General features: G+C 37.8%; 1 protein-coding gene across 1 annotated transcript; it reads left to right on the forward strand.

Annotated features, from left to right (window-relative positions):
- Positions 1 to 29570: 29570 nt before the first annotated feature.
- Positions 29571 to 32277, forward strand: LOC124370607. The gene is made up of 2 exons (XM_046828899.1): positions 29571 to 30269; positions 31174 to 32277. Exons 1-2 carry the CDS (start codon positions 29808 to 29810, stop codon positions 32056 to 32058), a joined length of 1347 nt encoding a protein of 448 aa, XP_046684855.1. The 5' UTR covers positions 29571 to 29807; the 3' UTR covers positions 32059 to 32277.
- The last annotated feature ends 39812 nt before the right edge of the window (positions 32278 to 72089 follow it).

Here is a 72089-nt window from a genome sequence, read left to right on the forward strand (position 1 = left end):
TCAAATTATCTTTGTAAGGGCTTCCTGACAGCAAAGCTGCACAGCCTCTTTTACGTCTAGTTCTCCAACGACTCTCATCAGATACACAAGGAAGAGGGATAATATCTTTAGGGCTTATAGCAAATGATGTCCCAGTTTGTGGATCATACTTTTCATCAAGATTGGTGGTGTAACTGCTTGGTGATACAGCTTGCAGAGAAGGAACTGCAGAAGTTTGCTCAGGTTCCCTTAGAGTTAACTGTGGATGGCGTTTGCGGAAACCGGCGATCCAACCTTTTCCAGCCATCCTGGACTCTTTGTTAAAAGTGTGACAAAGTTTGTTCTTCTCAGCAAGTTCATATGCTGCACTTCGAAGATCCTGAACAGTCATACCGAAAAATCTAGTCTCCAGTAAGAGTAGATGATTGAATATTTCTAGTTCTTGTTCCTTAGTAAAGACGGAATTAAAACCTCCAAATACTTTTTTGTGTCCTGTAGCTCTCTTGTTCTTCTCCAGCACTCTCCTCTTCAAAGTGTTCCTTGGTACTTTGTATGTGGTCGCAGCTGTTAAAAATGCCATACCTCCCTTCACTGCATCTATTGCCTTTTGCATGTTTCCAGGATCCCATGACTGCCGATCTCCCTTGCGTTTGTAGTTGTAAACCATCGCTCCTGAAACAAAAAAAAACAACTGAAGTATTTCAAATTAAAAAAAAATAAACATAAATAATTAAACATTTATTATAATTATAATTTTTTATATATTATAAATTATTATAATACATAAAAATATTGGTTTTATAACATCTAAATTGTAATAAAACTGTTTTATTGGCTTTACTATGGAAATCTGAACAATTTTTCTGTAATCATTTAGAATAATTATATCATTTAAAACTTTTTTCAAGTAACAGGAATAAGGAAGTTAAAGAGGAAAATTGCAGACGGGCATAACGGCCAAAGCTGCGGGCGTAATAGCCACCTACTGGCCGTTGTGCCCGCCCAGACGCTATTAACAAAACACTCTTCTAGGTTACTAACAAACAATGATAAACCACTTCTTAATACAGACATTAATAGCTAACTAATGACTCTTTTAAAATATATAGGACCGAAAAATAAAATATAATACGTCATTTTGTAATTATTACATAAGTTGATGTCTTACCTTGGATCAGAAGATGTGGAAAACACAAAAATTACAATAACTCTTGATGTCGTAGCAGCGTGTTCTTATGACGACTCAACACAACTGGTGGGGCTACCAGGCACCTTCATGAACAGTTTCCGCATGGTGGCAGCACTGTACACACACAAAAACACGCCTAGCCATTATACCCGCGCTGTCCATTATGCCCGGCTCTCCCCTACTAAAAGCTTTAGCAACTCTTTTGTTTATGTCGTACTCAGTTTCGGATTCTATTTGCCTTGAACTAGACATGGACATTATGTTTCCGGGCACACAATCACTACATTCCACAGAAAGCTGAGCGTTAAACCCTACTCTATTTGTAATAGATAGCTTCAGGCTTGACCTAAAACAATCGGGGCATAACAAATTTGTCACCAAATTGCTCAGAACACTGACATTGTGTCAGTCTAAGTGGTGTAATATTTGCTGAAGTCGACCCTTTTTGTCTTTTTTCATCTCACAATGTTTCTCAATGATTTCTCTCACTAATTCCTTACGGAATTCTGATAGTTGAGGAATTTTTCCTGTCATTTGATGCTGCAAAATGTATGCATTACGTATGGTTACATCTAACAAATGGAAAAACAGTTTTTTGTACCACTTCAATGACTTCCGAGCGGTTTCGTTGAACGACAACTGCATATCAACTGCACCCATGTGCTGATTGTAATCCAGAACACAAACGGGTTTTACAATCTTTTGACCAGTATGGGGATCACGTTTACCAGTTTCTTTCATACCACGTTCATGCATTGTTGATAAAACCCTAACCTCCCGTTGATCTAGCCAACGTTCATATAACATAAATTCTGCATGATGTGAATCCGTTTCCCCTTTTTTCAATTTTTTTAGGCTTTCTTTTGGAACACCACGCCTTGTTGGCAAGCATGTTCCACACATATTTGTACTTTTACTAAATAGTTCTTCTGCTAATGAGGGTGAGACATACCAGTTATCAAGGTACAGTTTGTGTCCAAGATTGAAAAAAGATTCTGTAAGAGTCAACACTACCTGACCTGACATACCTACTTTATCACTGAGGTCTTCAAAATTTAGCTGAGTTTCAGAACCAATATATGGTAAAACATTTAGAACGTATCCTGTTTTGCAATCAGATATGATAAACAGTTTTATGCCAAATCTTGCTCTCTTACTAGGAATATACTGGCGAAAAAGTAGCCTACCTTTCCACAAGAAAAGTGTTTCATCCAATGCAAGATTCTCATAAGGAGTGAAATTGTCAGTAAATGATTTGTTTATAGAACAGAGAATAGGGTTTATCTTATGTAATCTTCCTAAGGTTTTAGAGTTTGTAACAATACTGTTGTTGAAATGCAGCATTCTACACAGTATTAGAAACCTGTTTCGACTCATTGCCTGACCGAAGAATGGTGTTTGAATTACTGTATCGGTAGACCAGTACTCTTTTATTTTATTTTTTCTCACATGGGACATCAGGATACACAATGCTAAAAAAAATAACATTTCACTCTCATTGGTATTGTACCAATTATCAATTTCAGATCTAGAAACATTGGGCAGCTTAGAAACGACTTCATGAAAATAGAGATTAGTCTGCTCAACAATGTGTGATACTAATTCCATTGGAAACAACGACAAGAAAAAATCTAGGTTTGTAGATTCCTTACTTATTCCAGAATCAGCATTTATTCCAGATTTTGAGCTATCAAATGGAAATATGTGCGGAATAAAGTTGGTATCATTCACCCAGGGATAGGTAATTGGAGGTAGCTTTCTACGTTTGGGGTTAGGCCTACATTCAGTTCCTTCATTACCAGTAAAGTCATTTCTGGGATTATAATTTTGAACTACCTCGTTTATTACCAAGTCAACACTATCCAAAGTAGGCTTATTTGGACGATTATTAGAATAAACAGTATCACCTGATGGTCCTGGTACTGGTTCATCGAGATAACCTAAATCGTGGTTGAAGTCTGCATCACGAACTAGTTCACTAAAAATAAAATCACCACTTCTTACACGACTGAAAATATCCACATCACTTTCGTCGTCACTATCAGATAGTTCACTAAACTCACTGCCCAATAATTCATTAATATCTTGATCAAACAACTCATGCTTACGCGAAGCCATAATTATTGTGTACAAACAACAGCAACCGGCTGAAACGCCTCGACGTTTAGAGTAAAAACAGGCTGCCAAGTATCGTAGCGCGAAACAAAATATACCTCACGAGAAAGCCAGTGTTCTCCCGATTAACCCGGTATATTGAACGTCATTTAATTTAGCGAATTGAGTTGAAGAAAACGCAAAAATAAAACGCTCTGCGCGCGGCCGCAACAGTACGGCAACGGGCCACGACTGCACACTTGCCTCAGTCGCAACTGAGCGGCTACGGGATCCAACAGGTTAAACTTCTGCAAAGGAATTGTATTCTGTCGCGATATGCTATGTTGCTCAATTGAAGAATTCAAAAGAAGAACTGAAAGATTGTCTTGTGACTGATGTAGTGAGAATAATGAAGGTTGAACACGGTGTACCGACACCTACACCAGGTCACATTTTGACCTTTGCCCTTCCTCACCCACCAGCCACAATTAGAGCAGGATATCTTTCTCTACAAGTTCGTCCATACTTTAGAAATCCTCAGAGGTGTTATAGATGTCAACGTTTTGGACATTCAAGCAAAACTTGCAATAACCCTGAAACATGTAGTCTTTGTGCAAAAAGTGGTCACAGTGACAAGGACTGTGCCGGTGGCGAAGAGCAGTGCGTCAACTGCAAGGGCAAGCATCCTTCAAGCTCTCGCAGCTGTAAAGTATACTTAGAAGAAAAGGAAGTGCTGAAAATAGTTACTAGCGAGAAATTGTCTTTCGGCGATGCTCGTAAAGAGTATAGGAAACGACTTAGACAAACCCCGAAGAAGGACGTATCCTATTCTCAGGCTGCCTCTGTCCCTGTGCAACCGAAACCGTGTTCTTCCTGCTCAGCTCTGGAAGGCATGGTTAGAGAACTAACCCAACAGGTTAACCTTCGCAGAGCATATAATACATGCAAACGTGCAGGGAACTGGGATAGGTACTCTGCTGCTCTAACAGAGTACAATAAAGAGGTGAGAAGAGCTAAGAGAAACTCGTGGAGAGAATTCTGTCAGAGTATTGATAAGGCTCCTGACTGCGCAAACTCCAAAAAGTCCTAGCTCGAAGCCCCACAAATGCGGTGGGTACTATACTTAGGGAAGATGGGACTCACACCAAGGATCCTGAGGAGGAACTCTTCAGTGTTTTACTGAATACACACTTCCCAGGATCGTTTCAAACCAGTGAAACAGTTGTTAGTGAATGGCGGCGAGAACCTAGAGATAGCTCGTCTAAGGTGGACTGGAACTGTGCAAAGACTGTCATCAAACTACTTAGGGATAAAACGGGCCTTGGGGTCTTTTAAGCCGTTCAAATCACCAGGTACCGATGGCATTTTTCCCGCTTTACTGCAGGAGAGAGTGGGGACTTGGTGATACCCCTGCTCCTACGACTGTTTAGAACTAGTCTAGCGACAGGAGGAGTCATACCCTCATCTTGGAGGACCTCTAGGGTTATATTTATCCCGAAGCCAGGCAAACCCTCCTATGAGGTTGCAAAGGCTTATAAGACCAATAAGCCTAACAATCCTTCTTTGTCAAGACCATGGAGAAGGTTCTGGATAGGCATTTAAGGGACACAGTCCTCATCAATCGTCCCTTACATCCAAATCAACATGCCTATCAGAAAGGTAAATCTTGTGAAACAGCCCTACACTGTCTGGTTGGCAAGATGAGCAAGCTATTGAACAAAAGGAAATAGCTTTAGCAGTGTTCCTGGACATAGAAGGAGCTTTTGATAATACGAGTACTCACTCTATAGTGTCTAAGCTTACATCCAGGGGTACGGAGGAAACTGTTTGTTAGGTGGATAAGTAACATGCTTAAGAGCAGAAGAGCACAGGCATCTCTGTGCGGAATCACAAGAGAGGTCAAAAACGCAGCGAGGATGTCCACAAGGAGGTGTATTATCACCAAGCCTGTGGAACATAGTTGTGGATGACTTACTCTGGACTCTGAATGAACAGGGTATGTATGCTCAAGGCTATGCAGATGATGTTGTTATACTCATAAGAGGTAAGCATATATGGTAACGTGTCTGGAAATGATGCAGAGAGCACTGGCCATTGTGGAGCGATGGTGTGACGAAGAAGGACTTGTAGTAAATCCTTCGAAGACCGTCATGATACCATTTACAAGAAGAAGGAAACTGGAAATCACACAGCCAGTCCTATGTGGGGGCCAGATACAGTTTAAGCAGGGAGTTCAAATATCTAGGTGTCAAACTGGATGATAAACTCACCTGGAATTGTCATATGGAATACATAATCAGAACGATCTCAGACTACATTGATGATGGTGAGACGTGCAGTAGGATGCACATGGGGCTTAGACCCCGACATGTCACACTGGCTGTACACCAGAGTCATTAGGCCAATGATGGTGTATGGCTCAGTGTATGGTGGCCAAAAGTCCAACAGGTGACTGCCGCAAAAAACCTTGTCAAAGGTACAGCGGTTGGCATGCTTGGGGACAACGGGTGCCATGAGAGGAACACCAACCCGCTGCTATGGAAGTAGTGCTAAACCTCCCACCCCTAGACATATTCCGTCATAGGAGAGGCTAGGATGGCTGCCTACAGACTGAAGTGCAATGGGAACATGGCATTATCAACCATGCTAGTAAGCACTCCAAGATCGTTGACATTCTCAAACTGGATATTCTAGAAATGATGTCTGACAGAATGGCAAAGGTTACGGACTGGGAAAAACCATTTCAAGTCAACATTGTTGAGAGGAAGGAATGGTCAAAAGGTGAGCCTGACTACATGAAGAAGGCTCTAACCTGGTACACACGGACGGGTCAAAGACTCTGAAGGGGTACTGGGGCAGGGGTCTGGGGAGCCAGACCGAGGGTTAACTTAAGCTTTAGCCTAGTTAAACTGGCAACTGTCTTTCAGGCTGAAGTTACAGCCCTTGCAGAATGTGTGCAAGAGTTAATGTGGAAAAGGGGCTACAAAGGCAAAAACATCTACATTAACACGGACAGCAGGGCTGCTTCTGCAGGCCTTGGCCAACCATGACTGTAATTCGAAGGCAGTCTGGGAATGCCATAAGGTCTTGAAATTGCTGGCGAAAACCAATAAAGTTATTCTAACTTGGGTGCCTGGACATAGAGGAATCACAGGAAATGAAGGGGCAGACGGTTTGCGCTAACTTGGGAGCCAACCGTCTTCTTACCGGTCCTGAACCAACGTGTGGGGTCTCATATAACTTTAGCACGTAGATCAGTTACCAAGTGGATGGCTAACAAACACCTATACAACATTTGGAGAAACACTGAGAGGAATGTACAGGCAAAGCGGATGCTCAAGGGACCATCAAGGAACATTGCAGCAGATGCCCTTAGAATGAGTAGAACGGAGATCAGAAAGGTGACTGGTTTTTATTACAGGTCATTGGATATTCCGAAGTCACCTAAACAGAATAGGTATTCCAGTTCAGGAAACACTGTGCAGGAAATGTGGCGAGGCTGACGAAACAGCCAAGCACGTCATATTTGAATGTCCGGCATTACAGAGCAAACGCTCAAGATCCCTAGGTGTTCTTATGCATACTGAAGAGGGGTTGGAACAGGAAGGCATTGTTCAGAAGATCTCATGGTTTTGTAAAGGCCTGGGATTTGATACAGCTTAAACCTGGGAGAGGGTGCACAATAAGCCAGATGGCTGAGAGGCAACTACCAGGCCTAGGAAACCTGGCCCTCTGTTAAAAAAAAAAAAAAAAAAAAAAAAAACCCAACAGGTTGCTGCCTTGGTCTGTAAGACCGGCTACACCTACTCAACCCAAGGGACGGAGCACTTTAAGCAAGCAACAGTCTACTGAAGGCCAGGTTGCTGCTCAATTTTTAAAAACCCCTAATGCTGGAGGTTCCAGCGTGACGGGAAAGAAAAATATATCTCCGGAAGTATGCCAAAGACTTGTTTCTGGGCTGAATCAAAAAATTGCCTCTAAAGTGGTCGAACGGTCAAAGGGTGCCAACAAAACCCCTCCCTCATACCAGTCCTCAAAATCCAGCCTAATGGAGGAGGATTTGTTTGATGACGACCTTAGACCACATTCAGAAATTGAAAAAAAATACTGTAAATTTCAAACAAAATCAAGGAAAAACAAAAAACAAAATTACTTTCAAAACCTAAATTATTATGAATATTATACAATGGAATATTAACGGACTGCGAAGCCATCTGGAAGACCTGAACCTACTAGCATCACAAATAAAACCAAATGTCATATGTATTCAGGAGACCAAGCTTAGCCGTGCATGCCAATTTTCCATCAGGGGATGGGATATCTTCCGCCATGACAACCATAATGACGGACATGCATGTGGAGGAGTTATGGTTCTCGCAAATCCTTCTCTGAATACAGTGGAGGTACCTTTGAACACACCTCTACAAGTAATATGCATAAAGATTGACATACCGTTTAAATTACATATCTGTTGTGTTTATATCCCCCCGCCACCAGAATGTCTTCCAAGAGGAGATCTATTGGACCTTATTAATCAATTGCCTCATCCTTTCGTACTTGTGGGCGGTTTGAACGCCCACCATCGTTTTTTGGGGCTCTAGTACTTGCTCTACAAGGGGCAACATGGTTTCCAAGGTCCTTGATGATCTGAATCTTGTTTTATTGAACGATGGCTCGCCAACTTATCTTTGCCCGAGAACAGGTTCCTGGTCAGTATTAGACCTAACCATGTGCACACTACAAATTGCTTACCGCTTCGACTGGTCAGTTTCCTCTGACCTTTACGGTAGCGACCACGCACCGGTCATAACTAAAGTTCTCGATATTCCAGGTAATGTGCCCCAAAGACCTAACTGGGTGCTTGATAAGGCGGATTGGGGCAAATTTAAACACGTTTCACAGGCACCAGATGTTTCAACATCAGTAGATATAGACTACGCCGTCAACAAGATAACTGTTGCCAATTTAAGTGCCGCTCTGGAAAGTATTCCAAAAACAACAGGAATCATAAAAAGAAGAAACGTATCTTGGTGGACAGAAGAGTGTAGGATATCGCTTCTGGAGCGCAGGAAAGCCTTGCGGATATTTAATAGATCTCCGACCGAGGGAAACCATGCACGATTTCGTCTTGCCAGAGCTAAAGCTCGTCTCATATTTAAAAGATGTCGACGAAATTCGTGGAAGGAATTTACTTCTTCGATTAACCGTACCACCCCTTTATCTCTGGTGTGCAGGAGACTAAAGGCAGTTTGCGGAAAACAGCCACCTCTGCCTATTCTTGGCTTAAGGGTGAACGACATCATATTAACCGAGCCGTTGGCAAACGCTCTGGCCTCGTCCATTTGTAACGTGTCGAGGACGACGTCCTACAGTCCTTTGTTCCAGCGAAATAAAGTACAACATGAAGTACAGCCCATAAATGACAATAACTATATAAATCCCTTAAATTTATTGTTTTCCCTTGACGAACTAGAATCTGCTATTTTCCCCCATTATAAACTCAGCTCCCGGTGTTGACGACATCCACTACGCCATGTTTGAGAAACCTTCCTGTAGAGGTTTAAAGCGTGCCTCTTGTCTCTTTTCAATAGAATTTTTCAAGAACGCATCTTTCCAAGTTCATGGCGTGACTCTTACGTTGTACCATTATACAAACCTGGAGCCAAGACAAGTTCTCCCCTACTAGCTACAGGCCTATCTCGCTTACCAGTTGTCTTTGTAAGATACTGGAGCGAATGGTAAATCGTAGACTGGTATGGTTCGTAGTAGAACACAATAATCTCCTGTCTCCACAGCAATGTGGGCTTCCGTCAAGGCCGTTCAACTCTAGACCACCTAGTATGCCTGGAGACGTCAATCCTGAATGCTTTCCTTGAACGGAGGCAACTTGTTGCTGTGTTTTTTCGATATAACAAAAGCGTATGATACAGCTTGGCGTAGGGGAGTTATAAATACCCTTTCAAATTGGGGCGTCGGTCGGCGGTAATATGTTATATTTTTATTAAAGGTTTTATGGATGAACGTTCTTTTAATGTAAGACTGGAACTCATTTGTCCGACACCAAAATTCATGAGAACGGTATACCTCAAGGGAGTGTCCCTTAGCTGTACTCGCCCGTAGGGGGACGACGTCTTACTCTGACGTTTTAAAGGTTGGCGACCTTTCGTACCCCGAGCTAGTGCCAGGACACATCTCCAATCCTGGCACTTTCCCCTGTCTCATCCATAAATTCCTACCTATTCCTAATTCCTCCCTTTTCCTGACTGGATCGTGCTATTGTTTGTGGGGAGTGCTTGAACTGCTACACTCTGAGAAGGTGTAGCAGAAGAGAGCTGATGTGAGCTTGCTCTGCCGAAGCAAACGGTAGTATGAATCCTGGTGCCAGCCACTTCGGTCCCTGGTCAGGAAGTGATTATTGGACAGAAATGTTGGAGATTTCTGTTGCCACGTGCGAGCCCGAGTCGTGCGTGAATTCCCGACTCGGTTAAACGAGATAACATCGGGCCCCGGGGAACTGGTGTAGGGTGGCCTGCCAAGCTTTGGCTTGACAGGTTCCCGAGGGTATACCCCGTTCCCGATGTCCTCGGCCTGCACCTTTAATCACGATGCGCTGTTCATATATTGAATGGCTACCCTAAACACTTCTCAAGCACAAAAACATGATAGAGTTGTAGAAAGAGATTCTACTATGGATCTAGAAAAGAAACGTGCCCTCTCTTCAGAATCTGAAGAGGAAACAACCAAACAAAGAAAAACTACAGATAAGAAAATTAATGTTCAAAATCTTCCCACCCACTTTTTCTAGTTTTTAAGCACAAAGACGAAACTCAGGACTTGGCAAAGGTGAGCCCCTTCCTTGTTAACAAGGCTCTAGTTGGAGTGGGCGGCTCGCCGTCTTCTGTTAGGAACCTTCGTAATGGGAGCATCTTGGTAGAGGCCGCGAAACGCTCCACAAGCTCAAAAATTCCTCTCCATGAGATCCTTTTACGACAAAGTAGAAGTCGTTGTCCATCCTCATAAAACACTAAACTTCTGCAAAGGAATTGTATTCTGTCGCGATATGCTATGCTGCTCAATTGAAGAATTGAAAGAAGAACTGAAAGATTGTCTTGTGACTGATGTGGTGAGAAATAATGAAGGTTGAACACGGTGTACCGACACCTACACCAGGTCACATTTTGACTTTTGCCCTTCCTCACCCACCAGCCACAATTAGAGCAGGATATCTTTCTCTACAAGTTCGTCCATACTTTAGAATCCTCAGAGGTGTTATAGATGTCAACGTTTTGGGCATTCGAGCAAAACTTGCAATAACCCTGAAACATGTAGTCTTTGTGGAAAAAGTGGTCACAGTGACAAGGACTGTGCCGGTGGCGAAAGAACAGTGCGTCAACTGCAAGGGCAAGCATCCGTCAAGCTCTCGCAGCTGTAAAAAATATACTTAGAAGAAAAGGAAGTGCTGAAAATAGTTACTAGCGAGAAATTGTCTTTCGGCGATGCTCGTAAAGAGTATAGGAAACGACTTGGGACAAACCCCGAAGAAGGACGTATCCTATTCTTATGCTGCCTCTGTCCCTGTGCAACCGAAACCGTGTGCTTCCTGCTCAGCTCTGGAAGGCATGGTTAGAGAACTAACGCAACAGGTTTTGCTGCCTTGGTACAACAAATCAGTGCCAAGACCTTCCCACGTAGTGGAGGCAATGATATATCAGAACTTGCACCTTCTGTGTCTGTAAGACCGGCTACACCTACTCAAACCAAGGGACGGAACACTTTTAACAAGCAACAGTCTACTGAAGGCCAGGTTGCTGCTCAATTTTTAAAAAAACCCCTAATGCTGGAGGTTCCAGCGTGACGGGAAAAAATATATCTCCGGAAGTACGCCAAAGACTTGTTTCTGGGATAAATCAAAAAATTGCCTCTAAAGTGGTCGAACGGTCAAAGGGTGCCAACAGAACCCCTCCCTCATACCAGTCCTCCAAATCCAGCCTAATGGAGGAGGATTTGTTTGATGACGACCTTAGGCCACATTCAGAAATTGAAAAAACTACTGTAAATTTTAAACAAAATCAAGGAAAAACAAAAAACAAAATTACTTTTAAAACCTAATTTTATATGAATATTATACAATGGAATATTAACGGAACTGCGAAGCCATCTGGAAGACCTGAACCTACTAGCATCACAAATAAAACCAAATGTCATATGTATTCCAGGAGACCAAGCTTCACCGTGCATGCCAATTTTCCATCAGGGGATGGGATATCTTCCGCCATGACAACCATAATTGACGGACATGCATGTGGAGGAGTTATGGTTCTCGCCAATCCTTCTCTGAATACAGTGGAGGTACCTTTGAACACACCTCTACAAGTAATATGCATAAAGATTGACATACCGTTTTAAATTACATATCTGTTGTGTTTATATCCCACCCGCCACCAGAATGTCTTCCAAGAGAAGATCTATTGGACCTTATTAATCAATTGCCTCATCCTTTCGTACTTGTGGGCGGTTTGAATGCCCACCATCGTGTTTGGGGCTCTACTACTTGCTCTCCAAGGGGCAACATGCTTTCCAAGGTCCTTGATGATCTGAATCTTGTTTTGTTGAACGATGGCTCGCCAACTTATCTTTGCCCGAGAACAGGTTCCTGGTCAGTATTAGACCTAACCGTGTGCACCCACAAATTGCTTACCGCTTCGATTGGTCAGTTTCCCTCTGACCTTTACGGTAGCGACCATGCACCGGTCATAACTAAAAGTTCTCGATATTCCAGGTATGTGCCCCAAAGACCTAAATGGGTGCTTGATAAGGCAGATTGGGACAAATTTTACAGGCACCAGATGTTTTCAACATCAGTAGCTATAGACTCCGCCGTTAACAATATAACAGTTGCTATTTCAAGCGCCGCTCTAGAAAGTATTCCAGAAACAACAGGAATCATCAAAAGAAGAAACTTACTTTTGGTGGACAGAAGAGTGTAGGATATCGCTTCGGGAGCGCAGGAAAGCCTTGCGGTTATTTAAATAGATCTCCGACCGAGGAAAACCTCGCATCGATTTCGTCTTGCCAGAGCTAAAGCTCGACTCATATTTAAAAGGTGTCGACGAAATTCGTGGAAGGAATTTACTTCTTCGATTAACCGTACCACCCCTTTATCTCTGGTGTGGAGGAGACTAAAGGCAGTTTGCGGAAGACAGCCACCTCTGCCTATTCTTGGCTTAAGGGTGAACGACACCATATTAACCGAGCCGAAAGATGTGGCAAACGCTCTGGCCTCGTCCATTTCTAACGTGTCGAGGACTACGTCCTACAGTCCTTTGTTCCAGCGATATAAAGTACAACATGAAGCACAGCCCATAAATGAAAATAACTATATAAGTCCCTTAAATTTATTGTTTTCCCTTGACGAACTAGAATCTGCTATTTCTCCCATTATAAACTCAGCTCCCGGTGCTGACGACATCCACTACGCCATGTTGAGAAACCTTCCTGTAGAGGTTAAAGCGTGCCTCTTGTCCCTTTTCAATAGAATTTTTCAAGAACGCAGCTTTCCAAGTTCATGGCGTAACTCTTACGTTGTACCATTATACAAACCTGGCCAAGACAAGTTCTCCCCTACTAGCTACAGGCCTATCTCGCTTACCAGTTGTCTTTGTAAGATACTGGAGCGAATGGTAAATCGTAGACTGGTATGGTTCCTGGAACACAATAATCTCCTGTCTCCACAGCAATGTGGTTTCCGTCAAGGCCGTTCAACTCTAGACCACCTAGTGTGTCTAGAGTCGTCAATCCTGAATGCTTTCCTTGAACGGAGGCAACTTGTTGCTGTGTTTTTCGATATTACAAAAGCGTATGATACAGCTTGGCTTAGGGGAGTTATAAATACCCTTTCAAATTGGGGCGTCGGCGGTAATATGTTATATTTTATTAAAGGTTTTATGGATGAACGTTCTTTTAATGTAAGACTGGGAACTCATTTGTCCGACACCAAAATTCTTGAGAACGGTATACCTCAAGGGAGTGTCCTTAGTTGTACTCTCTTTGCTGTGGCCATAAACAGCATCACTTCCTGCGTCAGAGCTCCTGTCAGATGCTCTCTATTCGTAGATGACTTTGCTGTATTTGTCCCTCCCAGGAGGCTGGCTACTGCAGAGAGGTACCTTCAGCTCACCATCCACCGTCTCGAAGATTGGAGCAACCAAACCGTTTTTTCTTTCTCTCCTTCAAAGACTAAATGTATTACTTTTTCTCGACTGAGGAACGTCGCTGATCCAACTCTTAGGATAAATAGAATAATAATCCCAGCGAGTCGCTGTGTGAAATTTTTTGGGGTTGTGGTTTGATTACAGACTGACGTGGGTTCCGCACATTAAAGAACTTAAGGCGAAATGTCTAAAGAGACTTAACGCGATGAGAGCTCTAAGCGGAACGAAATGGGGTGCAGATAGAAAATGCATGCTTCAGTTTTATAAAGCATATATTCGACCTTGTATTGATTATGGATCACAGGTTTATTCTTCTGCCAAGCCAACAGCCCTTAAAATGTTGGACTCAATCCATCATTCTGCTGTCAGACTGGCTACTGGGGCTTTTCGTTCAAGCCCCGTTGTCAGTCTTTTAGCTGAGAGTGGTGAGCCATCCCTATCTTTCAGACGTGTTCAATTGGCTATGAACTATTTTTTTAGTTTAAAATCAAGGCCAGAAAATCCGGCCTTTGAGGTTGCCCTAGACACATCACTTGCCCCCTTGTACCACAATAAGCCTAATGCCCCCGCACCCTTTGGCATTAGAATCCTGTTACATCTCGCAGAAGTGGACATGAGAGCGATTGATGTCGAGGTATGTCACGAGATGGATAGACCACCATGGACAGTCAGAACTCCCAATGTAATACTGTCGTTATTACAGTTGAACAAGCAAGACGCATCACTGTTGTCCACAAGCTCCTGTAGAGAAATATTGTCATCCTGTTCACCCTGCGATGCCATCTACACAGATGGCTCAAAGAGTGAGGCAGGAACGGGTTGTGCCTTTGTCACTTCCAATAGAGAGTACAAATTCTGCCTCACTCCTGAATCTTCAATATACACAGCAGAACTAACAGCTATCTTGAAATCGTTAAATATTGTATGTCCAAGAACAAATAGGGTGGTAGTGTGCTCTGACTCGCTAAGCGGTCTGCTGGCTATCAAGGACATGTACTCTAAACATGTCCTTGTTCGTAAGATCCGCTACGCTTTGAGCGAGATGATGTCTCGGGGTATCGCAATGGGTACCTGGACACACTGGAATACCTGGTAACGAGATCGCAGATAGGGCAGCAAAGGCGACTCCATGGACTAGGCGATCAATCGCGTCCGATCTAAAGCCGATTGTAAAGTCACGACTACAACATCAGTGGAATGTATCGTGGGAACAAGTGACCAATAACAAACTTCGGCAGATTAAATACACAGTAAAGCCTTGGTCGACTGCTTACCGCACTAACCGTAGAGAGGAGGTTGTACTGTGTCGACTCCGTATCGGACACACTCGCTTCTCTCACGGTTTCCTAATGAGTCGTGGTGATCCACCGCAGTGTACGGAGTGTAATATGGCGTTAAACGTCAGCCACGTGTTGATAGACTGCCGCCTCTACGCCGGGCAGAGGAGAACACATCGTTTGCCAAGCCGGTTAGATGAGTTGCTTGGTGACAAAGAAGATGTTTTAACAAAACTCTTTGGTTTTCTGGAGAGCACCAAATTAATGTCCAGAATATGAGTCCTATAGTACCTGATTAGTTTTCGTAAACGTATTTTAACCGCTAGTTTTAGGCAAGGGTAAGCCCTTTTACAGTTCACCCCTGAGTTGTATTTAGTTTTAAGGCTCTTAACTAGCACCGCCTAGGTGCAATCTTTTAAATTTCGTTAGGAAAATTTATGTGTTTTAATCAAGGGTAAGCCCCTTTACAGTAAAAAAATTTCTGTGAGGTGAGAGACACCACTATCTTAATATGTAGGTGTCACGTAAGGAGACGGGCACTTTTGTCCTTCTATTGATTTGTTATTTGTTATTGGTGAGGGTGGGTCCCTTTACAACCTTCCTTCACTAACTTACCTGGTTTTAGCATTAGATTTTGTTATATTTATTATCGTTATTATTTATCTGACATATTTTAACTATCGGGCCCCTATACAGCCTCTCGGTTAATTTTGTTATTTAGTTTTAGTCCTCTGTTCACTGTTGTTGTTTTTCCTCTCGGTTAATTTTGTTATTTAGTTTTAGTCCTCTGTTCACTGTTGTTGTTTTTCTTATTGTCTTAATGTGATAAATGTTATTTGACACAGCGATCCGCTATTTATTCCTTGCACAGATAACGTGACACCATATTTTAAAATGTAGGTGTCCGTTAACCCTACGGGCATTGATAACCTGCGTGTTTTATGCTCTTATAAAAAAAATGTCTTCCGAAAGTTCAATCGACAATTCTTTTGAACAACGTTTACATTTCGCAAATTCACCAATTGCTTTACTTAGAATACTAATATTTACAATAACATTACCGTCTTTGAATGCATTGGGTGTATCATAATAATCATTGTCATCACTACACATACTCAAGTACTGCAGTTTCTTCTTAGAAGAGCTCAGTTTAGGCCTAGGAGAAGTGTCTTTGGTTGGGCTAAGGTTAGAAGTACTAGGTTTAGAACTGTTCACTTCTTGGCTTACATTAGGGCTACTACTGTTATTTCTCCTCTTCCCAAATTTCCTTATTCTAGGCATCACATTTGATTCAATAACAATAACTCACAAAGAAAATATAATATAAACACTACTCACAACATCAATCAACAATCACTTTTGTTAGTAAACAAACAATATGGCTGGTACTGTTGGTAGAACGAACGCGACAGTTTGGAGAAAAGACAGGCTCAGATAAAAGAAAACAGGTTAGCCAACACAAGAGCATTAAAAATGCCCACAGCCAACTACTTTATTGTAGTGCATTGTAAGAAATGTCTAAACCGACTACTCATGGCGACTTCGCGCTCAATGTCCCTTGCAATCATTACGTAAATTAACTTTTACACTATGAAATAATTATGTAAAGTGCATGTATTTGGTATCATTTTATTCAGGAAAAGGCAAGGAATAATAAATGCAAAATAAAAAAATTTGTAAAAAAAGTTTTTTTTTATGACGTAGCGGAGAGTGGGGTAAAACCGGGTGGCTAGTCTTTGACGGCTTCCTGAATCTAAGTTTTTTAGCAGAAATGAATGAAAATTATTACTAGTATTGTTGGCGAGAGAAAAGAAGAGACCTGGCCCGTGCCGGCGCACAGCTGTGTACTAGTGTGTTGCCGCCCGGTAATTTCAGGCGCTTCGCCCCACAGCCAACCCTGCGAATTGTTTATCCTAGCAATGGAACAGTGAAACAATAATGGAATTACGAAACAGGGCGCGGCAACATACTAGTAGTAACGCCTGCAAATTTCAGATAGGCCAGAATCCAGGTCTCTTCTTTTCTCTCGCCATCAGTAATCTTAGACTAGTTATGTATCAAAATATGGCCGTAAATATCAAATGACACGAAAGATGTTTTAATTACTTAGTTTATAGTAAAAAAGTGAAACTACCCGGTTTTACCCTACCAGTGGGGTAAAACCGGGTACACATGGTAAGGTAGGGGGCCCAAATATCGCCCACTTAAGGGAAAATTTAAGTAACGGTTAATTATGGGTCATTTTGTTCAAATAATTGTTGAAATACGTAAAGTAGGTATTCAATTACCTTATAACGTAACTTATATTTTTCTAAAACAACACAGTTTCACATTTTAAAAAATATATAAGACAAGTTTGAATGTTTTAACTTAAAAAAAGTGTTCCTAATATCGCCCACCATGTGTTCCTAATATCGCATATGGGAATAGTATTGGAAAATGAGTAGAAACATTTAAAAATTGTTTGAAAAAGAATTTTAATCATAGTAGTACAAAATTATTTGATTTGTTGTGCAAAAAGTTACTGGCTACAATCTTGACAAACATAAAACTTTTGTTTTTTAGACTTTCTTTTGTCACAAGCTTCATGAAACCATAGGAAACATTTCTTACATTTTAACCAAGTCTCACCATTTTTGTCACTTGAGTAAAAACCATCACAAAGTCCACATTGAGCATCATCACTATCACCATAACTACTGTCACTGTCATCCGTTGACACATAGGGTGGGTCTTCGTCGTCATCAGTTGAGTCAGGAGACGGCATCCCTTTTTTTCTGTTTCTCTTCTTCTTCTTTGCCTGAGACTTGCTTGAGTCAAAGTCAACTGCCGTTTACCTTTCGTTGTCCTGTCTATAGACCCAAGTAGTGCATTTTTAAAGGGGGAAGCACTGACAACAGCTGCTGATCCAGCCCTGGAATTCGATGTTGTTGGAAGAGAACGAGACAGTACAGGATTGATGTCTGTAGGGGAAACTGTGATTGAGCTTGGCGATTTTTGTTGAGGTGTCTGTATTTCTTGGACTTCTTCTTCCATTCTAGTGTTTTGTTGGTGATGGAGGAAATCTTCATCGGTGAAAATGTTAGGATTAAATGGCAAAATCCCTGTAGCTGCAAACCCTTTTGTGGCAATTGATAATGTAGCCGACTTTTCATAGGCTTTTCCAACAAGCTCACCTATTTGAAATACCGTAATGGCTCTAAATGGATGGTTTACCAGCCAGTTCTCAATTTCCTGAGCGTAGTAAGTCTTGAAGCTCTTCATAAATGTTTTATCCAGAGGTTGCATGTGGTCTGAAGAATGAGGAGGGAGGCACACCAATGAGACGCCTTTTTCACGAGCTAGATCGATCAAGTCTAAATTGCGAGTGTGAGTTGTGTGGCCATCAAGAATCAACACCACTGGATCATCTTTAGTTGGTTTCACGTAAGAAATTAAATGTGTAAACCATTTAGTAAACAAATCTGTCTGTATCCAACCTGAAATATGACAAGCAGCAATACTGCCAGGAGGAGCTCCATCCATCAGTTCAGGCTTCATTCTCTTCCGTGGGAACACCAGCATTGGAGGAACAAAGTTTCCTGATGCTGACATACAAGCAACAATGGTTATGAGGCGACCTCTTTCGGCAGATAACAGTTTATGAACTTCTCTTTTCCCCTTTAAAGATACAACTCGCATGCTCTTGTGCTGTACACTTGTTACACCAGTCTCGTCGACGTTAAATACCCGAGTTGGTGAGAAATTAACGCGCTCTAGTTCTGGCTTGAGAATATCATAAAACTTTTTCACATTTTCAGGTGAAAATCCTTTTATTCTGCCCAAGGACAAGGGTTGTGGTTTCCGTAATGACAACTCAGGATGGCGTTTAAAAAACAGCCGTAGCCATTTCCTTCCTGCACTTTTTGTTTCCTGCGAAAAAGGGTGGGCAATATTGTTTCGTATAGCTAGTTGGAAGGCCATTCTTTTGATATCTTTTGCTGTGAGCCCATAAAAAGACCTTTCCATTTTTAGACAATACTCTACAAGCTCATCCTCCATTTCAGTCGGCAAGACAGGTTTTCGCCCCAATGGAACTAAAAGAAGCTTTTCTAGTTCGTCTTCACTTTTTTTTACGTAATCTTTTAGTGTCGATCTAGGCACCATAAATATTTTAGAGGCTTTTAGCAAACCCATTTCTTTATTTTTCACTGAAATTACTGCCTCCTTCATCTTTAATTTATCCCATGTTTTCCTATGCGCCATTTGAAAAACAAAGAACGAAATGTTTAAAAAATGTGTTCCCAATATCGCCTAGTGGGCGATAATAGGAACACTGCGGTGGGCGATATTAGGAACAACTCCTCAAACAAACATGGCGGCCACTGCAGCCAAACACGCAAAATAAAATGGATCAAAATATTACTTAAACCAAAGCTGTTTCCGAAGTTTTTGAATAGGATCAGTAACATTTTGTAATTACCTTAACTCTTAATTTTATACTAATAATAAGTCACATGGGTTTTTAACTCATCTTAGGCGAATATGTTTGAAAAATCACAACATAAAACTGAGACACGCTAACCTTGCCAAACTTTCACAGATTACTCCAGCTGACGGCTAGTTAGTAGTTCAAACGTTTATGGGTAGATCGCAGCACTAACCAGCAAGTTACTGCAGTGGGCGATATTAGGAACATGGGCGATATTTGGGCCCCCTACCTTAAGTATATGGGAAATATGAAAAACTACAATTTTTGATGTACAGATTTATTATTGGAACTAAATGTAACAGGTTTGGTTTGAAAATAAAGTAGCTACTTTTTTGTATATATATATATGAAATTAATTTCTTATGTAAAAGAAATTATTCTATGTAAAAATAAAAACTTGTTCAGTCCTTTTTAAGTGAAATTGAACTGTCATTTTACTTTTGCAAGGGTTTACACAAATCACACATAAAGTTATCGTCCTCTTCTTCTGAACCACAGCATTCTTCGTGTGCCCACCCTAGGCATCCTGAACACTGTATCCAGCCTTCGTTGCTTTTAGAATTTGAGTTAATGTCGTTGCAGTAAATACAGCCTAGATCTTCCTGAAACCCATCTTCACTAGATAAATCTTCTTGATCAATATTTCTCTTAGTTGACACCTTTGCCTTTTTGTTTTGTTTTACAAACTTGCTCTTGTTTGGTTGCCCATTTTTCTTTTTTTCTTTTAGTACCCTTTTACCTTCGAAGAGTTTTCTTTTTTTCACCATCTTTCCCTCATTCTTTTTTTTCTAATGCTAACTCTCTCTTGTATGGCAAGGAAGTTAAAATAGCAGTTTTCCCCTTTCGTGTATCGCTTCTTTTGGTATTGTTTCGGTCGTAGTGAGGTGGTGGGATGATATCTCTTGGTGAAACAATGAAAATTGGTTGTTCAGGTGACACTTGACATTGGCCAGATTTGGGCATGGGATCTAAAGTCTTTGAACAACATGGTTCATCAAAAGGTTGAACAACCTTGTCTGGTGTGGTTTGTGAAAAACTATCACTTTCAGTTAGGCCTTCTGGTGGTGCTACAGGTGGGCCTACTGCCTCTGAATCAGGAGGTAGAGGACTTACGATATTTAAAGAGCTGGCCTCTCGAGGTGTCCTGTCTGTTGTCTCTGCTGGTGTAAATAAAAAATCCGGATACACATCCCTGTCAAAAGGATAAATTCCAGTCTTTTTGAATCCGTTCACAGCGGTCTGCATGTTTGCCGCCTGAGAAAAGCATTGCCAAACAGCTTAGACACTTGGTAAATCGTCACTGGCCTACCTGGGTGCTGAGCTAGCCATTTTCGGACTTCCTGTTGGTAAAATGTACATTTTTAGCTCGGGCATAGTTTATAAGCTCAATACTCTTAGTGTGAGTTGAGTGACCATCAAGTATCAACAGAACTGGTTTTTCGTGGGATGGGTTGGAGAACTCAACAAACTTTTCCATCCAAAATAAAAATATTTCAGTTTGCATCCAGCCACTTTCGTGGTACTGAGCCATGGATCCTGAAGGTGCGTCATCCATTAGCAGTGGATGTTCCCTTTTTCGTGGAAAAATAAACAAAGGGGGCATAAAATTCCCTGCCGCACTCATGTAAATTTCAACTGTCACCAAGGTTCCTCGGTCAGCTGAGGCTATGCAGCCTACTTGTTTTTTTACCTTTTAGGGCCAATACTTTTGAAGGCTTGTTGGGTACTGTCGTTACACCAGTTTCATCTACATTATATATAGAACTGGGAGAAAATTTGTACTGTTTGTTTAGGCCCTCCAACAAGTCAAAGAATGCTGAAACTGATTGTCTATTAAAACCCATTGCTCTTGCAATGGAGGTTTTCTCGGGATCTCTCAGAGAAACCCTCTCCTTGTGCCTCGCTAAAAACCCATACAGCCAGTCTTTACCTGCCAGTTTTGTCTCATTAGAAAATTTATGTTTAATTTTATTTTGCACAGCAAGCTTATAAGCTAATCTACGGACATCAGTCAATGTAAGGCCGAAAAGCCTCTTTTCTAGGAGCAAAATATGTTCAACTAGTAAGTTTTCCTGTTTCTCAGTGAAAACTGTTTTGTAGTGTCCTAATCCACCTTTAGCAGATGCCTCAGTAGCTGATAACTGATTTTGTTTTGCCTTTTTTACTCTATCTTCTAAAGTAGACTGAGGGACTTGAAATAACTTGGAGGCCTTAAGATATCCCATATTGCCTAAAATTACCTCTTTTATGGCTGATTCCATACTATTCTGATCCCATGACTGCCGTTGGGTCTTCCCAAGGCCACACTAGAAATCCCAGGCCTCGCTGCTGCCCTGCCCGCTGGCTGCGTGACGTCACGGTAAGGGGCGGGCTCCGGCTCAACCATCTCGGCGTTTCGCACCCTCATACTTTTACTTACTTTCACTTGTCATTGACACCAGTCAATTGTGACCGTTTGTTGACTACAGGACACATCTGTTGGGGATACTGTGTGTGTGTGTGTGTGTGTGTGTGTGTGTGTTTTGGGGGATTTTGTCGGAGCCTTGTTTAAATATGCCAAGTAAATGTTGCGTTCCAGAGTGTAAAAGCAATTATGTTAAGCCATTTGTTAATGTTTTTTTCATTTCCGAAAGATCCTGAGACATTCCGTACGTGGCTAAGAGCGATTCACAGAGATAGTTATGAGGTTTCGTCCAACTCCCGCGTGTGCATTAAAACATTTTGACGAGCGATATATAATAAAGGAAGACATTGTAACTCGACCTGACGGCACCATTTTAACAGTTAAGCGGGATAGGCTAAAGCTAAGGAACGATGCGGTTCCAAACAATTTTTGAAAACTTGCCTAACTACATTTGGAAAGGATCTGCCGGCTGAGAGGAAGGATCCAGAAGAAAGAAGAAGGGAAGCAGAAGAGCGACACCAAAAACAAATCCAAGAGGAAGAACGGCGGGACACAATTGACTCATTCAGCTGTCTCACAAATAATTACAGTAAGATGTGTAACTTAGAACTTAACAATGTATATTCTCAACAGGACAACAACCAACTATTTTTATTTTTAGTTTCCATTAAAGACAATATTTACCCTACAGTTACATTGTCCTTAAACATTAAAGACGACTTGTCCTTTTATTTAGTTAAAAATAATAACTTGATCAAGAATAGTAGTTATTTGCGAACGTTTTCACAGAACTTAAAAATTGACAGTTGGTCCAAGCTAAGAAATATAATTAAAAAGCTATCCTCTGAAGTAATAGACATACCAAAATCAGACAAAGTAGAATGTATAAGCAGTTTGTTGGATGGGATGTTAGAAGAAACAACAGACACTAATGTTGCAGAAAAGTTAACTTTCTTTAATGAACAAATTAAATTAACAGCTTCAGTTAAAATTTCATATTGTAACGTCTTCCTTAATTTGGTTTGCAACGTTATTCTTTTGTTTTCCAGCTGGCATACAAAAAGATTAGAGATGCCAAAGTTTTGACTATGCCCCATCCACGATGCTTGCAATCTTTTACCTCAAACTTAGGAACTGGTAGCTCTGGAATAGATACTACTCATATTAGATATCTAAAAAAAAATTATCCTGTATGAAAGAAAATGAAAATGTATGTAGCTTACTTATTGATGAAATTTATGTAAAACCAGAAATGAGCTATACAGATGGTAAATTGGAAGGACTAGCTCATAATCAAAACCAAAACTCTATTGGATTAGCAACAACCATTCAGTCATTTATGATAAGCTCACTACTTTCACACAATAAAGATGTTGTAGGGTTATTTCCCTGTAGACATTTAACCAGTGATTATTTGTATAGTCTAATTTTTACAAGTAATTGAAAATGTTAACTGATGTTGGGTATATAGTGTTAACAATTATTTCCGACAACAATGGTGTTAACAGAACTATGTTTACAAAGCTTTGTGGTGGAACACTTAAGAGTAGTTTTTTCAAATCCTTATAACAAACAACAGGAAATTGTTGTTATGTTTGACACTGTTCACCTTTTTAAATGTATAAGAAACAACTGGCTGAACCAATCAGACAGTAATCAATCATTTATCTTCCCTGACTTTTATGATAGTAAAATACTCATTTTTGCAAGTGTTTCACATCTAAAAAATTATTCAAAAATTAAAAGAACGTAATGTTGTTGTTAAAACAGCCCCCCATCATTAACAAAAAAAAGTTTTATTTCCAACTAATATTGAGAGACAAAACGTAGATTTATGTGTGAAACTGTTTGATGTTAAGAACATAGCTGCTCTAAAGCACCATGCTACTCAAAATAACAATAATGCATTTTTTGGCACAACAATGTTTTTAGATATAATTCTTACGTGGTGGAAGATTGTTAACGTAAAGAACCCCTTCAAAGGTGTGAGGTTTAATGATAAGTTTTGTAATCCAGTGACGGATGAAAGCGTGTTATATTTAATGAAGTTTGTTGAGTGGTTAGAAGCATGGGGCAGCTTGCCAGTTCAAGGGGAGGAAACGGGTAATAGAAGGAAACGAAATGGCAAACTCACTTTGGACACTCAAACTGCCTTGGTTCACAGTGTAAAGACTATAATAGTTGTAATTAAGTACTTATTAAATAGTTTTAAGTATAAATATGTACTAATAGGTAAATTTCAAACAGATTAACTTAGAAGCGAGGTTTGGGCAGTACAGACAAATGTGTTGGAGGATGCTACAATATTTCTGTTGTACAAGTTTTTGAGGCAGAAAAAAAATTGAAAGCTGTCAGCCTAGTAAAGGTTTGTATCAGCTTCTAATAAGATATTTGAGATCAAAGATTTATTTTTTACTAACCAAGACCTTGTTGAAGAAAGTGATAGTTTTGATTTTAATGATATTGATTTTGAAGATGTAATTAAAGCATTAAATGATGTTGCCATCTCAGAGAATGACTTAGTAGCCTTAGTTTACATAGGTGGGTACATATGTTTCCAAAATGCTAAAATCGAATACTTGTAAACAATGTGAAAAATGCTTTGTAGAATACAAAGAGCTAGTCTCTAGCAACAATGTGTACAGTTCTTATCTACAGGTCATTGACAGGGGAAGTTTGAAGTACCCATCTAGTTTAGTTGTAAATATTTTAACTGATTGTCTTAAACTCTTTAAACTTGTTGTAAGCGACAGGTATGAAAAAATGTTTCTAATGTTAAAACAACAGAGAAAAGTTTTGAACAATTTAATGTTAGATTACCTTAGCGACTCATACATTTATCATGTAAAACTTGTTCTGTTAGTTCTTTGATTTATGTAAAAAAGTGCATAAATATCTTTACTAATATTCTTTTAAATAACTATAGCAAACAAACAAGGAAAAAAAAAATTGTAGAAAAGGAGCGTGGCAAATGTAAAAAAAGAAAGATTAATAAGTTAAGCCAATAAAATAGTAACTTTTATAATAAGAATAACTTTTGTATTGCTTATTTCATTTACTTAATAATTCCAAATGCATTAAATATCTATGTACTATGATGAAGTATTTGTGCTATAGGGATACTCCTAAGATAGGATAACTACCTTCACCGGTTATGCTGAAAATATTGATAAGTTTCACGGTGAGTCCTGGCGGCCAATGCTATTCTTACGAGACGAGCGCTGCTCGCCCGCCCTTTACTGTGACGTCACAACATGAGCAGCGCGGCCTGGGATTCTAGTGTGGCCTTGGTCTTCCTGATGTATGTTCTAGGCAGGTAAAATTATATTAAAAACAAAATATGTAATTGCAATTTAATTGTTAACTAATTTATTTATTTTGGTAATGTAACAGCTGTTTAGTTCTGATCTAAATACAGATGTTTGTTTGTTTCAGATGTTGCTCTTTAATAGAAATAATTGACATGTAGGCTAAAATCAGTTTTATATAAATACAATTTTATAACATTTAGCTGTTAGTGCGCAATGCTTAAAACGTGGGGTAAAACCGGGTACCACCCGGTCCTGCCCCATCCGTCACACCCGGTTTTACCCCACATGTCGATTAAGAGAAAAACGTAACTTAGCTTCGCTAAATCAAACAGATTTGGAACGACTTTATGTCTATGTTTACTTCAATAAACAAGCTACACATTAATGTACTTACTTTTAATAATTATCAAGTAGTAGGTCAGCAGTATGCAATCCAATTTCACCAAAAGTTGAATCGGCAAAGTACTAAAATGCAAAATCACACACAGCAACTGTATAAAACGTCAAAGAAACATGGCGAGGCGTCCTCTCCTTCTCCTTCCACTACGGATCTTAGTTCTGGCATTAGGCGATACGTAGCAGCACTGGCTAGGCCAAACGTGAGGTACCCGGTTTGGACCCTATCACCCGGTTTTACCCCACTCTCCCCTACCTGTCTCCACTAATTTAAATTACTGTCCAACGCTAAGACATAAAAAAATATTTTTCTTTTTAAATTTCTCAATGCTAATTTTTGTTTCATATTCCTTGGTATTACCTTTATAAGAAAAAATAATAAACATGTAATATTACATATTTTTGAGAATCTTATACGCACGAAAACATTTGAAATTTTGATTAAACTGCATTGCAGGATAATGTACATAGGAACACTATTTGACAGATTACATTAAATTTATACAGGTTATTTATAATGAGTAAATTGTAACTGCAGTTTCTGTATAATTAGTACATAAAAATAAATAAGTTCAGCATAAGATTTGGAAATGTAATAATATGAAATTCAACACAAACTTATTTATACGATAGCCTACAAGGGAAAGGAAACTGGACTTGTATGGTGAAACTGGTATAAAATACAAAACAAATAATTAAAAAAAAAATTACACATAATGTACCAAAAATGCGCTCATTCGTCAAAACTTGGATCATCTGGATTAGCCATTATAACAAAAAAAATTATACTAAATGTTAGTAAAAACAAACTAAAACACTATTCTAATAACAACGGACTGATTCAAAACACTTTGTTTAACAATATAACCAACATACGACCAACACACACGTAGTTAAACAGCTGAATGAAACGAACGCGTCTGTAGGCGTATGCCGCGTCACAGGCCATACAAAAAATGGCAGCGATTGCTTTCAACCTGAGTAGATACCGTTACAACGTCCACCAACGATGACAAAGCGTTTTGTCTAGTCCCGACAGTCGAAAGGAACATCGACCTGCTCTCTTACGGAAATTTTAACAACTAACTCTTCGCCAATTCAACAGTCAAGCTTTTGCGTTTGTAGTCATTATCCGCGATTAACGCGTTTTCTACCGAGCGTCACGTATGTGTGACGCATGGGTGTTTCCAGTGGACCAAATACGAAACGTGTAGTTTCACTACAGACCAGTGCAAAAGTAAACTATCTTAACCTCAGACTGAAACCTTTTTTGTTAAAACTCATTTATATTTCAAATTTATGTCAGTTAAAAATTGCTTAATTTACTATAATAACTATTTTTTTAGTTCTAAGGGGGTTTTTTCACGTCACGCATGTGTGACGTCGGGCCACAGCGTTGTGTTAAGGGGACAGGGACGTCCCTATCTCGCCCATGTTAATTTGGTAATATTTAGGTACATAAAAAAAACTAAAAGTGCTATGACTTTGAAACTTTTTGTTGTATAAATACACATTGTTCTAAGTAATTTGATGAAGTATTATTTTAATTTTTCAAAAAATAAAATAAATAAAATTTTTTTAAATGTTAATATTTTTTACATATTTTTAGTTTGATTAAATTTAATAAAAAAAATACCAAACAAGATATTGGAGTTTTACTTCATCATTTTGTTGCCTGAAGTATTCTTAACAAGCTGTAAAAAATTTAGATGAATCCATTTATATTTGGCTGAGAAAAGTGTACCTAACTCCTATAAAAATAGGTTTTCGGAAAACGAACAAAACGTCACGACTATACCTTATAATATGTTAAATGACAATGTAGACTTACATTAAAATGCTCCAGGGGCATAGGATGGGATATCTGCTTCTTCATCATCTTCTAGCTTCCTTTTATTATTTCTTCTATTTTGCCTTGCCATTTTTTCAATGTTCTTAACCGCACGGTCCGCGTCATATATTCTTGCCAAATCTTCATTTTTCAGTCCCACTACTGTATTTAACCCAGCCTTCCCACATAACTGTTCTAGTACTTGTACTTTAGCTAGACTTCCTTCATTAAAACATATAACAGCATCTAGAACTCCAAGTTTCAGTGTATTTATCCCAACAAAAGCATTTTTAGGAATTCGGGTCCAAACGACATTATTGAACGATTCCGTTTGATTTTGTGTCTGCCCATGAAGACATTTCTTGAGTAAATCTAAGTTACCTAAGTCTTTGTAAATGGGTTTGATGACTTCCATCACAGCTTGAGGTATTGAATTTTCATGGGATGGTATGGGCAGTTTCTGTGCTTCAGCCCGATTTTGCTTGCACCACGAATTAATGCCTTTTGGGCATAGGCCATGTGCAGAATGTTCATCTGATGAAATTTTATGGTAAAATGTGGCCCATACAGCTTTCTGCATATTTCTAAGATCATTTACATTAGCTCTAATGGCATTACCATAGTAAGTTTTAAGCTGATCTATAATGCTTTCAGTAGGTCTGCTTTTACCTGATAACGGTTTTTCATCAGAACAAAGTTTCCCTTTATATGTCTTCTTTAGGCTTCGAAGCCTCGTGCCCATCCTCTTCTGCACGTGCCCTACACATTCTAATTTGCTTATTTCTGTATCAGGGCCATAAGGTTTACTTGCAACAACTGACTGGAAAGCTTTGCTGTCCCCATCTCCCAAATAACGCACATATCTTACCGGCTTTTGACGAGTAGTAGATCGGAAAAACAAGGTTTTTGCTCCATCGACTTCCATAGCTCCACTGGATCCTGAGTAGTTGGCTTTACAACCTTCATGGGACATCAATTTCTTTCTTTTACAAATGAAACAATATTTAGTAAGGCATTGAACATCTAAAATTTCCCTGTATGGATACTGCTAGCTGTCAACACACCATTCAGTGAAGAATACCCCCGCTTTTGCTAAGTTCCGTCGAACATTGAACCGATGTCACTATTACCATCATTACAAACAATTGTGTCTCTTACTGCATTCATCATTGACTCATTGGCTACTTTTTGTACACATTCCAAAATTGTTTCAGTGTAGCGATGAAATTTTTTAGGTGGCGGAGGCATGTCCATGATGGATGTGAATACATTGGCAGACTTTTGTCCCTTGCCAATACTCCTAAATGCATAAATTAACCTCAAATTATGCTCATAATATCCCTTATTAGTTTTAGGAGATGTCATAAATGATGTTTGAAAATTGCATATATTACATTTCATATCTAAACTACAAACTATTCCTTTTCTCTTGTCTGGGACTTCACAAATAACCAAAGAGTTATCTGCGGAATAGGATTTGCATTTTACTTGCGATAAAAGCTGACTTTGCAAAATAGAAATATCAATCATAACATTACCTTCAGTCATATTATCCACAACATAGTCATGTTTCTCACCACACATTTTAACATATTTTAGCTTTTTACTAGAACTTGGAGTAGTGATCTTACGCCTAGGACTCACCCTAACATCTTCTGGCGTAGGCCTATTTGTTTGATCTTGTACATAATTTTTAGCTTTCTGGTATGAGTATTACCGTGAAACTTCCTTTTATTAAACTTTTTTATCCTAGGCATTGTACTTTAGTATTATCTATACACAAAATAAACAACAACACAAAACAAACTTCACAGTCACTAACCAAACTTAGTGTCAGAACGAAAGGAATAGCCAAAATAATAAACAATCTACAATGAAACACAGCTGACTTCTGCTAGGAAACAAAACCATAGAAACCTAAAGTAACTAGATCATAGATGTTCAAAAAATAATAGGTTATAAAACATCACATATATATATATATATATATATATATATATATATATATATACCCGATACAAAACTTGTTTTACTGGATCGTTGACTACATTAGTTGATAATAGTTCGACGAAAAATTAGTGTAACGTTTCATTTATTATTTTTTTAAATTATATGTATATATATATATATTTAAATAAAGTTAATATGCTTGTGTGTGGTATCAAAATGTTCAGAATTAAACGGAGTATTTTACTAAATAAAAATGTGAACAAGTGAAAAAAATAATATTTTTGACGTGCCTGTCCCCTCTGCTGCAGAGCGACCGCCACATATGTGTGACTGTCGAGAAAAATGTGTATTTAGAAAATCTATTACACATTTATATTGCCATCTTTATTTTATTTTTGTTGTTTGAATAAAAACGATATTGTACAAAAAAACTTGTGTTTATTTTACAAACTACATATATAGGCTAAACGAGATAAATAAAAAAGAACAAGTTTTTAGTTCTTGATTACTCCTTATGCCAATCTCCAAAACATGGGGTTGCGCAAAGTCCAATTTTGTTGTCACTGTTAGGCCGGCCACACACGTAACGGTATACATGACAGGTAAACCTGCGCAGGTTTACCTGTCATGTATACCTGTGCAAACTAGAGTCCACACACGTAACGGTATACCGTACGTTTAGCTCAGTTGAGAGATGGCGAGCCAACAAGATGAAGATTATATGATAGCTTTAGTCGGATTGTGGGTGGTTTTAAACAGTAAGAAGAAGAAGAAGTTTAAACGTAAAATGTGGAGTAAAAAGTGGCTTACTAAAAGAAATGAATACACTCGTACAAGATTATTGAAAGACTTGGGTGGTGAGCCTTCAGACTTCCGTAATTATTTGCGGATGGATGAAGACGCCTATGAACAGCTGTTGTTACTCGTGACTCCATTAATTGAAAAGAAAGACACGGTTATGAGGAAATCGATTTCTCCCCATGAGAGGTTAACTACGACTTTGAGGTTCCTTGCAACGGGCCGATCGTACGAGTGTCTCAAGTATTCTACGTTGATATCACCACAAGCTCTAGGCAAAATAATTCCAGAGACGTGTGAAGCCATCTATAAAGTGCTGAAAAACGTCTATTTACAGGTACGTCAAGCCATATTGCACAGAATATTCTATTGATGTTCTAAATGTCAAGGTAGGTTAAAATTGAAATATACACATGCTATTAAACATTTCTACTTTATTCCATAGCAACGTTACAGTTTTTAAAGGGAATGTTTAACTGAGTACAGAGACATGATATTTGATAGTGGGTAGATCATAAAAAAGAACTGTTTGGTAAAACAAAAATGTTTATTAGTGACATTGAATATAAATAAAGAAACAAAACAGACTATTGATTTTTGTCATAATTAGCAAAGTAATCTGCCATTGATTGATGAGGTGGAATAACGTCATTGCTAACAAATTCAGCTGTTGAAGTTTGTTGTGGATATTGGCCATAAGATACAGCTGCTACAGGACTCGTTGTGCTACTACTTGACCCAGGGGTGTTGGTCAAAGATTCGTAGTTGTACGAGCCAGTATTAGGTACGTCAAACGTACTCATTTCAGCCTCAAAAAGGAGGTCGTTGATTCTTTTTTCTACGATCAAAGCCTGGCGTTTCTCTAATACCCTAATTCGCATTGCAATGGATTTGCCCATTATATCATATCTGTCGTCTTGGCGTGATGGTTTCTGAAAGTGGTCTCTGACTGAGAATAAGACGCCAGTTGTCAAGTCTTCAACTTTATTTTTTTGGCCAAATTAGGTCGGGAATAAGGAGGTAGGATTACCGCACGTGTATCTGAGTTGGGTCTTGGGACCACAGGCGAAGTGACCTCGCTATTGATTGATGTTTCTCTGCTCGGTGTTGTAGCTGCTTCACCAACGTCCTCCTGAAAAAAAAAAAAATATTTATGTACTAGGTGTACCCATCCAATTTTTACACAACAAAATACTGTTTTTTACATTGGTTTGGAAATTGTCGATTTAATGGTTTATCCTTGATTTTGAAACACATAATTTAAACATTGTTTACTCACGTTGAGAACAGTTGTTATGAATTTAATTTTGTTCCAGTTTCCTAACACCACTGAGAAATGGAAAGTGATTGCTGAACAGTTTGAAGAGAAATGGAATTTTCCCCACTGCCTCGGTGCCATGGACGGCAAACATATAGACATAGTTCCTCCAGCGGATTCCGGATCATATTATTACAACTATAAAGGCAGACACAGTATGGTACTTTTTGCAATAGTGGATGCTAAATATCGGTTCCTTTTAGTGGATTTTGGGACCAATGGGCGTGTTTCTGACGGAGGTGTTCTTCAAAATACTATGTTTTATGAAAAGTTACAGAGTGATGAACTTAAGATCCCAAAACCATGCAATGTTACTGAACATTTCAAAGAGGTGCCTTACGTGTTTGTGGCAGATGACGCATTTCCCCTGTCAATTAACATGATGAAACTTTTCAGACAAGCACAACTAGATTCAGCTGTAAAAGAAATCTACAACTACCGAGTTTCAAGGGCAAGGCACGTTGTCGAGAATGGGTTTGGAATACTAGCCTCCAGATTTCGCATATTCCATACTCAAATCAATTTGGAGCCAGAGAACATAGTAAAGGTAGTAATGGCAACATGTGCATTGCATAATTTCTTGATGCAAACACATCCTACCATTTACGCTCCACCAAACAGTACGTATCAAGAGAATGACGATGACGCTACTACTAATGCTGGGTTAGATACCAATGAATCGAATATGATTGCATTACAACGAGCGAGCTTAGGGAATGTAAATGTGGCCGCCAAAAATCTCAGAGAGGAGTTTGCTACCTACTTCGTCAATGAAGGCAAACTTTCATGGCAAGACCAACGTGTTCTTCGAAACAAAAATTCAAGTTAAAGACTAAGTGAATTATTATGAAGTGAATATATATTTTTAGCTTAGTTGAGTCAATGACATTCACCAATCCATGCACAAACAATACATTAATACATATCAATTTTGTCATAAAACTTGTTTTGTTTTATTCTACCATTCAACATTTAATCAACATCTAATTTAACATTTAACTTGTAAATTAAAGTGTAGTTCAAATAAATTGTTTAACTAGGTAATTGATCTGTCTGGTACTTACTTCCTCAATCTCGCTCCCATCTTCTTCCTCTAAATTCGACATAGATGCACTGGGAATGTCTTGATCACCAAGAAAAGCGAACAAATTTAAGTACCACAATTTAGATACGTACACATTGTCGGCTGATGCACCAGACTTCATTGACATGTCCCGTTTTTTTTTCTCTTTACGCACATTGCTTCGTAAACTATTAATCTTTCTAATCACAGATTTCTTTGTTGCATCGGGTTCCAGTTCTTTCAACTTGAGCACAAGTTTCGCATAAGCTGCATCTCTCTTTTCGCGATCGTGATACTCTTTACTTTTTACCCGCCACAGGCACGGCTCGAGTTTATACATATCGATAAACTCTTCAATTACTTGGTTGCGTTTACGACTCGACATCACTAGCACCAGTAGCCACAAGATAGTCCGCTAACTACAAAACACAAAGACAAAAGACACTCTCTTCACAGGAAGAAGCCTGAACTAAACAAAACTACTGCGCAGGCGACCGGACGTACTCACACACACGCTCAGGTCTAGGGTATAACTGACGACTGCGCAGGTAAAAGATACCAAATCTCCGTTCCTGTCAGGTGACCTGCGCAGGTCGCTTCGCCTGTGCACTTTCGCCTGCAGCGACTGGCACACACGCTCCGGTTTGCCTGCTCAGGTGACCTGTACAAGTTTACCTGTCATGTATACCGTTACGTGTGTGGCCGGCCTTATCTGTGCAAACTTTACAATAGTAAATCGTTGCTTTCCTCTTCTTCTGAGTCTTGAAGCACTGACGACACCTTACTCTTCGGTCCCCCTTCACGAGTCTGTGCTGTTCATTAGGCCTAGGTGGAACAAGGCGTTGTAGCGTTGGCTGTACTTGAAGGAAGTGTGCTATGATTGTGTCTCTTAAATCCAAATAGGTTATCTTACTTCCCCGGTTCTTGCATAGAATGTACTTGCTATTGCATAGAGATGCATCAAGGAGGTGGAAAAATGATTTGCTATATACCAACGAAGTGACTTCCTTGGAGTACTATAATATGAAATCATTTGATCACAGCGATCAATGCCACTCATGTTCTTGTTATATGCAAGTACCATTGAGGGTTTGGTTATGGTTTCACCTCTTTTGTTAATTACCTCTTCTGTTCCGGGTCCATGGATTGTGGAAATTGTCAAAACATTGCGTTTGTCCTTCCATTTCATAACGGTTACACTTCCTTTTTGGCGACTTATACATTCACCCTTCTTCGGTTTTACCGTGATGACCTGCTGTGGATTTCCTTCTCGATTTGTTTGTAAAGTCCCACAAACATTGGTTTTGCACTGCATCAAGTGCTCTGCAAGGTCCACGCTGTTGTAAAAGTTGTCTAGTAACAATGCATGGCCCTTACCTATGTAATCCTGCATCAAGCGAGTAACAACTTCAAAGGAATGTCCTTTTACGGGATCTAATATCGTACCTTTGCCTGTGTATACGAGAATATTTAAAATACGAGTATATTCATCTGCAGTGCAAAGCTCATAAAGCTTAATGCCATATTTGTGGCACTTGTTTTTTTATATACGAGGTCCAATCAAAAAATATCCTACCTTTTGTTGCAACGTAAAACTGAAGTTACCTGAAAAAAGCTGGCGGTAATTTTCTTCAAAATAAGCACCCTGAGAAGCAACACAACGATTCCAGCGACGTTTCCACTTCTGGAAGCAGTCTTGAAAATCACTTTTCGGCATCGCCATGAGATCAGCCGTCGTTTTTTTCATAATTGCTTCTCGACTTTCAAATCTGGTGCCTTTCAATGGTTTTTTGAGGTGGGGGAAGAGCCAAAAATCGCATGGAGCCATATCCGGAGAGTACGGAGGCTGAGGAACTTGCGGAGTGCCGTGTTTCGCCAAAAAAGTTTGAATGAGCTGGCGCATTGTCGTGGTGTAGCCGCCAATTTTGAGACGCCCACAAGTCAGGTCTTTTGCGGCGAATCGCATCTCGGAGACGACGTTGGACACTTAAATAGTACTGTGCATTCACAGTTTGACCCTCAGGGGCATATTCATGGTGCACAACTCCACGGTGGTCGAAAAAAACAGTAAGCATCACTTTGACATTGCTTCGAACTTGCCTTGCTTTTTTTGGCCGCGGATCCTGGGGAGACTGCCATTGTGATAACTGAAATTTGGTCTCAGGGTCATATCCATAGACCCAACTTTCGTCTCCAGTTATTATCGATGTCAAAAAGTCCGCATCATCCTCACAACATTGCAGCATGTCCTCGGCAACATCCAATCGCCGTTGCTTCTGCTCGTCTGTCAGCAATTTTGGCACAAATTTTGCGGCTACCCGGCGCAATCCCAAGTCATCCGTTAAAATTGCTTCAGCTGATCCGAAACTGACATCTAACTCAGTACGTACTTCCTCCACAGTCATTCGACGATTTTCACAGATCAAAACTTTTGCTTTCTCGATGATTTCCGGAGTTCGACTTGTTTTTGGTCGGCCCGAACGCGCGTCACTTTCTGCCGAGGTTCGACCACTTTTGAAACGGTTATACCACTCTTTAATCTGCGTAACACTCATTGCCTCATTTTCGAATGCTAGCTGAATTTTCCGAATGGTCTCACTTTGTTTTTCTCCGAGTTTCACGCAAAATTTAATGCAATAACGTTGTTTCACTTTTTCCGTCATCTTCACAGTTAGAGAAAACCGATACGCGCACTTGACTTATCAGTACATACTGACCCGTCTCCGGCGAACCAGTCGGGGGATCAAGATAAGACTTTGTACCTTTCCTTATCATAGTAGGAACTATTGTCGCAACAAATCTTATCTCATTATTGGCAGCAGAAGCCGCGATACACGACGAGGTCGGATACTTTTTGATTGGACCTCGTATTGTCTAAAAGACCATCTTCCCCGCCACAACACCATGGCCTCATCAAGTGACAGATTCTTCCCAGGACTGTAGGATCTTGTGAAAGTCGTCAAAAGATGCTGCAGTACATTTTTTATTTTATGCAGTTTGTCATCTGCAGAATCAACGTTAGGGTTATGAAACATAAACATCTAAGTATCCCCTCAAACCTATTTCTGGACATGGTTTTACCAAAGATGGAGTGGTCATAAAGCTCACAAGTTGACCAGCAGTGCTTCATGGAAGGAAAGTGCAAGTTTCCCATCAGTATGGAGAGGCCTAAAAATTTCTTGAATTCCTCTAAATTTACAGGCTTCCACCACCGCATGTTTGAATGCTTGGTAGTAGGAGTTCCCTGAACAAATAAGGCACGAGTATTTATCCAAGCTACAATTTTCTTTAACAGATCTTCATCAAATATATTTAAAAAGATTTCGACAGGATCTGTCGATTGCATGTGTATCTGTTCTTGCCCAGTAAAATTGTGGTCCTGAGGTTCATTCTTTGTATCAGTCCAAACACCTTGTTTACCCTGATAATCATCATGGATGTTTGAAACAACAAACAACACGTTTGGATCATTGGAAATGTTTTCATGATTCATTACATCATCGTGTACTTCTTCGAATTGAACCTCTATGTCATCTGCTAAAGGGCTATTTGGGTTTAGGCCCAAGTCAAAGTACATATTTATTGGTTCAAAATGCTCACCCTCATCACTAGATGAACTTTGGAATGTCTGAGTCATGAACATACTCCGTCAGAACTAAATAATTCATCACTGTCATCTTCGCCCCTCTCACGATCGATTTCGCTCACAGACATAAAAGGTCTCTTCCTTTCACCCATCACACGATAAAACAAAGCAGTTTAGTTTTAACTACAAAAGCACATATATATTTTCCACTGTTAAAGGTTAGACAGCTCACGAGGATAGGAAATATTACACAGAAAACCAGGTTTGCCAATACGATTATCAGGTTTGTTAAACGATTCCCGCATAACAACAATAAAAATCCCACACTCAGACCATGCGACCGGTATATGTGACGGACATTCCCACTGACCGACATGCAATAATATAGTTGGAAAAGTAGACCGACTGGCAAACAAAAAAACATTTATTAATACAATACATGTGTCACAAATACGTGACGTCGGTCTATTTTAAAAGACCAATTTTGGAGTCGGTAGCGAACGTGTTAAAGCATCGGTAGTTCCGCGTGTATAGGCGTTAGCCGCTTTGGAAGGGTTAATACAAAATATGCGTAAAAATATAATGTATTGTATTTTAATGACGTGGTCACAATACGTGTGGTGTAGGTTCATATCGTCCTGTTTGAAGAGTATTATAAAATTTGCATTGTCTAACGAGCTGTTTAGGTGTGTGACTGTAGGTTTGACCGAGATAGAATGTGTTTTGCTATATGATATGCATAAAATGCGCGAGCGAAAGTGCCTGGTTCTGCAAGGGTCTGGTTAAAAATTCATAACAAATTTATTTATTGGTATAATGTCTTGGGTTTTTGTTTTTTTTTTAGATAAATATATTTTCTTTATACATACAATACATTGATCACTTATTTAACGTTTTTATACAAATAAAAAAAAACATTAACAAAAACTTTATGAGCAAAAACATTTCGTTTTTTATTTTGAAACAACTTAGTATTATTGAAATATTTTATTTTTTCACTTTTAGTTATTCTATCTTATACTCCATTTAATTCTTTACAAAAAGACATATAAACATTTTTTATACTTATAAATAAAGTTTGGAAAATAGATATGAAAATATGAATCACTACAAAACTAGAAATTTTCTAACTTAACCTAACACTCTTGTGTATTATCTACACTAATAATGCTTAAATCTAATGCCTGCAATACTAGGTCTTCATTGTCAGCAATATTTTTACAACTCATTGTTTATAAATATCACTGAACAAACATAAAAACTATACAAACGTATTTAGTAAAGTACTAGATGCTTACGATCGCCGTAACTCACGGCCGTCATTGTTCTACTTACACACCGACTAGAACAACATACACAAACGAAATAATTTGAAGATACTAACACTAAAAACTCATTTACACTTAAAAAATTTCAATATCATTTGTGAAATAAACAGCAGTGCAAATAAAACACGTGACGGCTCGTCCGCGTAGCGGCCGATTCTAAACGCGACTGACGCGCTCACTTTACAACCGCAGTAAAAATCGGAATCTAACCAAAATGCAACAAAACCTACATCAAAAGTTACGTTGAAGCCTTTGGAATGCGTATGTATAGTCATTGAGCCAATTTAGATAAATACTATATAAAATATAAGCGTTACTGCAGAAGTCGCTAACAGCGATTCTGGCATTTCTTGCATATAATGCGGGATCGCTGACAGCGATACTCCGGCACTCAAAGGGTTAATGACCTGTGAGTTATCGTATATAATATAAATATCATATTTCTTTTGGCATCGTTTATGCCAGTAGTTGACACTTTGGTTGGTACAGAGACTTTGAAAATACGTACACATTCTCAAATCTTAAAAAGAAACGTAGCTTGATGCCAATAATATGTTCTATGTCTAACTTCGAACCTTTCTTGGTCTGGAAAAGGACTAATATTACAAAGTACAAGCAGTGGTGTTCTAGTCATAATTCTATGTGATTTAAACTTAATATTAACATCTTTTGGCTTTCCTTGCATTGTGTCCAATATGTCCTCACATCGAGATTGGGTTCGTTCCACTTATTGATCTTCCTATCTATAGCTGATTGAAAAGGAAAGTTATTACCTCTATGTGGATTCTCTATTTTACCAGGATTTAATAAAGTCACATAGAGCATCAAAGAAAAGTTTTTACCACTATTAGGAGTCCCTTTAATTACGATACAATTCTGTTTACCCGTTTTACAATTTAAAAAGTCACATAATTCATTTAGAAATGATTGCATCTGTGAAAATACCATTGTTACATTGAAATAATAATAATTCTAATAAAATATCTATTGATTCGTTTAACCCTCCATCTGATGACTATTTCACTCTAAAATGATAGGGCGTTTTTTCAAGCCATTTACATGGTTTTGCTAAAAAAATTATAAAAAAAATATAAAACAGTGAGAAAATACCAAGTGTTTATACATCAAATTGTTTGTAATAATATGTTCTACAAGCTAGTAACAAAAACAAAAACTTACCTTATTTTTCAAAAAAGATTTTTTCTTTCAGCTGGGCAGATTGATTAAAAAAAAAAAAAAACTTTCAAACATTGAGGTGATATATATGTACACTAACTTGTTGCAATCTAAATTCCAAAATATACAAAAATGTTCCTAAATTTAATTCTGAGTTGAAAACACATCACATAACTTCTATAAAAGTAAAAACACTAACACTGAGAACTTGAAAATTGAAAAAATAGTACATGGGGAAATTTGGACTATTATTGTAATACTTCAAATTTTCATTGTTTTTTCTCAATAAACCACTCATAACTGTTATTATTTTGGTTGAAATAGAAGCATAAAAAATATCTAATGTATAACAAAATTAAACCATGAGAAAAAAATATAACTCTTTATATACATATCTACATTACTCAAAATACATTTAGTCCGACTCAGATCCTGACTCCTCTGCTCTTCTCATCCTCTTCCTTTCCACTTCTTGTAGGTCTTACACGGTGTTCTAATAAGCCGCTATAACATGTTGGGTGCACTCCACATTGACATCCTGGACACCAGTATCTACTTCTGGATGATTTTTGAGGAGTTGAACAGACAATACATTTCCTGAGTTTTACCCCAGTAAGTCTCACCAGATTGTGCCCTACATCACCAGCTGGACCAGGCAGTATATCAATTGGAAGAGGATTATTTTGTTGTTGTGGCAATTCCTCATCTACAAGTGATTCTATTATGTTCACCGTGAAAGTTGTGTCGAGTCAAAGGTCTGTCAGTATTGTTCTTGTAAAGTATGTAAGCGTTCAAAAGTGCCATGTCAAGAAAATTATCAAACAACTTTTTTTCCAGTATTTTTTTTGTAGTTCTTGAGCTAGATAAATGGTAGATAGACTTGTCCTTTGCATCAACTCCCCCCATATTCAAATTATATTCTCCTATGAGTTTAGGTTTGATTGCTTCAATAGCACTTTTTTTGCTTTTGATCAATACATTCTCTGCGACAAGTGCAGTTGACAGCAAGTATACAGGCTTTCTTGTCTTTTTTTGTTTGTATCCAACTAGTAGTGTTTTGTCCCGTCTGTAATAAATTGTTTCTGTAGGTGCTGATTTAGTTTGAATAAGGTTTTTGGATATGTCTTTGGATCTTTTATTTATGGTGCCAGTTATGTAAGTTTGTCTTTCCAAAAGTTTTTTCAGCCAAAGGTATTTTAGTATAGTAGCTGTCGGTGTATAGGTGGTAGTATTTATCCAGTAGGTTACATTTGTTCATAATATGTAGTACTACTTTCTCAGAAAAGGCAGAATTAGAATCATCTTGCAAAAACTCTTTACCACTGTATAGCTCAGAGTGCAAGACATAGTTTGTACGGCTATCACAGAGTTCAAATTTCTTGATTCCAAATCTTAGCGTGGCGTTTATTGGGAAGATATTGTATATATGAACAACGGTTCTTCATACCGACCATTGACTCATCCAAAACATATGTTTTGAGAAGGTATAAAGTATCTTTTGAAGCTGTCATTCATCGCATTGTACAATGGCCTAATTTTATACCACGGATCGTGGCCTGGCTGTCCTTTAGGTATGGAAATTATAGAAACTGACATGAAAACATGATCGGATGGATTCAAATCTATTGATAGGCATTACTTCTGAAAAAAGGACATTTTTTTGGGATTTTGAGGTTGACCAGTAATGTGCATAGTTATTTCTGAAAGACAGACCCATGTTTATAAGCAACGCGATGTATCGCTTCATTTCAATTTTTGTTACATCAATCCATTTTCTAATATCTACTTTGTGGGGTTAGGGTACCAGAATTTCTTTTGTTAGTCAACTGTAACTGAGCATAATTGTTTGTTTCCTTTACAAGTAAATTCCAAATGGTATCTGTGAAAAATAAAAAAAAAAATAAGTGAGAGGTAAGCTATTTCTTTGTGGTAAATTTCTCGGTCCAGTATGTCTTTGTTGAAAATTAGATTCAATGTCCATTGGGGGTTCAGGTGGATAGATATGCAACCAATTTCTAGATTGCTGTGGTGGCTGTAATTGATCATTATTAGGTTTTCATCATCAGAATCATCAGACTGAGGATGAGTAGGCCTGGGCCCTATGTTGAGCTGGAGATGAAACATTAGAACATGAAGGTCTTACCAGAATAGTGGTGTTGTCATCTGAATCTGTATAAACATTAGTGTCCAAATTAGGATTGTATTCCTTCCTCTCCACTTCCAGAAGAATAGTCATGAACAGAATTATCACTGGGACAGTCATCTAAGTCTGTTCCAATGTCACCTGATGCGTTACTTACATCAACCATCACTCGCGTCACTAATCTCTTCATCTAAACAGTGCCTAATCGCACTAAACGGCTAAGTTCACTCATAATAAAACACACACTAATATAACAAACGATAATAACAGCCAAGACAATAAACAAACATGTACCGACAACAATAACAACAAACCAAAACGACTACAGCTGAACGGCACAGTAACTGTGGCGGCGGCGGCGCGGCGTAGTGCAGTAGCGGTGCGGCGCGGCGCAGTCCAGATCAGCTGATTGTTACATACATCCCCCTCTACATTCCAAAGACTTCCAAACATCGATTCCAGATATGCTGGTAGGAAGGAAAATTTCTTCCTCTTTCGTACTATATAAAGTACGACACTATCACATATCTCGTTATAGTTGTATTTTGACGATAACTAACGATCGCACAGTTGCGACTCTATCAGTACAGGCGGGTCTAATTGAGTCGCACTATGCGATCTTATCAGATGGAGGGTTAAAGTAAAGTAGGTTTCACTCAGGTCTCTAAAGCTGCGGCTCCACTGGCCGTAGTATATCGCGCCGTAATCTTCGCGCGCTACACGCGACAGTTGGGTGGCTCCACAAGCAACAGAATACGAACCATAATCTGCAGTGTCATCGCGCTCGCCGTGGCTTCACTAGCAGTTATTGTGGCGGTAAACGTGACCCGGGACTGATCGGTGATCATGCCGCAAGTTAATATACGTCAGGTTTTACTCAGTGTACTTTTAGTCTACAGACGACGCCGTTTACACAAGAGAAAATGGTGGATTCACCCAATAATAAGCAACAGGAAGTCTGAAGGCATGTTTCATACGTTGCATAACAAATTAAGAAAGTATTCAGACAATTTTTTTGAATTTTATCGCATGTCTCAAAACTCCTTTGATTACTTGTTACAAGCAGTATCGCCAAGTTTGAAGAAGAAGGATACCAACCTAAGAGAAGCGATAGGAATAGGAGAAAAGCTCTCAGTAACATTAAGGTAACTTTATTGAACTGAATCATAACTAACTGGTGCTAAATCAGGTTTTCTTTATTATTAGCATGTTGTATTGTAACATTTACAGACATTTGAAATTAATTTACAATTTGAAAAGGGTTAGAACATCTGTATCTTCGTCCCAAGTTTGAGGCTGTGAAATGATACTTGGACTATTAAGACCGTTGTTTTGACCAGGTGAGAAGTTACCCATTACATCGTCATATTGATTTTGGAACTCCGAAGACGTAGACCTTGTTGAATGTTGTTGTTGTTGAACGTTAGTACAATGTGGCTTTGTATTTTCCAGCATTTTGCTTTTGGTGTAACGTTCCTGTAGACATTGCATTACTTTGATTCTGAATTCAAACGACATATTTTCACTTAATTGTCTCATTTTTGGCAAGAGAGATAAAAGGAACATTTTGTTGTCATCATCATCAGAAGGTCCAGGGGTCGGAATAGATGTCTGTTGAGCCTTGAGAATATCAATTAGCTGAGTTTCGAAATTTGCCTTCTTAGGTTTACTTGCAGGTTTTTTAAAAACTGGATCTACAGGGTCTGCAGACTGACGTACATCTTCTACTTCTAAAACATGTAAATCTTCTTCTTCGACTACCATATTTCCTGAGGTTTGTCGGTTCGCTATCACTGGCTGTAGAAACGTCATTTGTTGCTGGTAAGGATAAGGACGTTTTTTGCTCGCTCCGCTTCCACTTTTTGCAAACTGTGTCTTCAAAGATCTAAAGTATGCATCCCTCAAAGCTTTCCATTTTTTCTGTATCTCCCTACCTGTAAACAATACCAATATTTTATTTAAAATGTAACAACTAAACCTTTTTTCAGGTACCTAGCGACAGGATGCTCTATGCGGTCGCTCCATTTCCAATATCGTTTGGGTAGAAAGACCATCCGCACTATAGTTAAAGAAACGTGTGAAGCTCTGTGGGACTCTCTTCAATCTGAGTACATGAAAATACCATGTGAGGAAGCCTGGATTAATATAGCTGACAAATTTGAAAGAACATCTAACTGTATCGGGGTCATTGATGGAAAACGCATACGCATTGTGAAACCCGAGTTCAGTGGCAGCAATTATTTCAACTACAAACATTATTTCTCTGCAGTGCTGATGGCAGTAGCTGACGCTGATTACTGTTTTACGTAGTACCATCAACGTTGGTTCATATGGGAGTTTAAATGACTCTAATGTACTGAAATCTACAAAGTTTGGACAGGACTTGTACTCAGGAAATCTGCAAATACCTAAACCAAAGCCAATTAAAAATACTTCGAACATAATACCGTACCCCTTTGTTTTTGTTGCTGACGAGGCATTTGCTCTAAGTAATACTCTTTTGAGACCATTTCCTATTAGGGCACTGACACCAGAGAGACGCGTCTTTAACTACAGTCTTTCTAGAGCAAGGCGATATGTAGAATGTGCCTTTGGCATATTGGCAAACAAATGGAGAATTTTACACCGGCCACTTGATGTTAATATAGAACTTGCCGACTGCATTATCAAAACCTGCTGTATAATACATAACTATGTAAGGAAAAATGATGGATACAATTTTGAGGACACCTTGTCATGCGATCTGGAAAGCATCACACCTCAAGGAGTAAGAGGAACAATTAATGGAGTAAATGTAAGGAATATGTTCTTGTAACACTTAAACTCTAAAGAAGGATCCATTCCTTTGCAAAACAAGTACATGTAGAAAATGTATATCTTAAAGGTAAATTAAGGATCTATTTTCATATTCTACAGACTAATTAGAATTTGTTTAACCTAATCATTATTATAAAACATGCTGCATTTCACTTTTAACTCCTCTTCACACTTTACTAATAGTTAATTCACTACTCAGATATAATCTTTTGGACTTCTTTCTGCTGTAATGTGATTCAGTTCCTCTGAGTTTCTTTATGTACTCTCTAACACTTTCCTTCTTCAGATAGTTCTTATTTATTTTCTTTTTCCTCCTGTAACTCTTCTCTTTCTAGTCCCTTCATTTCCTTCACCAACACTTACACTTCCATTTGCACGATTCATTATCCTTGAAATAATAATGTAACTACTAATTGTAAAATAATAATTTGTCAGCCTAACCAATAGACACAAACACTTCCAATACAAAAGCCTCACATAACCTTTCCTTTTATCTCTCTCTGCCATTTATAAAACTCAACTGGGTCAGCTGAGTGGCAGTTGCAGCGCTCCTATTGGTTGGTTGGAAATAAGCTGGTTTGCATGAACCAGTACAGTGGAAATAACTTGTTTTGCATGTAAAGGAGAGTTTTAACACGTTCAATGCTGAACTATTTAATGTACCATGCTGTGTGCTGAAATAGATACTTTTTATTTTTAATGGAATAATTGCTTGAAACCATTTATTTTGAAAGAAAGTAACTAATTTCTTTGAGTTTTACCATTTTTAGAATAAAAAAAATTTGACGCGTATGTGCGTCATCAGCACATAGCATCAGATCTGTGCTGATGACGCACTTATGCGTCATGGATATTTAAATATCAAAACAGCTGTTATCTTGATTATTTACAAATAAATTACTCAAAGTAAAGTTTTATCACTTACCATGTAAATCATAATGCTGTAATGTACATTCTTTTTTCCTTGTGGATGAGTTTTTTTGAAAATAACATTTTTGTTGACTGAATTTCAACACTTTTGTTTCATTGAACATATAATAAAATAGTTGGAGAAAAAAATCCTGAACTTTTATATGCAAAGTAATTGTATTCTTGTAAAAAGCTACAGTATAAAGTCAAAATAGTCTTATAGGCTACTATAGAAAGAAAAGTATTAGTTTTTAGGATACAAGTTTTGAAGATAAAACTTTTAGCTAAGAAATGTTCAATTTTTTTACAAAATATTTACACTATACAATACAAAAAAATTCTTTATTTGGTATGATATTCCTCAAAAATTTTTCAAGGCAAAGAGCTGGTTTTTCAGGACAAGCCAAACAGAGTTAAGTAGTGTCTTTCCTCTTGCCCTTTTTGTAGCAAATTTGACATCGCTTCCTATTTCTCTTTCCATTTGGTTGTATGGGTAACTTTGACGGTAAATGACTTTCATGATTTTATGATTTTCGTCATTATTTGCATCGTTGGGTTCAGGCGCAAGAAGACTCTTGATCAGGGCTACTCTAAAATCTAACATGGTCATTTTCTTGTCGCCATTATACTTATTGTACATACAGCATAAAAGCATTCAGTATGCCCATTTGAAAAATGTGTATTAGGAGCTTCTTATACCAACGAATTGTTTTCCGTTCACACGGATAATAGCTCATAAGTTGGTCTTTTCTATCAATACCACTCATGTAAGTGTTGTATTCAATTACAGGGGCTTCACCATTTCAATTTCTCTCTTATTAGTCACTTCCTCCATAAAATTTTCATACTGACTACTAATGTACAAAACGTCTCTTTTGTCCTTCCATTTTGCCACCATAACTCCATTGTGACATTTAGCTACTGTTTCACCTCTCTTCAGTTTGTTTTACACATTCTTTGGGATTATCAACTATGTCTATTCGAAGAGTTCCTGTTATGTAAGTTCTCTTTTCAATAAGTGCTTTTGTCAACTCAATACTATTATAAAAATTATCCGCATAATATATTGAGTGCCCTTTGTTGAGCCACTCGTCCATCGTACAACAGGAGACGGGCATCCGTCACAGTTGTCGACACACACCCGTCACTCGGAGTGTGACCGACGAGTCAGGGGGAGTCCAATATAGTACTACTTTCTTTGAGTGTCCCTCACCAGAAAGTATGTCCATAGCACCAGCATATATAGCAAACTTCATTACAAGGCAATAGGTTCGCACAGAACATACAGCTTTATGCCATATTTATGTCTTTTGTTTTTTATATATTGTTTGAATACCAACCGACCCCTCCATAAGACCATGGACTCATCTAGAGATAACTCCTTGCAAGGGGCATAAATGCAAGACATTTTGTTATTGAAATATTCCATAGCCGGTTTGATTTTCTGCAAGCGGTCAGTTTGGTCTTCAGATGTCAGGTGCATACATCTTAACCCTTCGACGCGTTTTTTTTTGTTGTGCACCTATACCCCCTTACTGCGTGAGTTTTTTCTGCAGTTTTTCTTAAATTTTTTGCTACTCCGATATGTTTTTAAGCTGTGCATGTAAATAAAAACACACAAAGATCATTATATTTTTATTTTTAGACAAACATAACCTGAAAATAGATAAAACAATACAGTTTTATGACATTTATATGTATTTACAACAAGAAAAATAGTATTTTTTACCTCAAAAGTTGATTTTCGTGTGGTATGCCTTGAAAACATTCCCCCACACAGAGACCTGCTTCGCAATCTGGGCACCAGAAAACTGTTTCCCTTCTTTGGCCATGTTTGGAACAAACTACACATCGTTTTTTGTGGTTTTGCCTTCTTACCAGAAGGTGGTATTCGGTCAATAAAGTGCCGTTCTACTAGTCGAGCAGGTGATGGCTCAATTGATGGTCTACCATAGCTGGGTCTTTCTAAACCTCCTTGGAATTGTTCAATAATCTCTTTTATAAGGCCTAGCCTAAATGTAAGATGGTCTATTTTTGGATTTTTTGCCTTCCATATAATATAGCAGTTCAATATGGTTACATTTAGCAGTCGTTTGAAAACTTTGACATACCATTTTATGTTACGCTTTCTTTCCATAAGGTAATTTTCCAACATTTGATCCCTTACATCAACACCACCCATATTGCTGTTGTAATCTGTAACTACTGTAGGTTTCAAGCATTTCAACATTTGACCTACTTCTACAAGTTTTCATTTCAATATTGTGGTATGTTGATATAAGGCTAACTATGCGCTTATCGCGCCATTTGAAGATGGAAACATCCCCACTGTGAACCACTAGTATTTCTCCTTTTGATAACGTTTTGTTTTTGAAGTCTTTGGGGACAGATTTCCTTCCTAATCTCAAAGTTCCTACACAATCAGTTTTTTTACTTTTCAGAAATTTTAGCAAGTCAGGATCATTATAAAAATTGTCCATCCAAAGTGTATAACCTTGGTTGAGAAGCTTTTCAACTAAGCATAAAACGATAGCTTCTGTTTTTTTCATCTCTGGAGTAACGAGGGAACAATCCAACACTGTATCACTGCCTGTATATACAATAAAATTCCATGTATAGCCAGTTGATGACTCGCAGAGCTCATAGGTTTTCACCCCAAACTTTGCAGCCTTCAGCGGAATGTACTGTCTAAATGACAGTCTGCCCTTCCATAACAACAACGATTCATCAATTGAAATATTTTGTGAAGGCTGGTAAGCTTCTTGAAATTTGTTTGTCAAGTGTGAGATTACAGGAAAGATTTTTCTGAGTTTTTTTTGTTCTTGCCTATGATCAACTGAGGTTATCGCTAAAATGCAGAAATTTGGAAAGGAGTTCAAATCTGTCACATGACATTATGGTTGAGAAAAACCTTGATTCTAAAAATGGATTTTTTAGAGAAATAGGATCTTATTGTAGGTTTTACTACAACACTCATTATCATGTACATAGCTAAGAGTACATATATTTCATCCCTTGAGCATGGACTCCACTTCCATAGTCGAGAAAACCGAGAAAAAATCAATTCCTTTCTTAGCCATTTCTTGTTCAGCATACTTGTTTGTTTCATTCACAATTAGGTCTATTAGTGTTTGGTCAAAAAAGAATAAAAAAGTGTCTAGAATGCTGTTTGTTTCCATTTTAGGGCCACTGTCACATAAAAAACTTTCTCTCATACCATTATAAGTGTTCATAGTTTCCCAAATCATGTCTGAATTCGCCATTTGTCTAGGCCTAGGTCTACTGGCATTTCCATCTCCTCCCCCCAAATTTGCAAAATCCTCAACTTCTTCATTATCTAACCCTACAATATCCTGGAAACTCATTATCAGAATTGGTTTGATCAAATTCCATTTGTGCAAAATCTAGCTCAGTCCATAACTGAATCATCATCACTGTCACTGTCAAGTAGCCTATCGATTTCACTGTTTGTACTAACTCTACTGGGTCCTGCCATTGTATGAGGAATATGTATTATTTCAACACTAAATAAAATTGTATTTTGGTAAAATAAATGAGAACTAGGCCTACCATAATGTTAGTATAATAACAAACATTCAAAGTTGCCATTTTAGGTTAGGCTTACTTGCAACTATCACAAAAAACGAAAAAAATTACTGGAGAGAACTTGATTTACAGACCATAATATTTACACAGCACAACCACTAAAACGATATATAATATTATTAATACACTTTTAAACACTGACAATATCACAAAACAACATGTAAACAATTAGCTCCCTACTTCGCATAAACAAAGAACCGGCTGGACTGGTTCGTCGTCAGTAGCGAGAACAGCTGATTCATTGCGTCATATTCTAGACTCTTTTTACGATGTCAGTTGTTTTTTGAGTAACATATGACTATTGATATCGATAGCTAAACTCATAAGCTTTAAATCAATATCACTTTCGATAGGCCAATATTCGAGTGACCATCAAATAAAACCGAAAATCGTCGATACATCGCTTCGCGTACCAGGCACGGCAAAAACGCGTTCTCAAACGCTCAGTGCGCACGTACTAGGTACGGCAAAACGCGTCGAAGGGTTAATATAATAAAAAAACCTGTCTCTCGACATATATTTACCAAAACATGTATGAAATAATTCATCTTTCATCCAATACTGTTGGAGTTGAGGCAGCTTCATGATGCCAGTGTGGAATAATAGGCCAAGGAAAGTTTTAAATTCAGGCAATGTAATGTCTTTCCAATGGTTAATTCGTGATTTCGGTTTTAGATTTCCATTCAAAAAGACATCAACGGCATACAGATTAGTCTCCCTGATAATGCTAAGTAAGAAGCAATCGTCAATAACAAGTTGAAAATAATCTATTGGATTGTTGCCAGGCAACGGAACTTTCAATCCTGTAGGTTGGTGAACAAAAATGTTTTCATCTCAGGTAATTCATTCCACTGTAACTCAACACGGGGGGTTTTTTCCCTCGTGTTGTTGCCAGTTGAGTTGGTGGAGATAAGGGAGGTGTGGCATTGTCCATGTTTTGAAGGCCACTAGGACCGGGCACGTCATTATCGGGAAGACAGGATAAGGCATTACATATACTTACTGAGTTTTCAAGGCCATCATCAGGCTCATCACTGTCACTGGATTCATTTCCACTTGGTTTATAACTGTCCCCACTACTGTACTCATCGGAATCTGATTCATAGTTTGCATACCTATCTATATATATTTCACTTAGAGTTAGGCAATCGGGATTACGAACATCTAATGGTTCCTTATCACTCATGTTTAAAACTATGAAACAATATACATTAAAAACGAAGGGCAATTTATAATACTATAACCTCTATACACTACTGTCATTAGCCATTAACATCAGCAAACTAAACGTAGGACAGAGGATTGTGGGTTATATGGGTGCGCGCGCAATGCCGCACTTACGCGTCATCAGCACATGACGAGGCAACTAAATGCCGCACTTACGCGTCATCCGCATTGAACGTGTTAACATGGTTTTACCATTGGAAATAATTGTGTGTGCATGAAACAGATAGAATAAACTACTTTGGCTACAACAGAACAATGCATTGGCACATCTAACTCAACTTTGATTTTTGTGTGACTTAAGCCTGTTTGCATGTTACCTCCTCACATATATTAACACATTTTGTTTTTAGTCTATCCTTATCCATGTTTTTAAAATCCCGTATCAATATTTTTTCATTATTTCTAGCAAGTTTTGTTTTCAGATTTAACTCTACATATATCAAATCATGATAGGGTAACCCTGAAACAGAAGTTTGACCAAATTCTGTTACTCTATCCCTGTTATTAACAATTATTAAATCTAACAAAGAATCGGAATTTTGCCTATGATATGTAGGATTTAAAGGCAGTATACATAAATTCAAACTGTTTACAAGATTCAAAAACTGGGTCTTATCAGCGAAAATTCTATTATCACTAATGTCGGTATTAAAATCTCCAATTAAAACAAAATTATCATAAACAGGTATCAGATTTGGTATATGACCCATGTTTGGCGGACAGTACACAGCACACAATAACAATTTCCATCTCAAAGAAACTTCCATAACAAAATATTCTGGTTTTTTTACAATATACTGAATTAGACATACAAATAATTTTATAATTAAATTCCTTTCTAATATAAATCGCGAGGTCTCCTCCTTCTTTACCCTCTCTATCATGACGTATTAAATTGTAATTTATAATCACAAACAATATGGATGAGACAACTGGCTTTAAAAATGTTTCTGTTACAACTATTATATCAAAACTTTCGTTATTAAAAAGGCTTAGAAAAGTTTCTCTATGTACAATTACATTTTCCGCATTAACATGAATGATCCTTAACCCTTTGAGTGCCAAGTATTTATTGAGTGGGTATACTGAAAAGTGCCAGATATTTTTCTAGTGGGTGTACCTAAAAGTGCCCTTTTGAAGGAAGTTTGCAAGGTTTTAGTAAAAAATTCACAGTTAGATTATTTAATAATCTATCAACATGATTCTTTTTTATTTTTCTTTGAAAACTCTGTTTAATTAACATAAAATAACAAAGTTACCATAACACTAAATTTAGGAATACCAAAAATGGACTTACCTAAAAAAATTCAAACATTTTTTAAATTTCATTTTTCAACCAAATGATTATGACCAAAAAAATTCATATCCTTTTCTTAGTCCGTATCACTGGAAAGTGTATGCAATTGTCTGTAAATCTTGAAAAATTTATGTTATTATCTTCAATAATGAGTGAGTTATACAACTTTTAAGAAACTATTGTCAGATTGTTTCCGGTAGCTATGGCAACCAACAATGTTTATATGTGAGTCATAATTTAAAGTTTGTAAAATAAACACAAAAACTATACAAACACACTTAAGCTTGATGAAAATTCCTTTGAAAGTACATATATACACACAAAAATCCTGCTACAGATTCAGCAATTATTTTCTCTGTTATCAGGAATTTATTCAATGAGACCATAAATAATACCTGTATATCCACCAGCACCAACCCCGCTAATGCGCGTTGGAGTAATGTTAGCCAAATCTGAAACATTGGGCCGGTTTTCTTGCAATGCAAGCCAATCCTTTGCTAAGTCCTCTACAACTGATATGGTATAATGTAATCTGTTTAAAGGCTTGTCTGTATTATTCTGGTACAAAATATAAGAATTTAGTACCATACGGGCAATTATATTAAAAGTTACTTTCTTCCAAACTTTTACAGTTCTGCGATCATCCAAATACTGAGAAAGCATTTGGTCATTCCCATCTATGCCTCCCACAAAAGCATTATAATCTCTCACCATTTTAGGTTTATTAGTTATGCGAATCGAATTTCCTCGTTTTTTGCTCTTGCGTTCATTTTCCGCTTTAGCTTTGGTGGATAACAGTAGAACTTGTTTTCTTTGACTTTGTTTTTCCCTTAAACCTAGCATCAACATGGTCTTTTCTCAAATATTTTGTATCTCCAACTTTAAATTTAGTGGTCATTGAATTTGGAATCCCCTTTCTATTATGTCTTAGTGTGCCAGTCAAAAATGTTAATTTAGAACAGAGGTATTTGGACAATGCAAGTGATGTGAAAAAGTTGTCGACAAAAATATGGTGGCCTTTGTTCAACAGATTTGTCATTTTCAGAAGCTTGACAACAATATAGTGTCCCAATCCTGCCTTTTTTATTTCATTTACATCATCATTGTTGGTAGCTCCTTTGTAAACAAAGAATGACACAATAATGTGACACAGAGTCGCATATTGACCATAATTTGACGCCAAAACGTTGTATTTTCTTTGGTAAATACAGGGTGGGCCATAAGTCAGTTGTCAAAAATGCATTTGGTGCAATAATATACCAAACAAGCGAAAATACAAATACATTTATTTTACTATGTAGTACAAATACAATTTATTAATACAGGAAAACCTGTAGTATTCAATGAACCTACAAAAGATGCTCAAAATGGTCTCCATGCTGTTCTAAGCAAAGATTGCATCTTTTAAAAACAGATTTACAAATTTTGTCGTAAATGTCCTGGACTGTAAGTTTTCAAATTCTGATTGGATCGTTCCTTCAAATGCTCAACATTACGAATCTTGACTGAATAAACCTCATTTTTTAGTATACCCCAGACTGAAAAATCCATCGGTGTTATATCTGGGGACCGTGGTGGCCATTCAATAGTACCCCGTCTGCCAATCCATTCATTAAAGTTATTATTTAGAAAGTCTCTCACAATAAGTCCATAATGGGGGGGGTGCTCCATCTTGTTGCCATATCAACTTTTCCTTAACCGGCCGCAGATATTCATAAAGTGGACTATTTTCCAGTTCTAACAACACCTCTTGAAGCATATCTAGGTAATTAAGAGAATTGACCAGTACCGTCAAAAAAATGAGGCCCGATTAGCCCACCGCTAAAAATACCAGCCCATACACTCACGCCAGGAGCGTTTAACTCTGTCTCCATCGACAAATGGGGATTCGTAGAATCCCAGTAGACACAGTTGTGTCTGTTCACTCTGCCATTCACCATAAAAGTTGCTTCGTTGCTCCAAAGAATGCTTTTGTAAAAATTGGGATCGGCTTCTTGTCGGATTGTGTACAGCTCGCAGAATTCCACACGCCTGTCCGGATCATCTTCATTTCGGCTTTGGAGTAAAGTAGGCCTATATGGTCTCAAATGCAGCTGTTTCTGTATCCTTCGCAGGCTTCCTTGTTCTTGTTATTCCAGACTCATTTGATGCTTTTCTTTGCGATTTCGTCGGTGATTGCACAAAACATTGCGCGACAACATTCAGATTCTCTTCTGTAGTAACAGACCTTGGCCTACCTGAACGAGTAAGCTCCGGTACTGACCCAGTCTCTTCAAATCTTAAATTTAATTTGCGAATACCTTGTCGAGATGAAGGCTGTATATTTGGAAAACGTTCCACAAACAAATCACAAACATTACTATAATTATGATCATGTTTCCACCATGTTTGCAAAACAAACACACGCTGTTCTGATGTTAATTTCCTATTCATACTTTCTCAGATATCGACAATAAACAAACATAACCTCAAACTGCTAGTGTTTGACTTAGTCAAGTTCACAACTACTACGCTAGGAAAAACAAAGTCTAAGGATTGCTAGTGACAACTGACTTATGGCCCACCCTATTGCAAAAGTTGTGATGGTTGTTTTGAGCTAATCATACTTTCATCAATTGAAAGGTTTTCCCTGGTATATAAAATGTAATTTAGAGATCCTTTTAGCATGGTCCACTAATGGTTGAAACCTAGAACATGGGTCGTAGCCTGGCTGTCCTGAGCGGGGCAGTTTTGAAGTATCTACCAAATGAAAAAAATGTCATTATTGCCTGAAACCTATTTCTGTTAAACATTTTACTAAACCAAGGTGTATACTGCCTGGATGTTGTAGACCAAAATAAGTATATTGTTGCCATAGGGTTTAGTCCCATATTTATGATTACAGGCAGAAAGGCAATGCTCTCCATTCGTGTTACGGGCTCTCATTTCTTAGACCGGCTATTTGGTGGCAGATTATTCCTGTTTACCAATCAAAAACTGATCAGCATATTTGTTTGTATATTTTACAAACATATCAACTGAATTGGCGTGAAGAATAAGTTGAAATAGCTAACTGGAGCTGAGTTTCTATTTGGAAAATGTTTTATTGAAGAGCTACAATTAAAAGAAAAACTGTCATTGTAACCTGGATCATTTTCCTCATAACGTCAGCCCATCCAGTTTCATCTTCAGAGTCTTCATCTGAACTATCAGGGATAACATTTCTAGGCCTAGCTGTAGGCATTGGCCTTGGTTGAAAGCTAGGGCTAGACTCCTCATCTGACAAGTCAGGATGTACAAAAAACTGGTTGTTGCCTAGGCCTAATTGGTAATTGATTACTCAATTAGTCAATTGATCGGAAGTGTACTATAACAATTTATTTTGAAAAAAACAATTCTTCACAAACATTTCAATGTGATATTATTTAAATATATTAAAGATTACAATTTTTAGTGACTTTCCCGAACGTCTGGTAAAATCGGCAAATGCGTCGGCACTTTTCGGCCAACTTTTGTTGTCCGGTAAAATCGGACGTTGGCACTTTTCAGACACCTTGTGTCGTCCGGTAAAATCGGACGTTGGCACTCAAAGGGTTGAATAATGTTTTGACCCTAACGATCTATTAACAAATATTTGATTCGTCTGACTCTTTATCATTTATTGTTTAACCTCCACAACCTTTATGCATGTGGGGTACAGCTATCTTCGTAGATGCAACATTTGGCGCAAAAGAATGGTGAACTTAAACACTTCCTGCATGCTTCATGTATCTCCCATTTCGGTTCCTTTTAAAATAATATATGTTCTGTATATTTTCCACCTCCACAATTTCGTTATCGACAGACAAGAGCTGTCAGACCTGATTAAATCAGTTGCCCCACGTACATTTCTCCATGATTGGTGATTTCAACGCTCATCACCATTTTTTGGGGATCTAATAACTGTTCTATCAAGAGGCAACTGGTCGTCAGGAATCTGCGACGAAGCCAACTTGGTTGTATTAAATAACGGCTCCCCTACATATTTATGCCTCGAACTGATCTTCCTACTATGGTCTGTCATCGATTTATCGATTTGCAGCCCGGGTCTTGACATGAATAGACTGGCAGCTAATCACGGAATTTCATGGAAGCGACCATGTTTCAAATCCTGATTAGCTTTCAGGATATGGGTGATACAAAGAAACAGGAGAGACCGAAATGGATTGTATTAAAAGCCGATAGGAAATAAATTTAAGAAACCATAATAACCCCCACAGAAATAAAATATTCCATTGGATATTGAAACCGCAGTTCAAGCTAACATAATAATTCTATATTGCAAGCAGATAGGACAGTATACCTATATCTTCTAGTACTCCGAAGCGGAACTTTGTTCCTTGGTTGGACAGAAGAAGTATGTAGTAAAGCTCCTTCGGAAGAAGGAAAAGCCTAAGAAAATTTAAAAATAAGGCCAACTTCAAGAAAAACCTATGGTGTTATACCGACAAAAGAGAGCTAATAGCCCGCCAGATGTTTAGATTTCGCTCAGAGACTGTCGTGGCAAGCTTTTCACAATTTCCATAACAAGGAATTCGGCTTCTTCTGGTAGTTTGGTGGTAGGAAGCTTCGCTCGGTGTGTGGAATATCCCCCCTCCACAATCCTATTCCGAGTTCTTTTGTGTTGTGGAGAAATGATGGTTGCAAGTGTGATTGCCCGTGGTTGTGTAGAAATGAGAGGATTTGATATTGTCGTTTTGTTGGTTGTTGTTTGTTTGTGACTTATAGTCCTTTATGCTGTATTATTTTGTGTGGGCTGTGTAGTTTGGTAATAATTATGTGCTGGATATAGTATAGATGTTGTGTTTTTTTTTTGACGATAGCAATAGGGACAGGTCGATTTGTTAATTTTTTTTTAAGGTATGTGTGGATTTTGTTATGTTTGGTTGTTGTTATTGATTTGGAGTCATAATGTGTCTGTGTTATACTGGTTATACCATCCTGGCTGTATCTTTTGGGATGGTGTGTTGTTCGAGGTTTATGTTGTTGTTGGATCCATTTAGTATGTGTGTTGCTGTTACTACTTTTTTGCTGTGAAATTTGTGTTTGGTTTGGTATTGTTGAGGTTGTTTGGTTGGTTTTATTGATTTATTGAGTGGATTTTTTGCTGCTTGTTGAAACTGGGGTTGAAGGAGTGTGAATTGGGCGTTTTATTGATGTATGTAGATCTTGCTTTTTAGATGCGAGGTTTGTTATGTTCTCGTGTCTGTATTTGTGTTGTGTGTGGTTAGTATGTAAAGGTAGCTGTATTTTTGCTTTATTTTGTGTGATGTTCTGTGATGAATTCATGTTTGCTTTGAAGAGTGTGTGTGTTTATCGAATGTTGGCTTTTGTCTGAGCAGTGGGTTTATGTTGCTGATTGTATTGATGGGTTTGTTGGTGTGGTTGCTTATTTTTATTGTTATTACTTGTGTCGTTGCTATATACTATTTATTTGACGTTGTTGTTTGTGGTGTAGGGATTAAGTTTGGTCTAGAGTGTTGGGCATTTGATTGTTTTTCTTTATTTTGATAGTTTGTTGTTGGTTGTTATGTGGTCGGTTTAGATGTAGGCGCCCAAGAAGATTAATTTATAATAAATAGCCAGAGCCAATCAATAAATATATTAAAGAACTCAAGATGATAAACAGTAATAAAAATAATAAGAACAACATAATGAACAAGAATTAAATCATTAATAAGCATAATGCTCGGACAATGAAAAAACAATGGAATTAAATAGCATAATACACAATAGAATAATAAATACCTATATAATAGATAATGAGTATAATAATCATTTCCAATCGTCAAGAGGTAGCCAATCCAGTTGTCAAATACCATATCTGAGTACAAAAGACTAATCATACTGTTCCTGAGTTTCTAAGATTTAAACTTTCCATTGAAACGGTACAACATAAATATAATTTAAATACAAATGGTCCCCCTTACCTGTTATTTCTTTAGAAGAGCTGAACTCGCGATTACTTGTTCCAAAAAACTCCTCCCCAGGTACCAGACGATATCATTATGCCATGCTGAAAAATCTTTCCAATCTCTTGCAAAAAAGTCTCTTTTAACCCTGTACAATCGGATTTTTCAGGAGCGTTCTTTCCCTCGACATGGCGTAGATCTGCATATTATTCCCCTTTTTAAAACCTGGAAAGAATGGAAGATCCCACCAGTTATCGGCCGGTTAGTCGCTCACAGTTGTCTATGCAAAATTATGGAACGCATGGTGGAATGTAGGCTGGTATGGTTTTCTGGAACAAAACCGCCTTCTCGCAAAAACAGCAGTGCGGGTTTCGCCGAAGGACGGTCAACGACGGAATCTGTGGTCTCATTGGAGACTACTATCTTAGATGCCTTTTCTTGAGCGAAAAAGGTCATTAGCAGTCTTCTTTGATCTTCGAAAAAGCCTACGACACCGCGTGGCGAAGGGGAATTGTAAACACCTTGATTAGTCATGGGGAGTCGGTGGAAACCTTATGCTTCATAAAATAACTTATGAGCGACCGAACTTTTCAGGTAAGGTTGGGCACAACTATGTCCAACCCAATAATGCTGGAGAATGGGGTGCCTCAGGGTTAGTGTGCTCAGCTGTACTCTTTTTGCCATTTTCTATAATAGCATCGTGAGCTGTTATACTAATTCCTGCTCGATGCTCTCTTTTTGTTGACGACTTTGCTGTGTAGTGCCGCAAAGAGACATGCTATGCGGACGATTCTTACAGATGCGATACGTCGGCTTGAAGGGACTGGAGGTCGACATAACAGGATTTTCCTTTTCAAACTGATAAGACCAGTGGCATATTGTTTTCTAGGCAGAGGAATGCTACCGAGCCTTTCCTTACAAATTAACGGTACCCGCTTATATCAGTAACTCGTACCATAAAGTTTTGGGCTTTACTTTGGACAGCTGACTTACTGGGTTCCTCATTGGAAAGAATTGAAAGCTAAATGTCTACGGCGGACTGGGACTTGATCAGAAGTGCTTACAGGGACAAGGTGGGGCGCGGACAGAACCATGTATGCTACGCTTTTATAAAGCTTTTGTTCGTTCGTGCCTCGATTACGGGTGTCAGGTGTACTCCTCGGACACGTCCCCAAACACTATTAAAATGCTGGACACTAATCCATCACTCTGCTATCAGACTGACTACCGGTGCATTCCGCTCCAGTCCGGTGCATAAGTTTGTGGCTGAGTGCGGAGGAGCCGCCGTTGTCGCAAAGACGCGATCTGTTGCTTAGCCAAACTTTTGGTATTCTCTGAACATCCAGACCTTTCAGCCCAAGATTACGAGCTTAGTATTTGAAAATGCGTTAACGCATAGGTATAAGTTGTAACCTAACGCTTCAGCCCCTTTCGGTATAAGAGTAGGAAACTTAAATAGTACGTCTCGGCATCGACGTTTTCGAGGTGCGACAAAGCCACGATTGCGTGACCGTACCCGTGGTCTTTGAATACACCACCTATTATAAAAACTCGCTAGTACACAATAAGAAACAAGATACATCCGCCTAACATAATAAACCAATTATTTCGTGAAGTAGCTAACAAGTTGACACCATTTGTGACGGTAGTATATACGGATGGATAAAAACTGGGGACTGGCACTAGTTGCGCCTTTGTGACTGCAGATCTGAGTTCAAATTTTTGCCTCCCCCCTGCGTCTCCGTTATACTGCCGAGGCTGGACGGCCATTGAGGAAGGCACTAAAACATCGTGTGCCCTAGGACAGGGAGTGGCTGGTGGTTAGTACCGGACTCACTGAGCAGCATAGGAAGCACTAAAGGACTTGTATCCGAAACCACGTTTTCTGTGCAATATAAAAAACTCCCAAATGATCTAATATAGAGCAAATGTTCATGTGATTTTGTATGTGGGTACCAAGTCATGTTGGAATACCTGGCAATGAAATGGCCGACAGAGCTGCAAGGGAATCGATAGAATTGGCGCCTTACACCCAAACAACTAATGATTGGCCAGATGTGAAATCACCACATCAAAGACTCTTAAGAAAATGAGTGGCAAAGGTCGTGGACAGAAATCAACGCATAACAAATACGGGACATAAAATGAGGGTTCAGTTCTACTTTGGACGCTCCTCAAACCGTACACGAGCCGCATGGAGAGGAGGTAGTGTTATTGCCGTCTTCGGATCGGACACACCCTTCTATCCACGGCTTTCTTATGAACCGCGGGGATCCTTCCTTTGTGCCCGTGTGTAATGTTAATCTAACCGTAAAGGCATGTCCTGATCGAGTGTAATCACTATTCCCGAAGAGGCGCGATTATCGTCTCCCAATTCTACTCTTGCCGAATTGCTAGGGGACAATAATGAAGTTCTAGTTAAGCTCTTCGAATTCCTGGAGAGTACCCAATGCTGGCCCAGGGTTGAAGGGCTGTTAAGTACCTGAAAAAAGAGCTTCCATCAGAGTACCCGGACTGGGTGGGCCCCTTTACAGCTCACTCAGATCTATTGTTAACTAGTTTTAAGTGTTATAAGTAATAGATATTTAATTATGTGTATTACTGTTATGTTTCTTAATAGTTTTAAGAAAAATGTTTCTGTATTATGTATAGTACGCCCAGTTAGTTATTATTAATATTTCTTTTGTTTTTAGTGCTTAGTTTCTGTTTTGACACTACCAAACTATGAGTAGGGTGTCATATCTTGTTATGGGCAATGATAAAACCAAGTCGTTTTTTTGCCCATTGTTTGATTATCAACCATTTATGATTGAAAATATAAAATTCACACAATACTACAAATATACTTATAACGGTTATCCGTTTACATACCAAAACACACTCTTAACAGATATTTTTTAAACTAAAAAACTTAATATTACAAATATATTTAAATTCTTTACACATAAATACACACAGTAATAACACTTGTTTACTCACAATGAGCGTAAGGTGATTCTCACGCTAGTTTATTTAGACCCTCAAGTGAATCCACAATAATGTATCGATCCCCTTGATATTTTCGCATAAAAATGCGTCCATCTTTTATCCACAAGTAGGTATAGAGTGTGTCCTTCTTCACTTGGCGGGCTGCATTTAAGCGGCCCATACACTAGACGTGCATTGCACGCCGTGCAGTTTTTTAGACTGGCACGCCGTGCAGTGTTTTATACTGGCACGCCGTGCTTGGCATGGCACTTTGTGCCCCACACACTGACAGTTTAGTCAGTCCCGTGACGTGCTAGAGGTTGGTTGGTTGTGGTATTGTGATATTGTGTAGTATTGTCGTGCTATGATATTTTACTACCATGCCTCTTGTAACTAAACATAAAGCGTTAACAGTATTTTTGATTGGTGCGATTCATGACGATAGCAAAGCGAAGAAGAGAAGATGACAATTATGGACGAAAAATTGGTTGAAAGAGAGAGAAATGTATTCTGATATGAGACTACTGAAATACTTACGTGAAAATCATGAAAATGATTACAGGAACTACTTGCGAATGGATGACGAAACATTTAGTTATGTGTTGGAAAAGGTTAGGCCACGCATCGAAAGACAAGACACTCACTATCTAATAACTCCTCATTATCTGATGGTAAGATAAAGTCAGGATCGTCATCAGTGTCATCCACATCACTTTGATTGTCATCACTAGCCCTAACACTAATATCAGATTCGTTCTCGGCATCTGAATCTGACAAATTCTGATGGAAATCGTCACTCAGTTCGTCTTGCACTTGTACACCATCATCGATTAGACTGTTATTATTGTTCCCTCACTCACAGGAGAGTTAGATCTAACTCTTTTACTCATTTTATCCTTGATCAACAAAAGTAACACTTCAAAAAACTTTCGATAACATTGTAAACAACAACAACAATAACGAACGAAGATTTCAGTAACATAACCCGATCAACTGGTTTTGACAGCTGTCTAGATAGTTCGTCAATTCTAGTCAAAGACGACGAAAATAGAAATCCAAAGTTCTTCAAATGGCTTCTTTCATTATCCTTTGCTCCTAAACAACCAAAATACCGAATATTTCGGCATTTGAACATAACAGTAGCCAGTAACAATAAAAATACAGACGTTGGCGTTTTCGTCAAAAATGGGTAAAAGTGTTAATCTTTTTGTGTGTGTATACTGTAAAAGGGATTAACCTGAAATGTTATGTTTACTTGGTAATACAAAAAAATACAAAATGTTCACTTTAGTACGTACTTAAAAAATACAAAAATAAAAACAAAAATGTTTTTAAATTCTCCCAATTTCGCACCATACATAGTGTGAAAAATGGCTCTTAAAAACTTCGAGAGGTGGTTTCTCAGATCAAAATAAAAAGAAAATCATGATTTGTTCACGAAATTAATTTTTATCTCATATGCCTTTTATCCGATTTTGTTCAAATTTGCTATATTTTTGTTTCCACACAACATTTATTATAATTTGATTTGACGTCCGGTTTTAAAATGATGACCGCTTAAAGCTTTGTAACTAAAATAGCATAAAACCCGTAATGTTTTGCTTCATTTATATCAAACTTTGTACACATTTACCTTTCATAATTAGAAACTTGAAGTTCGTTAGCCAAAAAGAGATGATTAGATGAAATGCCTCTAGCACCATTTTACCACCGCTGATCTGATAAAAATGAGCGATACTCTGCAAAACGGGATTAAAATACAGTCTAAACTTACCTCATCTTCCTCGCACTCACTGAGTACATCGTCATCAGCATGACCTGCGCCAGTTTGTTGTGAATCTTCTGTCGGAGAATCTAATGATGTGATCGACAGACGTATTTCTTCTTGATCACTCAAAAATAGTATCAGTTTGTAATATTAAACTAATTAAGTATCTAAACCGTTAGTTAGTATAAGTAGTTACGGTTATCAAACTATATCAGCTGCTCTTGTCACGTCTATTGCATTGTACTAACATAAATATGTAGTTATAAAACATCTAGTCTGTCTCTCACAGGAAGCCCTCGAGGGTATCTTGAATCAACTAGTCTTGGCAATATGCATTTGTAGTAAAAAGTGGAATTTTAATTTAAAATGTTAAAATTTTAATTCCTTTATTTCGTAATGGGTAATAGCTGCTCATGTAATGAGATTTGTTTAACAATCAAATGAAGCAATCATACATTAAGTCAAATAAAACCTATTATAGTTAGACTATATTATTGCACTAAATAAAATACCTCATAATGAGGTATGTCACTCATATTTTGAAAATATTGACATTAATCAATAATTTATTGTTCCCCAGGAGGTAGAGGTAATTGTTACTCGTGACAAATTTATTGCTACGGAAAGAGTTCGCCAACACTATTTCGGTGATATGAAGATGTATATGAGAGCTTCCACACGACACGATCATTCATATCATTGCGCAACGGTGGCGCGTAAATAGTGTTTCGTCCATGGCCATTGGAAAGACCCGGCGCCGCGCGGTCCTTTGACACCACCGCCCGTGAGCTCAGTGGAGCCTGTGATCCTATCCTTTCACACTGATCGGATCACGAATAAACAAAAATATTGTAGTTCATACTTTATACATACTTGTTCATAATACATTATTATTTAAAAACAAAATATTTACTACAATTTTTCATTTGTGCAAGATAGGAACTTGATTATTAATGTATGAATATATATTATAAATCAACAAATTGAAGGAACACCAACACTGAAAGGCCACATTATAACCTAGCGAAAGCGGGTGAGGGGAAATATCCAGCAGGTAGTGGTAGGGGAATTGCCTACAGTTTCCGGCTGTAGCCGCCACGCGCGCCACCTGACAGAGCGTTAAATAGCGCTTGCAGACCTTTCATGTCTGCCTTATTGTACCTTAAATTCAGAACTTTTTAATAAACAGTTTGCAGTTTTACTCGTACTATATTCCAATCTACGAATGTCTGTATTTTATTCTTTAATAAAAATTCATGTTTTTATTTTATCAAACGTTGAAAATACCTTTTTTTTAACTTTCCACCTGATGTGCAGCTTAAGTTGAATCGAAATTGAAATTTCAAAAACTAACGCACATATACAAATATTTAGTTACTTAAATAACATCAATATGTTTGTAATAGGTCAAAATTGAGCCTACAATGAGGCAGATTCAAAACCCTTGCATCAGCGTTCACCAGAGTGGTAGAGCGCAGCCTTAAGAGACAACGGTCACATGTTTAATGAAGAACAATAAAATGGAAATACAATAGCTTTTTATGATTTTTGAGCTAAATTTGAAAATAAATATCAATTATAATACAAAAATATTAAAATATAACAATTAAACTCACATGAATTTTCAATTGTTTGTTAAATTTGAGTGTCTCAAACAGGAAATATAGTTCATTGATTACCATGGTTGCTTTGTTGTAAAAAAAGCTGTAAAATGTGTAAATACCTATGTGGACTGCCTAGAATCTCAAAGCCTGGATGAAAAGAATTTTCTTGTAATATCACTTTACCGCTCAGAAAACCCAAAAGGAGAGGGAAGCAATCATTGGAGTACCCTTATTTACAACAAAAAACTAAATTGCTTGGAAGCAAAATTAGATCACTTTGATTCTATTAAGGGGCATAACCTCTCCCATGCAAAAAAGCAAGCAAGAAAAATGTTATGCTTTACAACTGGAAATGTAATGCCCAATCTTATATAGGTTTTAAGGTCCTCTGCAAAAAAATGGGTATGACTGCAGAATTATTATGATATGCGATTGAACTTCTAACCACTCATTCTTTTAACAATTCAGATACTTGACCTGGAAATCTTGAGAACACTGACCATATCTGACTCAGACATTATTCTCTAAAGATCTGTGTTGGCATACACTATTTTTAATAGCTATCAAATTTCAGTGAAAATACTCTCTACTCTAATTGCTTCCACTCTGTAAAATTGGTCCAAAAGATACCAATCCTGATAATAATTCTACCTTAAACCCTTCATTAATTGAGCCACAGGAGAATGAATTGTTATTTCTACGGAGCCACTAGAGCAGGCTTCTGCTCCAAATAATGAAACTCGTATATAAAAAACATTATCAACCGTATATTCAACATCCTTGGTGATAGTCATGGGAGTCATATCGACCACCTGCTCCGGGACAAATATGATGAAAATGCTTTTAGTATCAATAGCATTATAATACCTGGTGCAAAACTAGAAGAGATCATACATGAAATCCAAGGAATCAGCAATAACCAGTATAACTAACTATGCAGTCCTTATTGCAGGAGCCAATAACATGGTTAAAGGAGAGTTGAATAATTTTTTTAGGAAATCTTAAGCCAGCACTAATGAAATTTCAACCCTGCAAATCATAGTTTAAAGTGACCTTGCTTCCCCTGTTGCATCAAATCAATGAAGACATAATGTCAGTCAACCTGTACATACTCCAATTGTCTTGTACTATAAATGATGTCACTTTCCTAGACTTAACTGGTTTTTTCAGTTTTTTGGTTTGAGTCCACCTAAACTACAGAGGAAAAAATCTACTAAGCTCTAATATTCACAACATACTCTTTGGAACACAGAATTCTCACCCATTGTCTCCTTCAAGTCACCGCATATGCATTGTGCATATGCTTTGTGGAACATTTCTAGAAAAGATCGAAATTTTATGTGAAACACTAAATAGTAACTTAAAACTATAGTAATTATTGGCGATTTTTACATTAATGTTTTAAACAAAAATAAAACTTATCACACTTTTGTATTTGTTGTATAATAACTCTTATAACTTAGAATATAAAGTAGACTTTCCGACCAGAGTTGCTATAGAATCACAAACTGAAATCGATAACTTTATTTGCAATATTAACTGTAACCAACTAAAACTTGCAGGTTTAGTTACTCAAACCTCTGATTATTCATGGTCAGTTACTGGAAATACTGGAAGTAAAATATATACTATGACATGCTAATAAAATCGCAGTAGAGGATTTTTCCCCAACATGGAATTATTTCATTGAGTGTTAGCCTAAAACTTGCAGGTTTAGTTACTCAAATATCTGATTATGATGGTCAGTTACTGGAAATACTGGAAGTAAAATATATACTATGACATGCTAATAAAATCGCAGTAGAGGATTTTTCCCCAACATGGAATTATTTCATTGAGTGTATTATTTTCATTCTGAGGTGTATTTGCCCACAATAGAAACTAGCTTTCCAAAATTAATGGTCACGGAAAAAATAATAATTTTTAATGGCTGGATTACAGAGGACATCAAAAATAAAAAGGAACACAATTGTTGAGCTTGAAAGCTATATAGGAAAAAGACTGAAAGCTTAAAAGTGTAAGATAGATAAATGAAAAAATGAGGTTTAAATACAGAGTAATAGAAACAAATTTTGGAATCTAGAAATAAATCTAAATCAACATGGATGATTATAAAATCTGAAATCAACAAACTGTCACAAAAGTCTTACAAAATTAGTGTTTTTTTTTTTTTTTCAAAGTGATATAATCGAATGTGATCCGATTAATGTAGGGAATATTTTAAATGATTGTTTCGTCAATGTAATTGAAAATTTGGCAACACAAAATTTTCAAAACCCTCCTAATGATAACGCACCAGCCAAAACATTTTGTACACTTCAAATACTGTTAATTTAATAAAATCAATAAAGACCAACTTTAAAAGTTTGTGATGGCTTTTGAAAATGAATATTCTAGCAGAATCGACGAAATACCAATAAGTGCGGCCAAACAATCTACCTTCTTCATCCTTAAACACTTAACACATATTCTAAATTCGTCATTGATATCTGGGTTTTTCCCATGTAAATTAAAAATTCGTAAAGTAATACCCAATTTAAAAAGGGGAACCCTCATAGCAAGTAGGTCTACTATTACTGTAGGCATGTGTTTTATTGAATCTGTAATACACAGCATTGATAAAAATGAAAACATTGTTGGAATTTTTCTCAATATTACACAGGCATTCTACAGTGTACTCCATAATAAATGACTGAATATGCTCAATAACTTTAATTTTAAGGAAAATAACTTAACTGGTTCAGATCATATTTCAAAAGTACTGCAGTGCGTTGAGCTCCATCATACTTTTAACCATCACTACAGTAAATATAAATACAGAAAAAATATTTACTCAGATCTCCAGATTATAAAGCATGGAGTCCCTCAGGGTTGGATACTGGGTCCAACTACTGTTATCTAACAGGTTTGCCCACAGCAATACAAAGAGGAGGCAATACACTATATGCTGATGATGCCAATATCACAGTTTCGGGTACAAATCAGTAAGAATTTGTTGATAACAAAAATCTTTTACTAAATACAAGCAAATTTAATAACATATAATTTTCCAGTAAACAAAATAGATCAAAATTGCAACCAAACATATACATTGATGAATTAAAATTAAATCAAGCTGAAGTAACGAAATTCCTTAAAATATTTGAGCGGAATTTGTAAATAAAATGTCTTCTAGAATTTATGCCTTGAGTTAGTGTATAGAGTATGCAATTTCGAAACACTAAGAGCAATTTACTTCACAGTAATAAATTACTCATATGGCATATGGTATAGCAATTTGTTTAGTCACATCAACTAAACGTTTGGACAGGATTCTTGTTCAACAAAAAACACTTAGAATTATTTTTAACATTAAATCAAGACAGTCAGTGAAAGAATATTATGAACATTTAAAAGACTATAATATATAAATTAAGGCAAACCAAATATCCCGTCCTGGGTATGACGTTAAACTGCCTATTCCCACCTAACCATTCCCTAATTCCTACCAAATCCCCCTCCAGGGTCTTATAAGTACCCGTCCTCTGACCGTTCCAGTGCATGGTTCGCTGGGAGTGCTTAAGCCGGCACTAGATGCCCTATCTGGTGTCGGTGAGAGCTGATGTGAGCTTGTCTCTGCCGAGGCGTAAGTCATGTACTGGTTCAGAAGCCAGCCACTTCGGTCCTTGGTCAGGAAGTGTTCAGTAGGCAGGGGTGTCGGAGCCCCTGTTGCCACGTGCGAGTCCAAGTTGTGCGCGTATTCCCGACTTGGTAATCGATGGAAACCGGGTCTCGGGGAACTGAGGTAGGGTTGTCCCCCAAGCTACGGTTTGTGGACACCCGAGGGCATGCCCCAAGGTTGGTAGAGGGACAGGTTGACGCATCCGGCCGTTTACGTGGTGCATGTTGCCGCTCACTGTGACGTCACCCAGTGACCGGCCGCTATGTTCTGCCACTCCGCGTCTGTACCATTACCACAGTACAACCAGTCTTGTACAACTCTCTTGTGACCTATTTAACTGTCTTTAGTGTACGTTTTGAATATTATTTTAATTGTTATACTTTGTATTAGTTCTAATAATATACTTAATAAAAGACATAAACAGGTGTAAACAAAACAAAGCATTTACTTTTCCAAAATAAATGAAATGAAAATTTGTTTATTTAAACAGTAAAAATTAGGGCCTCATGGCCCTTTCTTACACTTAACCTGTCTGAACTTATTATTAACTAAATTATTAACAAATATTAACCAAATTAATATTAACACTAATCTACCTTACTAAATACATTAAATTAAACATTAATCTAAACACTAAAAAATTATAAATATGATACTTCTAAAAAAATAAGTAAAATATAATTATACAATCATAACACAAAATAATATTACAACTTCCATTTTTAATAAGAACTAGGATGTGTATTTGAAGAACAATAATGATTTATGTACATATTTTTTCACTTTTTTTATTCGCTTTCGTTTTTCTAAATCAACGTCTCCTTGTCTTTTCTTGAATTTTGTGGCACAAAGATTAAGGTTTAAGTCTTTCATTCTGATAATTGTTCTCATTTTAATGTATGATGTAATAACCTCCAAAGGAAAATGTTCTACTTTTTGGGACACTTTAGCTACTAAATCCTTAACTATATTTATGTCTTTCTTTATTAGTTTTTCTCCATGAAATATATTGAACTCCTGCTCACACACTTGACTAATTTGTATCCATTGTTCAGAAGGCTCCACCAGTCCACCCTGTTACAAAAAGACCGTTAATGAAAGCCTAACTTGCTTATAAACGAAAATATTCTCGATGTTTTACACAATATACATTTTATGGAAATTTACATTGCAATCTTTTAACTTTATTTTGAATATTAATTTGTGTTAATGACCTTTGGTAGAAACGAGTTTTTAAACAAATAATTAGAGATTATATCCAAAACAAATTAAAATGCTGTAGAAATATGTGATCCTATGTTTTATCAACTTTTTTCACAACTTATCTTGTTCTCTGTATGGATATCCAGTATCATAAAAACATTTAACTTAATTATATTGAGTATAATTTGTAATAATGGCTTAACTTTCTTCTTACCTTTGACAAATGTCGAATCCAGGAGCGCTCGTTTGCTGGCGAAGATTCACTTTTGTATGTATAATCTCCTAGGAACGGGTATTTCTTCAAATGCTTCTTTGCTACCCATCCAGCGAGATAATTTTAAGCTCCTTCAACGATATCTGGACATTCAGTGATTTCGTTTTCTTCTTCATTATTCTTTATGTCCATTCTTTCTTGCGTTTTATCATTGTCACACATCCTATTTAAGTCCAGTTTCTTAAGTACATTCGCAACTATGAACTCACTTTCTGATAAATCGGTGGTATTCAAATGGCTTTGTATAATTCCAGGGTTTTTCCAAAAATTATCATCCTTACTCGGTAAATAACATTCAGGGGGGTTGGGTGGTCATTTAAGCCTCCTCTTGTTCTTATCTGGGAAAATAAATTTTCCAAGGTATCTTGATTTAGCCGGTGAGTTAATAGGTATTCCATCTGGAATTCCTGTCGAACATAATCTAAGAGGCCTTTAATAGCATTTATTGATATCAAAATACCTTTCTGAAAAGGTAACATGGTGTTCTTTCCTGGACAACGCATTGTCTCTACAATCGTGAACATGTCATCCAGACATTTATTTTGCTCCACTTCATAAAGACCATACCCACATTGTGAGGTCTGCAATGATTGCTGTGGTACATACGTATTCATTACGTCAAACCAATCGTTAACGGAAGCAATAAAGGCTGATAAATTACGTATAAGGTTTACGTCATTGACAGGTTTGTATAATTCCAATGCCTTGGCAGTCGTGTTTGAAAAAAGTTGAGCGGCCAATCTTACATTTTGCCTTTCAGCTCCTACGCACTCTAAATGATGCTTGTCGAGCTTATGGCAAACTTTAAGCTCGTTGGAATCCAGTTCAATAAGGTCACGTATTGGTGTTTTATCAACATGGACATTATTGTTTAACACAAATCCCGTATCTAGGAACCAGTTCCGCCATAGTTTCAGTACATGAGGGGTATCGGCGAAGAAAAACACTTTTTTGGTTTTGTCTGCAGGATTTTCAAACCATGGCTTTTCAATGGTAACATTCAGTTTGTTCCATAAACCATAGTTTCCCCCACCCATATCTGATACACATGCTACTACATCATAACCAGAGGCGCGAGCTTTAGTTATGGCCTTAAATACAATTTCTTTTGAAATGGTTGTATCAAAATCGATGAAAATTGGCTGTTTCCAATTAGAGAACAGTCCTCTTAATACAATAACCTGCATTTGTTTGTGACGTCCTATAACCTGATCATTTTTCTGGTCATATTCGTATGTTTCCTTCACTTTCATCTCATCATACATCAAAACTGCAACCTTTTCATGTGTTTCCTTAGTTTCACCAGCAACTTCCATTAAACGGAAAATTTCGTCAAAAAACCCTTTACGTATATTTATATTGGTGATCCATCTGTTCAAAGTTGACAAACTGGGCAAGGGAAAATTACATTTTCTTCGAAGATATATATATATATGTTCGTTTTCCAAAGTAGCGCAAAGTAAGGGCTATTGATATCTCTTCGTTAGTCCATTTAACTCTGTTTTTATTGCCTAATAATAAATCTAACTGATTTTTTGTAAATACAGTATTCAGCTTATCTTTTATTTTTGATTCTATCGACTGTCGTGAATTATTCTTCTTCAATATCTTTAGTGAATTAGTAAGCCTACGAATTTTTAAAGATTTTCTCCTTAAAATATACTGTGTCTTTAAAAGATTTGCCTTTAGAATTTTATTTTCTTCCAATAATGCAGTATATTTTTCATTTATACTGGATTCTGTTTCCAAATTTGGCAAAAGAGTACTAGTAGTTAACTCACTACATTCCGCTTCTAGTTCTTCTGAAGAAAATGTTTCAGATTTTTCAGGACATACCAATGAATGTACAAGTTGTTTGTTATTCCTATTTGTGTACCTCTTTTTCCTGTTTAACGTTAACTCATTCCCAGTTTTAACATTTTCACAAACTGGGGTATTTGTCAATTTTTGAGAAGGAACAACTGATTGTTTGAGCTTCTTTTTTCTCGGTAAATTCAACAGCTCTGATTTAAGATCTCTTTCATAGTCTTCTAGCAAAAAATGGTCTGAACATACTGAACAAGAGTCTGGGTTCCATTTTCCTGCCCGCTTACACAAATACACCCATCTACTCCTTATTTCAGGGTCTTTGGGAAAATTAAAATATACCACGCCTTTTTCCTTTGTTTTAGCGTGGCTATTGTTGCAGACAGCAACAGTGCACCTTTTCCCGGGCATTTTATAACCTACAAACTGACTTTCAGTTTCAATATTTCTTTAAATTACTACTTGTTACATACCATGATGATATTAGTCAAACTGCAATAGTCACATCAAGTAAAAAAATGTTACCTCCAAAAAATACTATTAACACATATCACCAACAAACAACAAATATGAACACAACACCTCAAAGCTAGACAGAAGCGACTGTACTGTTAGGAGGCGGGAGTGGGCCGCAGTGGCAAATCGAAGGTCACCGGCTGACGTCACGCCGGCGGCTCGCAGACCGGTTTTAGTGACTGCTGGGCGATATAGGGGATGAGTCAACCTGTCCCTCTACCCACCTTGGGCATGCCCGCTCCCGGTGAATCGGCCCGCACTACTAAACACGATGCGCTGGTGACCTTATCTATGGATACTCCAACCACCCCGCCCTTAGGGCAAGAATTCGGAGAAAGAGACAACGATCCAGAGAAAAAGCGACAGTTGTCGGATTCTGAAAATGAATCATATATAAAACAAAGGAAAGTGGAAGAAAAAGTAAGGGCTGAAAATATGAGCGTTCCAACTCCACTATACCTAATCGTGAGTCATAAGGATGAGGGCAAAACTCTAACGAAGGGCAAAAATGATAATTATATATATTATCATTTATATAATACCAGATTTCACAGATATGTTTAATCACACAATTTCACATTTTTTTAAAAGAAAGCTAGTTTCATGGGTACAAAGTTTCTATTTCGTTTACCAAAAGGTGTTGCTCAAAAAATGATATAATAGTATTTAAAACAAGTATACCTGTATATATCAAGTATCGTACATACATTGTAAATTTATCTCTATATTCTGGAATACTTTTGAGTTAATTATTATAATTTTGAGTTACTGTTATAATTTTATAGATAGATGTATATTTTTAAATTTAATATTTTGTTTCAAAAGATGGAAATAGTTAAAATAAAATTTTACATTTTTATATGGTATTGTATTGATTTGCACTCCACTGCACATAGTTCCATATCCTCTGTTGGTTGCAGGTGTAGAACACCAACATTTGTTGTCTCTACCACTAAGCCTTCTTTTTCCTGAAACGTTTTCAAATACGAGAACAGTTTTCTCATTTCAGTGTCAGAGTTGTGACTCTCTGTTTTACCAGCCACTGGGAGTTTGATGTCATTCATCAGGATTCCAGTCGCCATCACTTCATTGTTAAGGTCTTCTGTACTAAATGTGGAGAAATGGACGTGTTTTAGAAAAGGCATAATAGTCAGCCTTAGGTTTTCAGCTGAAACTGTCCCTGCCACTGGCTGGGCTGAAAAACAGAAATGGCTATGAGTCTGACAGGAATGTTCAAGTTATATTTACATTATATCTGTCGAAATCTACGGTATTATTTTTGTGTTTGGTACTTAATCTACATTCTTTCTGTAATTACTGTTAAGCATGGCTGATGTGTACTCTAAATGTCAGGATAGCAAATAATGGGCAACCTTAAGTGCTTGAGTATTTGAATGTATGTTTATTGATCCAAAGCATCTAAATAATAATTATAAAAAGTACATAAAAGTTTATAAAAAGTACATTGTCAATCTCCATCAATATTACTTTAGTCCGCCCGCACTGAATATGTTAAAGTCATCCCCGTCTTCTGCCCTAGGCCGCAAGGGCGCGGCATAACCAGGCGGAGGCGGAAGACCCCCACCGCCAGCCTGCAGAATCTCCGCCCCTTGTTTCAGTGACTGACCCACCCCCGAAGGTGTAGGTGCCCCTGGCATTAGGGCGAAAGGATCACTGTCCCCTCTCCCTCTCATGTTGATCTGTGGCTCACTAACCCCCTAGCTGTCGCTCAACAGCTTTCCAAGTCCATCCTTTTAAACGATTACAGTTGAGAAATATTCTAAGTCTAATATGCCAAATCTAAGAAAATCCTCTTAAAAACTAAAAATATACACACAAACCTGGGGAAAGCAGGTATTCCCACTGGGTACTGTCCAAACAATTGTTCAGCAACGTAACAACACCCCCTAAAGAGGAGACTCTAGTCTCCACCCAGAATGTTTCTAAGTCCAAAGTTTGTAATTATTATAAATCCAATG

This window comes from Homalodisca vitripennis, unplaced genomic scaffold (assembly GCF_021130785.1).
Source record: "Homalodisca vitripennis isolate AUS2020 unplaced genomic scaffold, UT_GWSS_2.1 ScUCBcl_315;HRSCAF=2044, whole genome shotgun sequence".
NCBI lineage: Eukaryota > Metazoa > Arthropoda > Insecta > Hemiptera > Cicadellidae > Homalodisca > Homalodisca vitripennis.

Coding starts and splice junctions, on each gene's coding strand:
- LOC124370607 (XM_046828899.1), top strand. CDS start 29,808: ATGGCGAGCCAACAAGATGAAGATTATATGATAGCTTTAGTCGGATTG. Junction 30,270..31,173: donor TACGTCAAGCCATATTGCAC/AGAATATTCTAT, acceptor AACACATAATTT/AAACATTGTTTACTCACGTT.